The following is a 72,089-nucleotide window of genomic DNA, read 5'->3' as shown; positions in this document are numbered from 1 at the left end:
TCATTGCACTCAACACACATCTGGCATAAAATACTTAGTACTTCATTTTTAATTCTTTATTCTATTTTGGTTGGCGCCTTAATGAGTCAGAATATTATAATCCTTCGCTCTAAAAAGGAGCGTTCATGTCAGCCTCAGCCCTCAGCAAACGACCTCGTTTAGCAGACGCTTTCTCTTTTCAGACTATATCACTTGTACAGCTGGCTCTGTCGTGTGCATCAGGGCGTAATTTTGTTTGTGCATGCCATTACTCTGCTGCGTGTGTTCTGTATTGTGCGTTCCTTTGTGACAGTGACAAGTCATAAAAATGCTACACCGCAAGAAGGTCCAGTTGAAGTGGCCTTGCAAAGAACCAACATGTTTGATATCAATATGCCAGCGTGGATCTCTTTCAGACAGTGGAAATGTGTCCTTGTTCACGGCCCGGTCGACGCTCCGCGACTTGTAGATTGAATAAAGACATTGAGAGGGAGTACGGAAGACGCACATATGCCGAATAAGTCTCTAGCGTTTCCGTTAGAAGCGCCTGGGCTGACTTCCTGTCAGGCACGCATACACCTGAAGCCGCTGCAAAAACTTTCTGCTGGATGGATGGCTTCATGGATGGATGTCAGGGGCGTCCCCCTTGAAAAGGGTTAGTGGTTTTCGTGAACGTGCTCAACCATGCTTTTTATGTTTTTTTTTTTTTAACTTAGATAATCAGCTTAACGATTTTCCGTCTAGTGGCGGGTTACCTTAAAATACCCATGTTTAATTTCGATTTAGCTTCCATGCATCCACTCGCCGCTATTTATCCACCAATCTTCGAAACATTTCTTACTTACCTCTACCGCCCATTCATTCTAGCTTGCTTTTAAACCTCTAAACCCCAGGGTCATCCTAGAGTGACTATGTACGCATCGATATTTGGATGGATACGATCACATCCCAGTATAAGATGTTCAATTGTTTCCAGGCATTTACCGCACATAGCCCAAGTTTCATCGCCTAGATTAAACTTTGTTCTGTTTCTATGAGTTCTAAGACATCCTAATCTAGCTTGGTAAGGAGGCCAATGCCACTTCGGTTGTAATAGATTTTCTTCTTAATCCGAGTTTTCCACACTATCAGCAAGATCCTTTTGCGGCAACCGCTAATAGTGATTGCTTTCTGTGCCACCATGGCGCTGTCTGCCAGCACCCTAGGCGGCACATTCTAGACACTGCAGTATGGATCTGAATGCATCATGGTGTAATAGAGCCACTATGACGTCATTAGTGTTTCTTACTTTGCAGCTACTCATGACGTAGTTTTGCAACCGTCGCGAGTGCATGGCCACCGGTTTTTTTCTTTATGGGGAAAATATTTATCCCACATTAAAAATGAGCTTGCACAAGCATAATGTAAGACATGCTACAACGGAGAAGACCATGGTATCAATAGTGGGAAATAACAGCAAACAGCAACGTTTAAAGAATGCCAAAAAGTAACCATAAGTACAAATATGGGCGTTATGATAAAGGCAGTGCGCATGTGGTGTCCTTTTCTTTTTTTTGTTGTTTTCTTTAAGCCGTAGTGGGTTTCAAGCATTGAAAAAATTCTTCTGCAGTCAACACTGTTGCGCGTTTGCATATCTACAGCGTTTCGCTTGATATTCTCGTAATCTGGCTGTCGGCATGGTAAAGTGGTGCTTAATATCCGTTTCCTGCTGTCGACGGTCATAGGTGGTCTTTTCTGGAGTAACATCGTAGCGAGCATATAATAACTTTGCTCGACATGAATAACGCGTCGATTTCCTAGAGTTGTGTTTCGGTCCTTTAAGACCACTTTCGCTTAACTCCTTCACTGAATTTGTCTAGTAGGCCCTTATGTCCTTTAATTTTGACCTTCCGGACAACTTGTCATGCAAAGCTTTGCACGTGGCTCACACCGACAGGATGCACGATGGCTCATATAGCCAGAATGTAGGGTAAAAAATGAAAAAATAGGTTTGCATGTGCAGCTGGGTAAAGGTTATAGAACCTATAAAATCGGTACGGTGGGTGCAATTTAAAACTGCGTGAAGTACTCATACATATTACCACCTGGAGGTGACGAGGCCAATGAAAACAAATAGAGAGTCTGGGAGCGCAGTAATGAAACTCTTTATTTAGCTGACTTCCGCTCTCAAAAGAATTAGGCTATTCGGCGGTGACGATAACAGCAAACGTGCTCGTAGTTCGTCGAACTTAGATTGCCGGTTTCACTCATAAGCGCTCAATTTAAAGGCGGTGGAGAATCTTCTAGATAAAGCCGCAAAATGTGACTAGCATAACCTGGAACGTTGTAGAAACACAAGTAAAGGATGGAATCTTCGAGATACATCTGAGCACATCTTGCGTAACAAAGAAAATGATACGTCTGTGTCTTGTGACAATGAGCATGAACAAAAAAAAGGATAAAAAATCGGTTCGTATGCTGGAATCACAGTGATACGGCGCCATACTAGTCTGGTTTGGTTTTTGGAGTTTAACGTCCCAAAGCGACTCAGGATATGAGAGATGCCCGAAATACCGATTTCATTGGTTTGCGGCAATATTGCTCATATTATCAGGCGGTGCTGACATGGTCGTGATACCAGAAGAAAAGACACGTGTAATCGCACTGAAACAAACTCTTTATTGGGCTGACTTGCGCCCTAAAAATAACTGAACAAATTGGCGGCTGTCACAGCCACGAACGTGCGGTCTGCTCATCGAACTGAGAATGCCAGTCGCAATCGTCAACGCTCAATATTGTTACGGGGCGGAAACCGATGAAGGAAGGAAACAGGACATGACTGATGGCGATGGTAGATGATGTTTAATGAATGATGGCGGACCTAGCGCGAGCGCGCCTGCCCGCGCCAGTGCTCGCCTCTTCCACGCCCGTAACACTACTCCGGGCAACCGAGCGATCGGTTGGACGAAGAAGGTCAAAGTTGATCAGCTATAACACAGGAGACAGAAGAGAAAGAAGGTAACGGCTTGCTGTCATGATGACAGATGAATCCTGGCCCAGGAAGCTTACATTGCAGCGGTCGCCAGGATTTGACAGCTGGGTCCCAGGCACGCATCAAGCGACACAGTGGGGGCGATGTTTTCACGTGTAGTGTTGTATCGGGTCGGTGGGTTCATATGGTCGGCGTATCGGGTCGTTTAGATCCTTTGGTCATGTCTTTCATGCGCAGAATCTTGTGATGTGTCGTTGCTTGTTCGTGGCGTCTCGGATCGTTGAGGGTCGGAACGTAGGGCTATTTGTCTTTCTTCGTGTCTTGTGGTCAGGGCAGGGGACTGGGCGGATGGTGTAGAACGGCGATTTCGCGTCGGGTCCGGCTGGCTGGGGAACCGCCAGGCGTTGCGTCATCCCAGAAAACCGCTGCTGACGGCGCAAAAAGACAAAGGACGCCTAAACTCCACGCCAGGATTATGGCGTACCCCGCGCCTCCAACCAAATGTTAAGGGGCGGCAAGCCGGTGACGGAAGGAAACAGGACATGACGGATGGCGATGGTAGATAATGTTTAATGAATGATGGCGGACCTAGCGCGAGCGCGCCTGCCCGCGCCAGTGCTCGCTTCTTCCACGCCCGTAACAATATTAAGGCAGCGATAAAAACATATAGCTTGAACATCACAGTTTCTACTACCCGCGGCCCAAATAGGGTTTCGAACATCTACATGCAAAGAAGACTGGTTTGCTCTCTTGGCGGCGTCAGTATTATCATCCACTCGCCGCCACAACGACGTCCTCGCCATGGATGTCGAAAAGGCTTATGTTAATATCCGTCATGCAGCCATTCCAAATTCACTTGACTTGTTCTATTTAACATTTAGAGTTTGTAATTTTGTAAAATCTTTCTCTAAACGTAGACGATTTGCCATACGCCTCAGTAGCGATGCCATAAGATCATTCGTCGCTCTTCGTGGCGTGCCCCAGGAATCAGTGTTGTCACAAATATTATTTAATATTTCATTTACATCCCTTGCATGGAGGTTACATAAAATTCATAGGGATGAATTCTTAATATACGCTGATGGCATGACGGTGTGGAGCACACACAATGACCTACTGACTCAATCTTCTGCCCTGAAATCATCATCGTCATCAGCCTGATTATACCCACAGCAGGGCGAAGGCCTCTCCCATATTTCTCCAATTAACCCGGTTCTGTACTAGCTGCATCCACTTGACCCCTGCGCACTTCTTAACCTCATCCGCCCACCTAACATTCTGCCGCCCCCTGCTACGCTTTCCTTCCCTTGGAATCGAGTTTGTCACCCTAAGCGACCATCAGTTATCCTCTCTTCGCACTACATATCCTGCCCATGCCCAGTTTTTCTTGAAGTTCTACTAGAATGTCAGTAACATGAGTTATTTCTCTGACCACTCTGCACGCTTCCTATCTCTTAATGTTACCCCTACCATTTTTCGTTCCATAGCCCTCTGCGTTGTCCTCAGCTTAAGTAGAACCCAATATGCTTCTATTAAACTTGAACTTTCTGCCAGTAAAACTACGTCAGCCGTCCACCCCTGGTGGCGCCGCAAACTAGTTGCCACACCTATTTGTCTCCATCGATCCGGAACATATTGGGTTTAACAATTCATGATCCAGGCACTGGAATTGCATAGCTGCCGCGCGCTTAAAAACAGGCGTTACAAATTCAAGGTCTGACCAGACGCATTGCTCTAGAATCGGGCGGCGCCCACTCAGACGTTGTATGACAGTTGGTGTGGGCAGTTGTGAAACTGCACCTTTTTATCGAGCCCAATTTCTACATTTCATTAGGGCACAGTGGGATTCCGTTGCAGCTATAAATCGAGAGGCAAGGAATGTCATCACCTGCCTTCATATCACCATAGAAATCATGGCGCTCAAAGAAAACGCACAGCTGAACGCTACAGATGAATTAGTGTAGCAACGACATGATGGTAAATTTAATGGTTTCGTGGCATTATTTTAGGATGGCGTTTTATTCAAAAGTATTGGGACCCGGAAAGGCAACAGCAAACACAGCCCGTATACAGGAAAGTCAAACACGTGCAGCGAAAGCTGTGCCACTAACGGGAATGTTTCACGGGTATATATACCTACTTCTCTCTCTTCACAATATATTTAGAATTCTTTCCCCTACCAAGACTCTGTGGTTTGATATTTTTCTCTTTTTATTTTATTCACGAATGTGGAATGAATATCCCGCTGCTTTTGCCATTTACGTCAGACTCGATATATTATTCAACGAATTAATGCGAAAAAAACGACACGCCCCGCCGGGGTGGTGCAGTGGTAAGACGCCCGACTACTGTGCCGGAGTACCCGGGTTCGATCCCGACCTCGGCGGCTGCGTTTCGATGGAGGCGAAACGAAGAGGCGTCCGTGTGCTGTGCGATGTCAGCGCACGTTAAAGATCCCCAGGTGGTCCAAATTATTCCGTAGCCCTCCACTACGGCTCCTCTTTCTCTCTATCCACTTTCTCTCCCACCTTCCTTCCTTCCCTGGCGCGGTTCAGGTGTCCACAGCTGCAAGTGTGACAGATACTGCGCCTTTCCTTTCCTGTGAACCAATCAATCAAATCAAATTTTAAATGGCCAAACGTTTTTCGATTTCAATAATTTTCTCTTCCTCCGATGCTGTGAGTCTAGCTAAGATCCTCGACCACATATTCCAAGGCAGCGGGGTTTATCCCTGTCGCAGCGTTCGTTCAAGGCGAAACGCGAGAGGCCTGTGTTCTGTTCCATGTCAGTTCGCGTTAAACTGCACAATATAATCGAAACTATATAGAAGTGCTCCAGTATGTGTTATTCTTGGTCAATATGCTTTGTGACGTCATATGCTATTACTAGCCAGGGGTGGCGAAAGCAAGGCTCGGTAGCTTAATGAAGCTCATCGCGGATCTACATTAGCCTCAATATTAAGCAGCCTACTAAAATCTCACCTCTCCCCCCCCCCCCCCCCCCCCCTCCGAAACGAAATTTGAAGGTGGTAATTTCAAACATTGGGCTGCTCAATGCACAACCGCAAGTCAGAATTGTTTCATCGGTAAGTATTTATTCTGACCACCTTAAGTTAGTTGTGGTGGCAAATAGCCCACATTTCTACTGTGCCTTTTTTATTGGCCACGCTGAAGTCACCGCTTAAAGCAGATGTGTGGTGCTTTGCGACAGCGCGGATACCGAGCACATGCACGTTTAGCTAACGTGCGTGACATAACCATCACTTGAACTAGGTGATTCTGGGGTACGTCACTGCGTAGTGTCTGAACCCTTAAGAATCCCCGGCAGAGGCAACAGAGCACATCTGCGCCAGATTGCCGTGGACGACACCTCAAGCTAACCTGACCGACGGAGATAGGCAGACGCCTTTTTCTATCATTGTATCTGCTTTTCTCTTTTTACCCTTTTTCTCCTCAGGCGACTTTCTTCTCGTTGAAATTGTTCCCTCAGTCAACAAATAATAATTAACAGACTTCTCGACAAAATGTGTGGAAGCATACCATACTGAAGCACATAAAATAAATGACAGAAATATCCATGCTTAATTTCCACCAAGTACGTACTTACACTGTGCTAACCTCTAGATAATATAATAATGATTACAGAATACCGGCTAAAAAGAACGAATGTTAAGGGAAACAGAGAGATACCATATTCCAAGAGTGTACAAAAATTACTGGAAAATGATCAAAAATTACTTTACGCAGTATATTTTTGACAAGTTAGCAAAAGCATACATGGAGTACACCAGCATCAAGGAGATGAAAGGAATGTTAAAAAAGTGGTGCCTGTCCATTTCATAAAATATGAAAACTTGTCTACTTTTTCTGTATGCCTTGAATTGAAGAAATTAATCTTTTTATTCTGAATTTAGTTTCGCACCAATTATTGTATGTGTCGTGGTTCATGTAAGTGCAGTTTTTTTATATTCTTCTATGAAATCTTGTTTTATTCTGTTGTACTTGTTTTTGTCCGGTATGGATCTGATGATCTGTATACCATCCACAAGCGTGGCATGCTTAGGGGGCAGACATTGTACCAAGAGAAAGGCAATAAAGATTATTATTATCATTGTTGCGTACTCAGTACGTAACGGAGGTGTTAATAGGGAGTTTTAGAATAGGGGAACCCGAGGCTTGGGGCCCCCAAGAAAATAGCGTGCCGTGGCGCAACGTTCGAGCCGACCGGCGAGTTTTAGAATAGTGGTTTTCCCGACGCGGCGGAGCGGGGCTTTCGTTTGTCGATTGCAGCGCCCTGACGGTAAACCATGAAAGCATTTAAATATATAAAAGCCAAAAGAATCCTATTTTGTTAAACAGAAACTGCTGTCATTGTACAAAAATATCCTAAAAACATCAGTTATATAATCTGTTTTCTTCAGACAAGACGAAATCGATCAATCTTAACCAATCCAGGCTGAGCCGGAAAACCTCATTTGAACCTTCTGCATAGAGAAACATACTTACGTATGCCTTCTGCGCTTTCCGACGCCTGGTCCCCATGGCAATTACACGATGCGAACTCGCTCAGCCTAGCAGTTCGGTAAATCCGGAAGCAATCTGACAATATGGGGCGTTTTATCGCTTAAATTTGGTGGTGCGGGCATCATGAGACATAGCACAAGCTTCGTCGGCCTTTCGTTTGCCGTGAACGCGTGACACCATTGAGCGGTAACGACGAATGTGTGCCGAGGCGAGCGGCCATCGCTTGGCCGGACGCCGCCATGTTCCCCGGCCCTATCCGGTGATAGGGCGCACGCTATTTCGCCGAGATAGGGTGACCGTCGTCCGCTGACCCAAAAACCCAAGGCCGGCTTGGGTTCTGCGCATGCAACTCGCGCCCCGCTATTACCCTATCCACCTAACCGATAGGGTCCCCCTATTCTAAAGCTCCCTAATTTGTCGTCTAAAGCGCTGCGAGTCCCCCAAGGAACACCAGCACACACCACTGCGGCTTCTATTTCTTCTCCTTCTCTCCAGCCTTGCTTCCTTTGCTGACGCCCCGAAGCACGTGAGTCTTCCCCCCTCGCAGGCGAAATCCCAGGGCAAGTAGTTTAAGGAAGGTGCCAGGAATGGAACCTTTTTAGCCGAGCCACATGCGCCACCTGGGTCCGGCGTGAGCATCGGCCACCTTCGGCGCGGCGCTAAATTGCTAGTTCACGTCACTCAGACGCTCCAAAACGACAAAAGGGCCGCTATAGCGCCCCGCCGGGGTGGTGCAGTGGTAAGACGCCCGACTACTGTGCCGGAGTTCCCGGGATCGAATCCCGGCCTCGGCGGCTGCGTTTCGATGGAGGCGAAACGAAGTGGCGTCCGTGTGCTGTGCGATGTCAGCGCACGTTAAAGATCCCCAGGTGGTCGAAATTACTCCGTAGCCCTCCACTACGGCTCCCCTTTCTCTCTATCCACTTTCACTCCCACCTTCATCCCTTCCCTTACGGCGCGGTTCAGGTGTCCACAGAGCAAGTGTGACAGATACTGCGCCTTTCCCTTCCTATGAACCAACCAACCAACCAACCTATAGCGAAACAGCAGCTTCTGGGCTAAACCGCGCTTGCGCAGCAACAGCAGCACTAAATCACCGGGAACATAAGAAACATGTGGGCGTCGGTTGTTATAACGCTCCTTCCAACGTTCCTGTGAGTCCATGATGCGGAGGCGGGCAACGCGGCTTCTTGGGCTCGACATTAAGTGGTGGCGATAGAAGACTCGTTGCGGAAGGAGAAAGGAAGGATGGTATCAAGACAGCTGCGGGCAACCCGAGCATACAGGAGGTAAAACGGAATGTAGCCAGTCGTCTCATGCTGTGCAGTGTCATACACGTATGTAATGAAAGGGAGGATGTCATCCCAGTTCTTGTGATCAGAGTCCACGTACATCGCCAACATAGCGGTCAGACTGCGGTTGGTCCTTTCAACAAGTCCATTCGATCGCGGGTGATACGGCGTTGTATGACGATAATTGCAGGTGCATAGACGAAGGAGTTCAATAACTTAAATTGGTGTCCATGGTCACTGATCAGAACTCGAGAAGGGCCATAGCGCAGGACGAGAAATAGCAGACGAAATAGGAACACTTCGTAAGCATTGGCTGAGGGTATTGCAGCTGTTTCTGAATATATAGTGAGATGGTCAACCCATACCACTATCCACCGGTTATTGTTCGAAAATCGCGGAAAAGGACACAAGAGGTCGATGTCCACCTGCTCAAAAGGTGTGGTCGGAGGCGAAATAGGGTGCAGGTCCCGGTGGACGGGAAGTAGGGAGCTTGTACTGCTGGCACTTGACAGAACTGGCTGCATAGCGCTGAATGGCTTGACACATTTTCGGCCAGTTAAAGCGTTCCTATGTGCGATGAAGGGTCCGGGCGACAGCCAAGTGGCCCGACGTGGTATCGTAGTGCATCATTTCAATACAGGAATGCGGAGGTTTTCCGGCACGACGAGAAGAAATCGTGCACCTCCGGGGTTGAAATTCTTGTAAAGTTGGCCGGCACGAACGCAGAAACGTGCATCGCTTGAATCATGATCGCCAGAGAAGAGCGGTGCCAAAGTCTGACTATTGCGTTGTGTTGTGTCTGGAACAGTTGAGGGTCAGAAAACGTTGCCGAGATAGGCGCCAGGTAGTTATCAAAGTTGTCATCATCACTACCAGTTGACGAAAGCGGCAAGCGTGACAGTCAGCGCTAGCATGTTGATGGCCGCTGTTGTGTGTCACAGTGAAGTTAAACTCTTGCAAGCGCAATGCCCATCGTACGAGCCGGCCGCAAGGATCACGAAGATTTACTAGCCAACAGAGTGGAGATGGTCAGTGGCGATGGTAAAAACATTGCCATATAGGTAGGAACAAAATCGTTGCATCGCAAAAACCACTGCGAGGCACTCTTCTTCAGTAACGGTGCAGCTACGCTCCGCCTTGCTCAGCGAGCGACCAGCTTAAGCTATCACGTGCTGATTGGTGCCATGACGCTGAATGAGCACAGCGCCAACACCCACGCCATTAGCGTCGGTGTGAACTTCGATGGGGGCAGAAGGACTGAAGTGACGTGGGATAGGTCCTGATGTAAGAAGGAATTTGAGGTGGCGGAAGGCATAGTCGCAGTCAGTAGTCTAATTGAACGGTGCATCTTTGTGCAAAAGGCACATGAGCGAGTATGCGATGTCAGCGAATCTGGGCACTAAAAGACGAAAATTAGGAACACAGTCCTAAAAAGCTCTGAAGCTGCTTCACTGAAAGCTGGTTACAGCCGCAATCTTCTGAGAACCATCCTAATCTAACAAGTGACCATGAACAATTATTTGGCGTTCGCCAAAGTGGCACTTCTTAGAGTTGAGGACGAGGCCTGCTCTCTCAATGCAATCAAGAACGATGGCGAGGCGGCTTTTGTATTCCTGGAAGGTCTTGCCGAAGCACAAATAGCACAAATTTTCCACTAGAGGCAGTGCAGAAGGGTGTCAATGAATCGTTCAGGCGTGGAAGGTGCATTGCACAATCCAAAGGGCATTACGTTGAACTGATAGAGACCATCGAGTGTCACAAATACCGTCTTTTCTCTGCCGCTTGGGTCCATCGGTATCTGCCACTACCCCATCTCAAGTCTACCGAGAAGTGTGACGCCGAATGAAGACAGTCGATTGCGGCGTCAGTACGTGGAAGCGGATATACATCTTTTTTTGGGGACTGCGTTAAGGCGACGATAGTCCACACAGAAACGCCATGTGTTGTCTTTCTTTTTAACGAGAATAACTGGAGCAGCCCAAGGACTTGAAGGTTCCTGGATAACGCCACGTTGGAGCATGTCATGAACTCGTTCGTTAATAAGCTGACGTTCGGTCGGAGACACACGATAGGGCTTGTGTCTGATCGGGCAAGAGATTCCAGTATCAATCGAATAATGGATGCGAGAATTTGGAATCGGTGGCTGATGATATCTGTGGCGAAGTCAAAAACCGAAACATGCTTGGAAAGCAGGTCAGTGAAAATTCAGCGCTCCTGTGCTGCCAAATATGTGTTTATCAATGCTTGGATTCGAAACTCAGCAGAATGGGATGTTTTCTCTTTAGGAGCATGGTTACTTAGTGCCGCCACGCAATTCGACAGACCTTCCTTGTAATGAGCGAGCCTCATGCCACGAGACAATACGGCTGGCTCGTGTGAATATTTTACAGTCCACAGCAAGGTGTGGCCTCTGGAGACTGAGACTGTGCAACGAGGTACCAACACACTCTTTTTTGCACAGACCAGTGTTGTAGGTTCCACTACGGCGTCGAAATCCTCGCAAATTTCGTAGATGAAATAACTTGAATGAATTCTCCAGACATCGCAGGTACAACTGTATCTTGAGACACAAAAAACGCTCCTAAATCGAGAGACAAGGTTTCTACAAGAGCCGACATCAACGCAGCATTACGCGAGATCTGTCCACTACGGCAGTCTAACGTTGCACCACACTGTTGCAAAACGTCTATGCCTAAAATTACTTCATGCGTGGAACGAGGCAACACTGAATTTGGTTCGAAGCTCTTGGTCCCCAATCACAACTTTAGCATAGCACATACCCAGAGGCACGAATGTTTCACCGCCAGCCAGCACCACGGAATACCACAGCTTAATTCACGCAAAACATCCCTTTATGTCCTAATCGATTCTTGAATGCTAAACTCATAACAGACTGTTGCTCCAGTGTCAATTAGTGCCATAGTGTGGATGCCGTCAATGGATACTGCAGTTTGTTCTTTAACATAAACACAGGCAGAGGTTTTTGGAACGTTGATTTTCCGGACACCTCTACCCCATCGGCCGCGCCTTCTAGTTTCCAGAAGGGGAAGAACCGCGCCGAGGAGACGCTGAACGTCGCTGTCTTTGGGTTGGCGGCGACAAGCTGAGGTCCGAAGCAGGCGATCCGCTTCGCATCTGTGCCGGGCAGTATGTATCCAGATTCGGTGGGTAGGGTACAATTTAGTGTCGAAATGATCAGAAACGTTGGGCAGCGGGCGATGATTATGTGGTAGCAGGCCCCGCCGAAGGCAATACCGGGAGATGTGTCCAGTCATGCCACAGCTATAACTCACAGGATGCTGGCGCCACCGGTCTGAGTAAATGCGGGTGGAAACTCGTTCTGGTTGGTGGTGGTAATCGGAACGGCGTTGCTGATGAACCACCTGGCGTGTGTAGGTGGTTCCTCGGCCCATTCGTGGCTGAGAAGTGCTTAAATCGTCATGCTGTGTGCTCTCGCCAAAGCGTGGCGCATTTAAAGCCAGAGTCCAGGAAGTGTATTGGGTCGCGGGTTCTGCTTGCAGTGCGCAACCGTCATACTGATGTTCGTCCCGGCACTCAGAATCTTTGTCACACAGCAATTCTTCCCGCTCGATTCGGCGTATCAGATCAGTCATGGACTCTGGGGCACTGACATCAACGCTCGCAACAGTTGTGTGTTAGTTTCGGTCCGTGTTTGTTCGTGGCGCCACCCTGTGCCGGCGCGAAAGAACTTGCGAGGCAGCAAGGCAATAAAAAGGACACAGCTCGGGCAGTCGTAGTTCGTTGCGCAGTGGAGCGCGGGGCATCATTGTCCGCTTCTTGGAGCCTAGCCGTTGACAGCGACCGCCGAGCCGTTCCGCCTCTCGGCATTGCTCGGTCTACCAACTCGTAACAGTGTGACGTTGGCCAGTCGCCCAAATTTAGGAGTGATGCGGCGCAACTTCAAGGTTTCGAAAGAGCGGCAGTGCCTGATGAAGTCAGCTGTAGAGTTCAAATTGTCTTTGCTGACAAGAAAATTATAGATGTCTACAGCGTTACCTTTGAGCAAGTGCCCCACTTTATCTCCCTCAGACCTTCAAGGGTTTACAATCTCGCACAATTTCACAATATCCTCGATATATGCGGTGCAAGTCTCACCAGTTACCTGGACCCACTGCATCAACGTTTGCTCTGCGCGGTTCTTCTTCGCGAACCCGTCGCCAAAGCACTCCTCTATTTCTTCTGTAAAACAATCTCAGCTGGTAAGTGAATCTTCATGATTATCAAACCAAACTAGGGCAGTGCCTTTGAAGAAGAACACTACGTTCGCTAGTTTCATGGTCGCATCCCAATGATTGTACCAGCTCACCCGTTCGTAGTTCGTCAGCCACTCGTCGACGTCCTCGTCAGATTTTCCACCAAATGAGTGCGGCTCGCGGTAGTGCTGCCAGTTGCTCACCGCAGGTGTTGTTCAGTCAACGCCGTTCTGAGCCATGTTAAATGGTAGTGGCGGCAAACCAGCGAATTGACGGCTTTGTCGAAGACAGCGGGAATCCGTGTTGATCTACACCGCAAACTCCGCCACAACTGTTACGTACTGAGTACGTAACGAGGGTGTTTATTTGTCCTCTAAAGCTCTGCGAGTCCTCCAAGGAACACCAGCACACATCACTGTGGCTTCTGTTTCTTCTTCTTCTCTCCAGCCTCTTCTTCCTTTCCCGGCGCCCCGAAGCACGTAACAATTTATTTATTTATTTATTTATTCAAATACCCTAAAGGCCCGGGCGGGCATTACATAGGGGGGGGGGGGCGGAAAGTGGGACAACAGTACAAACAATGCATCCAAAATTGCGATAAGTATACAGTGGTTAACAATATAGCCAGGCGCAAAATGTTGAAAAGCTAATGCTTCAAACACTCAAATAAAGATGCAGATGGCACCTAACATTCACGTTTTTCGAAGAGCAGCGCTTTAATACGAACATAAAAAAGAAATGCAAAGATGAAGGTTACAGCTCGAAGTGATTTTTTAGTCCGGTTACAAACGTTTCATAATCACTGGAAGATGCAATGGTGGCAGGCAGCAGATTCCATTGACGGATGGCGAGGAGGAGAGGCGAGTGAAAGAACAGATTGGTTCGAGCAAAGATGGGTTGCACTTTCAGTTGGTGATCAATGCGTGGGAATACATGATGAGCCGGCGTGATATGATACAACGCAAAGGAAGAATTTATATAATATAATTTGAAAAAAAAGGACAGTAAGGAAAACATTCTCCGTCTTTCAAGAAGAGGTAAGTTGAGGGCTGTTTTTATTTCAGTTATACTTGCTGATCGCGAATAGTTTTTAGATATGAAACGGGCGGTTTTATTTTGTAGAGACTCCAATTTTGTTACTAGGTATGCTTGATGAGGGTTCCAAATTAAAGAGGCGTACTCCAACTTAGAGCGCACTAATGTGGTGTATGCTAATAGCTTTGTGTCTGGATTAGCTAATCGCAGGTTGCGTCTGAGGAAGCCGAGTGTTTTGGAAGCCTTATTGATGACCGCATCTAAGTGACAGTTCCATGAAAGGTCTGATGCTAAATGTACACCTAAATACTTTATGATGGGTACCGATTCAATACGCACGTTGTTCAAAGTGTAATGGAATGGTTCGGTGTTAGATGTTGTGGTAAATCTGACAAGTTCTGTTTTTGAGGTGTTAATTTCCATTTGCCATTGTGTGCACCAATTGTTGATCTTATCAATGTCTGATTGTAAATGAGTACAGTCTGAAAGATCAGTTATCTGTCTGTATACCACACAATCATCAGCAAATAATCTGAACGTGGAATTTAAGTTATTACTGATATCATTTATATAAACTAAGAACAAGATAGGTCCGAGTACAGACCCTTGCGGCACTCCAGATTTAACGGGGGAGTGGGAGGAAGAATGGCTGTTAACAAAGACTGATTGATAGCGATTAGCCAAAAAACTCCTTATCCAACAAATAACCTTATAATTTATGTTTAAATTTTCAAGCTTCTTTATTAGACGTATGTGTGGGACTTTGTCGAATGCTTTGGCAAAATCTATAAATACGGCGTCTATTTTAGAGTGCACATGAACAGCATGATGAAGGTCAGTAACCAATTCAAACAGTTGTGTTTCGCAAGACCTACCATGTAGGAAGCCGTGCTGATTGGGAAAAAAGAAGTTATGCTTCACCAGATGACCCATTATGGCGGAGGAGATTGTGTTCTAGCAATTTGCAGCTTATATTGGTTAAAGAAATTGGTCTGTAATTTGATGGCAGAGAAGCATCACCAGATTTGAAAATGGGTATGACACGCGCAATTTTCCAGTCGTATGGTACACAACCCGTATCAATGGATTGCTGAAAAATAGCAGCTAAGATGGAGCATATTTCAGGTTTCGCTATTTTTAGTAATTTAGGACATATGTTATCGAGGCCGGGTGCAGAGTTAGCAGGGAGGCGATCTATGGCAGAGGATACACCTTCTGCTGTGACAGTTATGTCGGGCATGCTTTCGTGTAGCTCTGGAAATTGCAGGTCAGTAGGTAAAGGGCTCTCATCAGTGAAAACTGAGCAGAAAAATTGGTTGAATTCCTCTGCTACTTCAGGGGAGGTAAGGAGCTTTCCTTCTTTAGTTATTGACACTGAGGTTTTTGTACCATAGTTTGGACTAACAACGCGCCAAAATTTTTGAGGATTGTTCTTTAACAGACGTGAAATGTCACTGTTATAGAACTTGTTCTTTGCGATTTCGATTTCAGTTTTGCACTGTTGGGCATGTGTACGATACTGATTCCAATCGTGCTCAGATGCTGACTTTTTAGCTTTCGCGTACGACCTTTTCTTTTTGTTTATACACCTTTTGACGCTCCTTGTGAACCATGTGCTCTCTGTAGATGTTGTGATGGGGACCTTAGGTACGTACTTATCTTTTAGCAAAGTTAGTTTATCCCGAATAAGAGACCAGTTTTCATTCGCGTCCCGCGAACTGAAGGAGCGAAAAATATCTGCAGAGAACAATGATAGCTCATTAAGTATCATATCAGTATCTGCTCTGGTATAATCAAATATAATTTTATTTGCTTTTTCTGGTTTGTTTCTGGCTACTGTGAAACCGCACTGCAAAACTTTGTGGTCACTGAGACCATCCAGCAAGTTTACAGACGTTTGGTCAGGCTGCGTTGCCAGCACTAGATCTAAGATTGAATCGCCACGCGTAGGTGTGGAAACCATTTGATGTAGGTTGAAAAGTGCTAGCACATCCATAAAATTCTGACATTCACGCTTTCTTGCGCCGTGGAGGGGCCGGAATTCCCGCCACTCAATATTCAGATAATTGAAGTCACCTGCCAGGAATATTGGTGAACGTGGAAATTTGTTCTGCAGGTAAGTTAGGGATTCATTCAGTTTTTCAGCGAATTCCTCGTGTGAATCAGGTGGGCGATAGCAGACCCCAACGGCGCAAGTTACCGATGATGATAGACGTAATGCAACCCACAAAATTTCCAGGCACGATCCTGTATCAACAACATGTGCTTGCAGGCTTTTCCTTACGGCAATTAGTACCCCACCACCGCGCGAAGTAACGCGGTCTTTTCTAAATAATGAAAACTGGCTGGACAAGGATAATTCAGTATCAGCAATATCGGGCGATAACCAGGTTTCTGTACCCAACACAAGGTCGGCTGAGCATGCGTCGACATATGCACACAAATTATCTTGCTTTGGAAACAGGCTACGAAAGTTTGACGCTAAAATTGACAATACGAAGCTTATGGGTTTATTTTGTAGTCAGTGTTCCTGAGCGGCCTCAGAATCAGAAAGGGCAGACATTTCATTTGTTCCGCTATTGTCACAAACATCCACTTCTTTGGAATCGCGCTTTGGGAGAGCAATCACTTTTCTAGTGGCACTGTTAAATGAGTACAGAGTATTGTTAAGAAGAAGCTTATCAAATAATAGCTTATACTTTTCACCAGGATTTCGTATACTTCGAGCGAAGTCTCTAAGCTGTTTCCTAATAAACTGCATCCTAGGTGAAAAGTCCTCCTCTATCCAGACGGAAGCAGAGTCAAGATCTTTAAGTTTGGAAGCATTTTTGAGAATGTTGGTCTTGTCTTTGAAATTTAAGAACTTCACAATTATTGGGCGGATGCTGCCCTGCTTTCGCTGTCCTATTCTGTGTGCACGTTCGATTTCGCCAACTGAGATTCTCAAGTTCCTGGTCACAAACTTAGACACAACTTCCTCGGTATCTTTCCATGTTTCTGTTGCTTCCTCTGTAATGCCTTTGAAGATCAAGTTATTTCTACGCATTCTGTTGTTAAGGTCGTCAACAACTATGCTCGACTGACGCATTTGTGCTGTTTCTATGCCTTAGAGCTTGTCCTGGGATTCCTTCAGCATCGAGCCCAAGTTGCTGACTTCCTTAGACACGTCACCAACAACATCCGAGTTTTCCTCTAATTTTGATAGGCGCCGTATGATTTCTGTCACGCTGAGCTGGACGTCTTTAATTTTTCCAAGGATTTGTTTTTGAAACTTTTCATTGGACAATGCCATATCTTTGATAGCAGCGAGAACTTGATCAGATTTGTCAGGGCCAGGATTTGTTTCAATGTCACCAGCACAAATCAACAGGAGCCATATACACGACACGGCTAAGGTCAGCCGACCGCGTACGCAGAAGTTAGCAGTAGCTGACCCCGGGCGAAACAATACTGGCGCAAATGACAAAAGTTTCTTACCGAATGGTACAAAACAACCTATTCGAACACGGTATGTGCTAAGGTCAACACCCATCACCGCAAGATTGACAGCTCAAAAACACACAAAATATACAGGTGGGATTTGCAGCCAAAGTGTTCGTAGTACTCTACAGAGCCTATGTATTTGTAACACACTCACCTACAGGTGAAGAACAGCAGTGATTAGGTGCAAGAATTCGGCCGCAAATCCCACGCGGCGGCTGGTCGTCTCTCTTTTTATAACAAATCCGGGTGGCGCGCTGTCACGGGCAGTGATGGCGCTTGCGCTGTAAACTGTCGGTGAAGCGATGCCCTTGCGGCGATCCTAGTGAACGCGTGGCAGCTGGCAGCTGCCGCCAACGGTCAGTAGTCAGCAGATCCGTGTCGATTATGCGTCCGCAGCAGTAATTCCGTCCACTACAGGTGAAGAACAGCAGTGATTAGGTGCAAGAATTCGGCCGCAAATCCCAATTATTATTATTATTATTATTATTATTAGTAGTAGTAATATTATTATTAGTATAACTTATTAGTATAGTTAGTATTATTAGTATAACTTATTATTAGTATTATTATTACTATAACAATATTATTATTAGTAGTAATAATATTGTTAAGGTTTATTTACAAAGTGGTTCTGCCCCTTAGCCTGATGTGCTAACCAAGATATAGTGAGCTTCCTCTTCTCTCACTTCTATTCCGGAGAGCCTCTTTTTGCACTTCCTTGGACTCTTCTGTTCGCATGCCTGACATTTCCCACTTCGCAGACGAAGCCTCTGGGCTGTCAGTCAGATTCCCGAGCGAGAGCGGCAGCGCTTCATTCTTGCGACATGAACTACCTGTGTTTTCCGAGAGGGGCGACCTTGGGAACATTGGTGATACACGACGTAGTTCAACTCATTTATGCGTTTGAGCACAATAAATGGGCCTGTGTAGTGTGACAACAGCTTCTGGGACAAACCACGCTTACGGAGAGGTGTCCAGAGCCACACTAAGTCGCCGGGAAGGTAGGATATCACTTCTTGCGAAGCGAAGGGGTGCTATGTTTGGACAATATGCTTTAGGGTGGTACGGGCAAGGATATTGTTGTGTACGCGAACCGACGCACTGCCACACCGCCTCCAAGCAAACGGACGCACGGCCGCTCCATTCCAATGCCTCCTTGCACCTGCGAGCAGGCCGCTTCGGAAATACCAGCAGGGGTACCCTGCCTGCTCCGACGACGACGTGCGGACGTAACCCGAGCCGTGCGTTGCCTCGGAACTGGGCCGTCCTGGGAACATGTGCGCGACCAGGGCACGAGAAGCAATGCCTTCTTTATAATGCATGATATTTCGAGTGTTTCTTAAGCTTTCGAGTTCATTCTTGCTCTGCGTATAGATTAGCCGAGCCCTCAGTCATCGCATCGCTTCCCGAAATGTTTAGATACAAATAAGATTTAGTTACCAGTAAAATAGTGTTGGCGCTGCTGCGCTTGCCGGTATTGAAGCTTGGTCGCACTTTTTTTCCTTAAAGGTTCGTGCTACAGCTCCGTTTTCAGCGAAAATTACGCCCAAGGCAGCAACCACCGAAGAGCCAGCGCTGATAAATTTGCCAGCGATGCCAAACTCGACATGGTAAAATGACTCTAGTGGACGAAATAGTGCGCATAGGTATCCAGAACATTAGATGCAAGTTCTAATGGTCAAGAAGTTGTAATTGTTAGAGCAGCCGCAATGGCCTGTACACTTCGAAACATGCCTCGAAACATGAAGTCCCAATCTTATGAATGCAGTCCAGACATAAGAAGCAAATACGTTACCACCATTACTAGTTCCCCGAGTGGCCGAGTCGTTAGCGCAGAAAACTACGGAAGAGGTACCTAGTTCGAATCGCGCCAGAGGTGCAGTTTTTTTTCGCTAAATTTTAATTTTTTTTTATTTTTTAGCTTTTTTTAATGTAGTTGAGGTGCTTCGCTACGTTTTAGCTTTTACTTTTTATCCAAAAGTGAAAGCCATCAGGCGCTCATTCGTCAACACTCATGAAGAACACACAAGAAATGCACACATTAGGTACCAACCAGAAACACGGTGGCCAACTTTCTTGTGAAACTCATCAAAAATGCATCAAGAAAATGTATAGAAATGTTAATGTGCATGATAAAAAATGTAATTAACATTTAATCAGAAACTCATTAAGCTTTTTTGTAAGGGGCATGTAACACATAAAACACTGAACACACTTATGCTCCCCTGGATGGGCGCATCCCACACCATTTGCCGCCTCTGTTACGCAAATTTCTCGTTATAGTTTCATTAATGGACCTCCATGTCCCGCCGGATTTCTTCTCTTTTGTATTAAATTGTGACGCAAGCGTTCTTCGTACAGCGTTGCGGGATATTTCATACCATTTCGCTGCCTATTTAGAGCTAATATGCTTCATTAAGGCGAAAGCCTTTAGGTTCATGCTGTCGTGGACAAAATGTGTCTCGCTTTTGCGGTGGCGCTGATTGGCCGAGGCGGGATGACGTCATAGAGGTGTCGACCAATCACAGAGCACCCCACAGTATGCGCGAATGCATGCCTTATATGGCCATGTGCCAATCAATGATCAGTTAGTAATTACTTCATGAATAACTAAAGGCGAATTATTTAATGTAAATTAATTAGTTAATAATTTACCTACCTAATGGCACACTAGTCAATTAGGTAAATATTGACTAATGAAATAAATGGTTAATTTAATTAGTGCCAGTTGCGTAGTTGAATGCGGCACTCAGGCTTTCGCTTTTCACTACTTTAGTTGATAAAGTCCCTCGTAATTGTTTTGTCTAGTTGGCGATAGTGATTTAAATCGACATGTGCCTGCAGTTGCATGTCTCAATCATCTCACATCACATAACGTAGCACAGCGGGCGTTGTTACAAGGTGAGGAGTGGACTGAGTGCTGCCAGATGAGCGGAAAGAAGACAGAAGGCATGAAACTGCTTGTCGCATTAAGGTGAGCAGCACAAGAGGAATTGTGGGAGTCGGATAGCGCTACGCGGTAGAGGTGACAAAAAGTTAAAGCGCAACACCAAACACTCAAGAAGGGTAGATGCGGCCCTAATCAGCTGCAACCTGGATCAGCAAGCCGAGATCATCCAGCTAATTCGCAAGTCAGCTGCCTCCAGCGAAGCACTAACTAGGAGCAGCGACCGTCTAGATCCTGCTAATTATTATCTTTAATAAAAGTTTCCGCTTTCTCTCTCCTTCATATATGTGGGCGGTCCTAAGTGTATCGAAATGTTTGTCATGTACAGAGCGGCACTTTCTGTTAAATCTGTCTAGAAAAGACCCACTTATCTCTTTTCGTAATACCGGCTGGAGATGGAGTAACGTAACTTAAACTAATGAAAAATATAGAGGGTTACATTGCGATTTTCAGGATCTTTAGTTTTGAGAAAAATATTGACACATGAGAGCTTCTACCTTTATCATGCACCGAATTTTCGCTATCCAGGTACGCACCAAGCCCATCCCGTCATGAGAGAAGAAGGCACGGTTTTCACAAAAACACAGTGACAGGTGCATCTGGCACTTCATATATTGGATGCTCACGGATACCGTTGCCCATACTTGCCCTCTAGACCCCGCCGGGGTGGCGCAGTGGTTACGGCGCTAGACTACTGTACCCTAGGACGCGGGATCGAATCCCGGCCTGGGCGGCAGCTATGGAGGCGAAAAGCAAGGCGCCCGTGTGCTGTACGATGTCGGTGCACGTTAGAGAACCCTAGTTGAAATTTCCGGAGTCCTCCACTACGGCGTCTCTCATAGCCTAAGTTGCTTTGGGACGTTAATCCCCACAAACCAACCAACTTGCCCTCTGGTGCCCACAGCTACAACCATTCGACATGAGGGCTTAACATACTGCGAGCAATTACTACCTGAAATGTGCATGAGAGGCACAAGCCTGAGAAGCCTCGGGGCCAACATCACGGCAATGGTCGTGTGAATGCCTCTCTTTAAGTTGTGGTAGTATAAGAAAAGCATTTTAGACAATTGCAAGAGAGTTGATAAAATCGAAGCGTTTTGTTCAGGCCATAAAATAATGAATCCCGACAAAGCTTCTTGCAGAATTTATTAGAGGAAAGGAAACGGTATTGTAGAGCTATGCATAGCTCGGTTCAAGGTGTCCCGGAAGCTGCCGTAAAGCAATCCCGTCAACTGCGCCTGGACGTTGAACCGGATTGCCTCGTGGTATTTTTTCTTGCGGTTTTTGTTGAGTCCGAGGTTGGAGCTCTCGTTTATCTTGATGCCTAGCGACTGCAGGCTGACGCTTTTCACGATGGGTCGGTGTGCTGGAATTTAGGTAAGCGTATGTTAAGCTTTAGAAAACTGATGATTATAAGCAACGCTCACAGGTGACAGCTCCTCATTATTAATTTTTCTGCATACAATTAGCTGACATATAGAGGAGCTGTTAACAATCCTCAGGTATACACAGATACCAGCGTTTGTACTCTTTGGTTTAACGAATTACGTTTAACTCCTTTAAGCACTACAACACAAAAATCCGGCACACAATTTTCATCGCAAGGCGTGAGGCGGTGCGCAAAAACATTATTGGTCACCGTTATAGTATTGAGCTCGATAGAATTTCTGAAAATAGAACTAAACCTCTCTAGAATTAACTTTCAAGCGGGGTTCTAAAAAAGAAAAACTAAATGACGCTTCTGTGTAGTAGGCATTTTAATGGCTGTAAAAGCTGCAACTAAGGCTACTAAACCGACTATGTGCATACCGTCGTCAGCACTCTTAATATGAATTTTCGTGTGTGTGGCCTCAAGCAATGTTTGCAACGCTGTGTGCTGGCCGATGTGTCAGATCTCATATTAAGGTGGCTACAGAACACTCGATACCCCACCGGTCCCACACACATCGTCCAGCGTTGTAATGGTACCAGTGACAAGTGCTGAAAGGCGATAATGTTCGTCCAGCCCAAGCGCTCAAGCGTTCGTTTCAAGAGTCCTGGCAGCCATAGCGGCTGTACATTTCCTGTGATACGCAACCCGTTTTCAGCGGGCTGCCTCTTGGAAGGTTTAATTAGCCGCAAAATTCAGCTTTCGTGGTATTCGATGGACGTGTTATGCAGACTTGGTTTTAAGCATTTACATCACGACGCGGGAATTTCACTCCAGGATTTGCAGCCAACAGAGTAATACGCAGCAAAATCATGAAAATTCAGTTGGTTTGTATGTGGCGCTCCATATTTGCCTTATATTTTGCGCCAGATTAACCGCAAGAATTCTTGTTTCAAGCATGCAGGCCAGCCCATGTGTTAATATATATCGTTTAAGGAAGAATATGATACAGCGCCGACGCTAACGACGATGAAGACGCCGATCAGCTAGCGCGCGCACTGAGAGGTCGGACCGTCTTGTTCGGACGATATTGTGCCTCGCTCTACGATCGCCTTGTGTCACCGGTCGCCGTCTCCAGTCCTCCGAATAAGCCCAAATAAACCCCTCTTCAATCGTTCTACTTTCTAAATGCGTGTCGGGGCTCACATCTTCTACAGCAAAATAGAAGAGACAACGCTGCCATAGTGCCCAGCTTCATAATGGAATCTCTACGTGACTTTCTGCGCTTCACCAGAGAGAAAGTATGTAACCTTTTAGACCATTTTTTTAGTTTGTAATTTTTGTTTGTAATACGGTACTACTGGCAGTAGAACTCAAATAACTTGCACTGTCCAAATTATATTGTTAAGGGAAACCAGCAAGATGTAATTGAGTCACTAGTGAGCATTTCCAATCCGCCTGAACACCTTGCCTTCGTCCTTTGGCTATACGATGTTTACTCACGCCTCAGTTGGAGACGGAAAAGCAAGTGAAACTTCCCGTATTTTTAGAGGGAGATACACACGTAAAACAAAGTGCTCAGACCATTCACCGAAAACGAAGGCACCATGACATATCAAGAGACTGTATGTCATGGCCGAAATGGCAAGTGCTGCTGGCGTAGCCAGCTTTTGTAAGACAGGTATAGAGAGAGGCCCTTGGAGCCCGATTCTTTATCTGTCCACTGCCATACAAACGCGTTTTGTTTAAACCAGGGCATTCAATCTGTGGACTTTCTTGTAATGTTGCCGTCTTCATCGGCGTCAATTCATGTGCAGTGGATCCCTAACACACATCTGCAGCAATGCCCTTTTGAGGTGCGCTAAGCTGTCTCGAAATGTTATAGCTTGCTGCGAATAATGCCACCAATCACGCTCAATTCAAAGCAGTCAAAGTCACCTAAAGTCAAAGTAAACTGTGAAAATCTACGTCTCATGCTAGCGCATGATAATTCTTTACTACCGAAAGCTAGAGCACACGAGAATTTTTTCTGCTTGGTCTGTTCCTTCGTAATTACAGTTCTAAGTGGCGTATGAAACAGCGGAGCTTGCTTAGTCATCTCTCCTACATCCACGTTTCGCGTACAGAGGTCGAGGTGAACTAATGTTAACAATAGAGCGGTATAAAGGTAATTAAGAAATTGTTTTCTCCTGCAGCGCTGATGAAATCAACGGCAAGTTCCTGAAGAACATCATCTCTCCTACATCCACGTTTCGCGTACAGAGGTCGAGGTGAACTAATGTTAACAATCATCATCATCATGATCATCAGCCTGGCCATACCCACTGCAGGGCGAAGGCCTCTCCCATATTTCTCCATTTGACCCTGTTCTATGCTAGCGGCATCCACTTGACCCCTGCGAACTTCTTAACCTAATCCGCCCACTTAACTTTCTGCCACCCCCTGCTACGCTTTCCTTCCCTTGGAATCCAGTTTGTTACCCTAAGCGACAATCGGTTATCCTCTCTTCGCACTACATGTCCTGCCCATGCCCATTTCTTCTTCTTAATTTCCACTAGAATGTCGGTAACTTGAGTTATTTCTCTGACCCACTCTGCACGCTTCCTATCTTGTAATGTTACCCCTACCATTTTTCGTTCCATAGCCCTCTGGGTTGTCCTCAACTTAAGTAGAACTCTCTTGGTTAGCCCCCACGTTTCAGCCCCATAGGTGAGTACAGGGAAGATGCAACTGTTGTATATGTTCCCCTTGAGCGATACCGGTAAGGATACCTGGAGCGTTAAAGGTAATTAAGAAATTGTTTTCTCCTGCCGCGTTGATGAAATCAACAGCAAGTTCCTGAAGAACATAAAAGTTTATTCATCTGTCATTCTGTCGCAGTTTTTCACCCAATCTAGTTTGGCTTCCTCATTGTCATTAGAAAGGAAAGTGGGCAAGGTGGTTCCGATTTTCAAATCTGATAACCGCCAATCTCTTCTTAACTATAGGCCAATATCTTTAACATCCATACATTTGGAAACTCCTTGAACATGTAATTTACTGAAGCCCCATGTCATATCTCGAAAGCAATTTATTTTTTATTCGGTTCCAGCATGCATGGTTTCCCAAAATACTCATCCCGCGAAACGCAATTTCTGCCTTTCACCCACACCATTGCATTTGCAGTAGCCAGCGGCTCCTTTACTGAATGCATATTTTAGGACTTTGCCAAGGCATTTGAAAAAGTTCCACATCAACTACTTCTACTCAAAATGAGCACAATAAATATAGATCCCCTACCTCTTAGATGGATTGAATAATTTCCGACTAATCGCTCTCAGTTTGTCCTAGCCAACGATTGCATTTCACGTCTTCGTACCATAACATCTGGCGTCCTCCAATGCTCTGTTGTAGGTCCTTTATTATTTCTTTTCTATATGAACTACTTTCCTAACGGCAAAAATTCCTTGATTAAATACATTTCAGACCGTTGTGTTCTCTATAGCGACATAACTAGTCCACACGATTGTCATAACGTTCTCTCTGACCTCAACAGTATCTCCAACTGGTGTGATAAATGGTTAATAGCTTTAAATACTAAGAAATCTAACAGCATGAGAACCACGTGACATTATAATACCCCTCATTGTTCCGGCTACTATGATAACAGCGATAAATCGGGTCAAGTATATTCTTATAAGCACCTCGGAGCTCACATAACCAATAACTTTTCTTGGAGGATATAAGCATATTTATTTCATTATTGTCAGTGCTATCGTACTCTCGACTATTTGCGCCTTAACTTCGCTGAAGGACCTTTGCATCTCAAACTGATTATGTATTAAGCTCTAATAAGGCCTGCAATACGCATCGGCAATATGGGATCCTCAACATACGTTCGTTGACCTCATTAAATTTGTACAGAACCGTTCCGCTCGTTTCATCACCTTCAGCTATCATTGTACAGCTATACCTCCTTAATAAAGTGAAATCTTTTACTTCCTGGTTTACTTTCCCGCAGAAACATTTCTCGCCTATCTTTGTTTCATAAAATTTTCTTTACTTGTCCATCACTAAAACGCGAACTTCTTTTTCAACTTTCAAATGTATCATCTCGCATTGGTACTCTGGCCCATCCCCCATATCGTGGCTATGTGCTATTTCGACTGAGGAAATCATCATCATCCTCACCGCCAGCACTGCCACCGACTTAAGGGCGCCATACCCAGCTGCCGCAGTAACGTTCTTTTGAACTCATTTTACCAGAAAAACTGGAAATAATGGAACCGCCTTCTCGACTCTATTACCTCAATTGTGGACGCACCATCCTTCAAAGCTGCACTAATGGACTACATTTTGTAATGGCACCACTTTTATTGTTAACTGCTCTGCATTTTGTACGTTTGTATATGTTTCATATTTTTAAGGTTGCACCCACCTCCTCTTTAACGCCTTTGGATTCTGAAGGTAATGGAATAAATAAATATATAAATAAATGACAATCCGAAAGTGGTGGACACCCGAAAAGCTAGTAAAATATCCTTCAATAACAATGTATTACAAATGTTTAAGATGTGGAAGCGACCCCTTGTGGAGCTATGGGAAACAGGAAGCAAGTGCACATTTCCTGGGCGCGGTACAGCAAGTATAGAAACTTGTAGGTATTGCTCATTTAGTAAAAGCCACTATGATTTTCATGAATATTTAGATCTTATGCTTCACGATAATGTTTGACAAAAGTATTCTTTTTATGAAGAATATGTCATATCTTTAAGGCTGTCATCAACTCACTAGGGTAGAAATCGAATTCTGGTAGTTAGCTTGGCGTAGTTAGGCGGTTGAGTGGGCGAAGTATGCATAATGCGGCCTCAGTATTTCTCTGAGAAGTGCAGTGGCGCATGCTTCTTTAGTCTATCTCGCAATAATTTGGTATCGGGAACTGAACATTATTCACAGTAAAAAACATCTGGTGACATCAGTAAAACGCCCATTTCAGTCAGTGGATGCGATAGATCCTACCTAGGAACCTTCGAAAATTTGCCCGCTTCACCAAGCACCCCCTTTGCGGGGAAACATGGAACATTGTTACGAGCTATTGCTCCCTAAGTGCGGAATAACGGCCGACAGGCGCCGGCCAGGGTGTACATACTCCGCGCACTTGTGATCTCGACGACGATGTTGGTGTTCTCGACGAACATGTCGACGCTGTAGCTGGTTGACCCGAGTGCCTTGTGTCCCTTGGCACGAACCTGGTACGCCACTCGAAGGCCGTCCAAGGATAGATAGCACCTGAGTGTGCTGTTTGTGCCCTCCCAAAAGGGGGCGCCGCAATCACCACGTCGCCTAACTTGCGAAAGTCCGTAGACCTTGCCCGACGTGAAGTCTGCCTTCAGCTCGCGGTTGGTCAAGAACGTCTTCTTCACCTTCACGTTGAAGTCGGGTATCTGCGCGGGGTCCAGGTTCCAGCTTCGGACCTCGGCAGGGAAGCGGTCTCTCAGCACAGCGTCCAGAAAGTTGTTTGCGTCGTGCGGAAGAGCAGAGAAGGCGCCTGGAAGGAAATGTATTTGTAAAGCGACAACCGATCCCAACGTTCGCAGCAACGCATAAGTAACAGAGAACGGCGTCCATGGTTGTGTCATCCCCAACTGTACATATTGACGGACGCCATGCTCTGCTTTAGCACTCTAAAACAAAACTTCAGCATTTTTTGCAACGTGTGAGTGGCATTCCTTAATTTTACATGAAACACCTACTGAAAAGACATGCATATACTATTGCTATTACAAATAGATATTAGATACAATAGAAAGAATAGAAATTTAATGGCAGCAATAATTTCTAACACTTTAAAATGTCTTCTAAATATAAATTAATTTGCACCGCTACGTACCCCTATAAAAATCCCTCTCACTTTTTCTTGTCCATTGTATCTTTCTCTACTTGCTGTTATTGGTGGCTGTTAAGCCAAGGTATTTTCTTAATAGTTGTCCGCCAGTATTGCAGTTAAATTCTGTACATGCAGAGCTGGACAACTATACTACGGTGTTTTGTCGATTCCAAATTCATTTTCCTAGATTTTTTTAGGCTTATAAATGTGACGCTGCGCATGTTCAGTTGCATGCATCTCTGTTTGCCTTGTAACGGCTTTATGACTGGCAGCGTCAATAAATAAATAGATAATAAACAAACGATAACCACCAAACAACAGATCTCACCCAAGGAGCTTTGTTCACAAGAAATAGTTTTAAAACGAAAACTGCGAGACAGTGCACGAATATAAAGATGCAAATATAATTTTCTTTGTTCGCACGCGCGTTCTGTTGTGAGCAGTTTCTTAAAGTTTTTTCGAAGAAAGGCGGCTCAAAAACGCAATAAATACTCATACCTGCTACGCAGAGCAGGAGGACTGCAGGAAAAAGTAGAGACATTTTTCTTGAAGGCTCCTTGCCAAGAAACCTACGCGTTCATAGATACACAACATAAAAATACATAAGTAAATGGGCCTTAGTTTGTCTAAATTCGTCTAGTTTGCACAAAAGCATTTTCAAGCATTACCAAAGTGTCATGTAGAATAGCTCAGCTAGTTTGAAACTGAATTGTTGCCATGGTAGAAAAGCTGTTTTATCACAAGAAAAAGGTTTGCGAAGTTTTTCGCCCAGGTAACTTTTTACCCAGGCACTTCTAGTGAAGTATACTTCCATGCTGCAATCATTTTAAAGGCGTATGTATGATTCACAAAAACATTGTTTAAAGAATACGACATAACCGACAAATGCGGGACCATAGCGTAGATGCGCTTTCTTTCAGGCCCTCAAGATAAAAGCGTAATCTCTTTCTCGCTCTAAAACGCACTCAGCACATTTTGTCCTGCGATATGGCAATGCCTACAACAGATACAAGGCGATAAATGCATCCTCGGGAAGGCGTTAAGCAGCTAGTAACAGGCTCTTAGGTATCTGTCGAGTTTCTCACTGAGATAACGTAACTAAAATGAAGCTGGCCACTCGGTTTCATTACAAGAGCACCATTCAGAAATGCACGTCAAGCATTTCTGAGTTGGCTGTCGCTATTCGAATGAGGCTAATACTCCGCAGGGTGGAACTAGAACTCTTCCTTGCGCAATCTGGAAAATACCACATGCTAGGCGACTGTGGTGGAAGTAGGAAGCGAGATCAGCCACTGTGAGCAGGTTTAAACCTATCCAATAATTTCGTGTTCTTTGCATAAGTACTTATACTTTCAAATAAGTGATTAAAGTATGTAGCACATCGTTGTGTATCGAAATATGAAAGATATTTAGGGATAATTAGAAATGGACGCATAACCCTCTCTCGGTCTCATCGTTTTTAAGCAGTAAAAAGCAAACGTGATTTCTTTTTTTATTTGTGTTAGCACGGTGGTCAAAAATGGTGTCGAGAAACATATCTCTTCTTAACGTAAATGTGTTTATCCCTCAACTTCTAGGGAAACGCTTTTTTTTAAAAACGACTACAATGACTGTCCACTAATGCTGTTCAAGCAAGGTGCAGTAAGGGCGGCGCCAAGTAAAAAACTGGTGCATAGAGTCCCTCATTGCAAACGGGAAATGGTGTGCAGAGGCCGTAAGTGAACGTTGGGTTAAGCACACTTATGAAGCCTAATTTAAAAATGGTACAGTACCGATTGGTTACTCGAATAATCACCTAGCCCCCAAGAATACTCTATTTACCCTCATGCCAGCTCATTAAGAAATCATGGTGCATAGAAAAAAAATTTAATGGACGCTTAAGATCTACCGTTAAGGGTATGAGGCAAATGTAAGTGCTCACGGATGGTGCTTTCTCACTTCAGCGATTTTTTTAAATGTTCAATTTTTCATTTTTTTATTCTTAGTCGGCTGGCAATGACGTCACCGGTAAACTCTGATGCCGATTCTTGAAACCAGATGCGTCCCAGTGCGTGTTCTGCGGGACGCGCGGTTTGCGTCCAATGTAACGCCGGGCAACTTCCCTGCTAAGGGTATAATGAATGGGGTTAATGAATTCACTTTGTCACTTTGCACTTTTCTATGCTTAAATTTTGTTACACAGCAATGCATAGCTTCAGGAAACATTGCCTTTCCCTTCTGGGTGTATTGTCACCTTTGTGCCCTACTTTTCGTAACGTCTCATATTTTGAATTCTTTCTGATAATTTATCAATTACACAATTTTATATTTCGTAACCAGCATTATCAAGTTTCTGGCTTTCAATTTTCCCGCTTTTTTCATTTTTTCATTATTCTAATTCAATAATTGGCCAATTACATACATATTGTCTTAATTAACATCAGCAAGCAGTGGCTTTTTATTATGAACAATTTCCCACCTTTGAAGCTCCTATTTGTAATTTTTCATTTTGTTGAATTATTTCAAATAGTTCATTCATCCGGTACACAATTTAAATTTCCCGAGAGCATTGTGGAATCACCACTGCTTGAATGTGAAAACCTAAGCGTTGCTGGAGCACACAGTGCATCAAGTTTGCTCTGAATATTAATAAATAAATGCAGAGTCATTATCACCGATACTGTCATCATTGTCATGATCGCTAATTGCAGCGTCATTGTCCTCGTTACTATCGTAGACAAAAAGAGTTGTCTACCTCGTGGTAGAGAGAGAGTTATGATGTGTGCTTCACAATCTGTTCTTTCTGCAAAAGACTACTTCTGTAGGATTATTGTTCTTTTAAGGGCATTGTATGCACAGGCTGACTTTGACCCAGAGTGGCACTCACTCTTAGGGAAGGGCTCTACATTGTTTCTTGTTTAAAGTTTGTTGGCTTGGTGTATCTTATTGCGCATTGTGTTGATTTGATTACCTTTGGTTTACCATTTGTACATAGCCCATGTACACAGGTCATTCTTTCAGTGTAATAAATGCCATGCTGAAAAAAAAAATCCCGGGTGCAGGATTTGGTACGGGAACGACTAAAGGCCTACACTGAACGCCAGCCTATTTCTGTAACTAAATTCTCCAATACTCTTCCTAACATAAACAATATTTTGCGGAAATGCCACTCCGTGCTAAGGTGAAGAAAATATTACTGGAGGCACAAGGGGCAACATAGAAATGTAATATAAACCTCAGATATATTATAGTACATTCTAAAGTCGAAAGCAAACATCCAACTCAACCACATCCTTGCTCTTTATCTAGATGTAAGACGTGGAATCATATACAAAAACACACTACGGTTAAAAGTACTGCAAGCGATTTTACTTTTCACATAAAATTTGTATTTACTTGCACATCTTCAAACGTTGTCTACCTTCTAAAATGCTCCTTCTGTCATAAATAGTACACTGGAGAGACAGGGCAATAAATGAACATAAGGCTCAATGATCATCGCGCAGAGACAGGCAAAAACCTCCCGAATGCAGTTTCTCAGCCTTTCAATCAAAAAGACCATATGTTTGAAGAAATGAGATTATATATTCTATAGCCAGGCTTTAAATCTGCCAGGAACCGAAAATATAGAGCAGCATATCTAATCCGTATATTTAGAACATCAGAAGCAGGAGGAATAAATATCTTTGAAGAAACGCTAGAATACCTTAAATATATTCCATCTGCGCCATAACCAGTGGGGAAAACAATCTCATATAGGGCTATTTGTACAGTTTATTCACAGCAAGTGTACACTCTATTCCCTCTCCGTAACAGCATGAGCTGCGCGGGTTTCTCGAAACACGTTTCCTTCTTATCACTGACTACTTTAGTTGGCCTTGAACTTTGCCTGGCAGGTGTGGCTCACTGTCCTGTTATTGTTCTGTTTCTTTGTCCTTGTCCCCCCTTTGCGGAAAGCTTTTGAGACTTGTTCCCTTGGAGATATTTTCCTTCTCAGGACCCTTTGGAATGCCTGTTCCTTTTCAAGAGAGGTGTGTCTGCCCCACCTGCTTTAGGTGCTGACTAATCATCCACCCGTCATTTGTAGGTTTTACTGGTACTGCCACTTTTACTTCTTTTTTAGGCCACAGGATCACTCGCTCCAGGTTGAGAAACATATACTGAAGAAACATTTTTTTATTCACTCCTTCAACTACGTTCTCCTCACCCACCCTCTCCCTCCCCAGCTTTCCTTCTTCGGAAGCAAAAGCATTTTTAAACCTCAGCCAGTGATCTTGACGAATACAAGTTCAGTTGTCGAAACGTTGGCTCGACCTCCGAAATGAGGCTTCCCCTCTCTACCCTTGTTCAGTTCTCTTTCATACGGGTGTGGCGCAGTTGGTTAAAGCACTTGGCTGGGGACGCAAGGGACGGAGGTTAGATTCCCGGTCGAGACATGATTTACTGATTTATAGAGGTGGTTACGAGAGACAACGCCAACGGCGATGCCTCGAAACGCAGAAATGGGCGCCAAAGAGCTGCGCTCTGAAAGTCTGGCACTGGCTTAGACCTTTAACGTTGCCGGTTGTTCATCAGAAGGGTAGGAATTCGATTTCTGTTGGAGCACTATTTTTTCTTCTTAGAAGTTAAATGATGCGGCGTTTGGGGGCGGGAGGTAGGAAGCACCTAATTAAAGGCTCAGCATAGGCGTCTGGATCGAACGCCCGGCGAGGGTTGGATTCGTATATGCCCGAATCGCGTGGCGATACCATGGCTCATGACCGGATGTGACGGCCGACGACGTCACCAGGTGATGACGTTATAGTCTCGGCAAGAAGTGTGGCACTTTTTGCGAACGAAAGACGGCGAGTCACGACTTATAAAAGGCGTTCGCCCTAATAAACAAGTTATTCGGAAGGACGTTCGGGGAGCACCTTGTAAAAAATAAAAAGCTCTAAAACATATCTACCACTTTCTGCTAGCAATATAGTAATGCATTTGATAAAATAAAAAAAAGCATGAAGAATGCTCCAAAGGTGTGATCCCGTGAGTCGTACTTCGTCGCATGCCCAAGAAGCCCTTTCAACGGCCATTAAGTGGCGGCAAGTCCAAAGAGTCTACATAAACCAAATAAACTAGAAGCGTCTTGTTGGTTTAATACCGTCTTTTTATATCATTAGTTCTTTCATCAGAAAGTGTTGCCAGAGTTATGGAAGACCACGTGTTTCCCACTCTGTAGGCGTCCTGCACAGCGTCGCAGCGCTTAAGTTATCTTTATTTACAAGATTAAGTACATATTAACACAGGTCAGATGCCAGTAAGAGTAAGTAAATAAAGGGATAACGTCAGCAGCGCACGGAATGAATGCCTGAACTAGCCATGTACGATCAGAATATTGAGTAACTTTCTATATATAGTAATAACAGCTCGCTGGAGCACTCATTTCCCGTTCTATTATAGCCACACGTGCAGAAAGTAGCGCAAAACGCCTTCTCCGGTGTAACACAGCACATACATCGCAATGATTCATTTTGGGCCTGCCAAGCACTCACAGATATCCAACCCTATACGACTAGCAACTAATCGTGTCCATTTCATGCTGCACAATCAAGTTGCACGTATTATTAAGGAGCTATGAGATGGTGGACCTATACCTAAGCGAAACAGCTCGCATAAGAACACTAATTGAAAGGCTGGTCGTCATCGTCCTTCGGGTCATCGTCCCTTCTCCTTCCCTGCGAGCCTAATTACGTGTGACAGTTCCGGTTTGCTTTTGGCGACAGTTCTTTTAGGAAAACCGCATGTAAGTGTGAACGAGGGATACCGTTGTCCACAGACAAGATGGTTCTACACTGCATGGCGTTGAAGCGTTTACGCCAATAGCCATTCGAAATCACATCTGTGGAGAAGTTTTGTTATAGGTTCCCTCGATACGTCAATTGATCCAACTTCTATTAAAATGAGCTGCGATATATATTCTATTAGCAGCAAAAAACGTTACAGGACTTTCACATGATTATTCAAATAATTTATATTAGTTACTAATGGAGAAGCCCATATAAAGCGCTATCTACAGTAGAAAACACAATTGCAGAAAACCAGAACAGCGACAAGCAAGAAGGCCTCAAAATATGCAAATAATAATTTCGTCGCGAGTGGTGGATCAATTGAGGTAAAAATTCTATTCACTGCAGATGCTTCAAATTGCTACTTAGTTACCAGTTTTAATTGCCTTCGAATGCAATAAGTGCTCGTCGAATAGAACATGTATTGAGCGCAAGTCTGACCCCGAGCGAGGCACGTTTTGACGTCACCTTGTCGGTTAAATAATGTGGTACCCGTAGAGCAGGCCTTACCGATTGATGTCTTCAGTGAAAAGTGCGATGTTTTGCAGCAAGCGTCGGAAATAAATAGGCTGCAATTTCGCCTGTACTTGTGTACCTAGGACAGCTGCCTGTTGACGCTGGGGCCCTATCACTAAGATAAGAATACTGCTAATCCATTGTGTCCTTAGCAGGAACTATTTGCTCAGCTTCTGCGATGCGTTATCACCTTGTATTTTCCCGCACATTGCTCGTTCAGTTGGGATTTCCATTTGCACGAATCTAGAACTTCACCTTTGCTCTTACATATGTTTGGTAATTGGCTTCCGTCCGACTGCAAGGCGCGTGTAACAAGTGAGCGAAGGTGCTGTCTGTATTAATGGTGATTCTACCATATTAAGAGAAGAAATGGAAGAAATGGGTATACGGAAGTTACTTTATTATATGAGTGTCTTTTTAGACTGTGCCAGATATATTTGTTCACGTTACCTGTGTCCAATATTGCAAGAAGGAAAAAGAACAGGACTTGACAAAATGGGATCACGAGTTTCAAATCGAGCCTTACTCCTTGCACTGCCTTCTCGCGTACTTGGTAATAAAATGATTGAAAAAATATCCGTGATTGCACTGCCGATTCACTAGCTTACAGGCACACTGTCAAATTAGTCAAAAGCTTACTCTCTACTTCATATAGGAGAATCAAAAGCAGGCTTCAATGTAAAGCTTAAGGAATATTTTCGGTAAGATTTCAAACCAAACCGAGTTCTTAGCTTTAGCGTGGTCGAATATGAAAGCGAGATTTAATAGCTTACATAAACAACCATCGCGAGTGAATTTAAGGCCCTGTACACCACTGGTTTTAGTGATTTTACAGCGCGAATTAATTTTTAGGCCCTATACACTACTGTTCTTTATCCCTTCAAGAAGCATTAAAACTTAGCACATTACATCAACTTGAGTAGACTGTTCACCTTGTGTTTGGCGCTCTTTGACCCGAGACGCCCTTGCGCCATTAAAATCCATCGTCATTATCATCGTCATCATTTTACATAAGCAACCGTACATAGGGGGTAGAAGATCGGAGTCGATTACACTATGCCGCGCAAACCGCTTAGAAAGGATAACAGCGAAACGTTGTCAAAGAAGAAAGGCTTGGCGCAACGCGCTTGTTCAGCAAGAGCTGAATTCGCTCTGTTGCTACGTCAATAGAGGTTTCCACTACTTGGGCTGGTACGTAGGCTTACATCAATAACTTCCAGTGATGTCGGCAGTAGCGGGGCAGTTTTTCACTTTTCACCGTGAATAGCCTGTCTTGGGTTAGAGCTAAATATTACACGCGTGCCGACACTGATGTCACAGCTTTCTGTTCCTTATAGTGTGCTGACATTATGGATACCTTTGCTTCTCGACGCTGTCACAACCAGTAGTGGGCGACCGATGACTGGAAGCTCACGCATGACAATTGTGTTCAGGTGTAAGCAGCGGCTTATGACAGGCTGCTGAGACAAAGCATCGAAGCGGTAAAAAGACTTAGCTGATCGTGCTAGGGAGTACGGTCTTCGCTGCAGAGATGGCGCCAAACAATGCTCCAAAGTTGGACAAGCAATATGGCTGAATATAATATATGAGGAAATCGATGATTGCACAGGAAGACTGAACATGCAAACGAGCGTACACACGTTAAGAGACACACCTGGGATGTCGCCAGAAAATTGCCAAAACATGGTTGCCATTCTAGAGCGTTCGACCACTAGTGCTACCCGTTAATGGAAACTAACTTTTGTTGAATAATGCGATATCCGGAGAAGCTTAGCTGTAGAACGTGTTCCGTTTTGCGCTGCGGTCGAAGTATTTATGAACAATACATATTGCATTGCCCCGCCGGGGTGGTGCAGTGCTAAGACGTCTGACTACTGTGCCGTAGTTTCCGGGTTCGAACCCGACTGCGGCGGCTGCGTTTTGATGGAGGCGAAACGAAGTGGCGTCCGTGTGCTGTGCGATGTCAGCGCACATTAAATATCCCCAGGTGGTCGAAATTACTCCGTGGCCCTCTACTACGGATCTCCTTTCTCTCTATCCACTTTCACTCCCACCTTCCTCCATCCCTTTTAGAGATCCCCAGGTGGTCGAAATTACTCCGCAGCCCTCCACTACGGCTCCTCTTTCTCTCTTTCTACTTTCACTCCCACTTTCCTCCCTTCCCTTACGGCGCGGTTGAGGTGTCCACATAGAACAAGCGAGACAGTTACCGCGCCTTTTCCGTCCAGTGAACCAATTATTATTATTATATTGTATTGTTCATAAATGTTTGTCCGATAATTTAGAACTAGGACGTTTTGTTGACACGCTAGTTTCGGCTTATACTTTCGCATGCCGGAATGAAGGTGACACAGATTTTTTTTCTAGAAGCACACAACAATGAGATTGATAGCTTGAACACTGCGTGTCCGGATCGATCCCCTACTCCTGCACCATGTTTGGTATCAGGTGCGTTCATTTTTATTCTAGGGCTTCACTGCTTTCCTACGTTTCCACTTGGCACCGGAGAGATGTATACAACTAGTGTGATAATCTCATTTCGAAATATTGTTTTCCAAACCTTCCTTTATTTTTGTGCACTTCCTTCAGCACGTGCCGCAGTAAAGGTAGGGCTCTATCAGCGGTAGTACGTTTTACCACCAAGAACGTCACATACAATCTCAGGCAGGGAAAGGTCTGGCAAACATGAAATACGTTTTGCTGTTGTTCTTTGTGATCACCGTCTTACACTAGCTCGAACCCAAAGGCAAAGCCGCGGCACAAGCTGGAGCCAACGTTCAAAATAACGCAGTACAACACGCATTTCGGTACGAGATCTTTATTCTGCATGCAAAACACACCGCTTTATGCTGTATTCCAATCAAAACAGGCTCTATTCTACTAGACCAGTCGACTGCCACTGCCTCAGCTGCCACAGGTGTATTTCTTCTCGTGCTGTACTAATTAAACGCCGTTTTGTACACGAAGGGAATATGTATAATGCGATTATATATAAAGCAGCCAGATTACCTGGATAGGGGAAATATACACAAACAGAAGAACAGAAATGTTGTAAAAGCGAGACAGAACCTCTGAAATGGAAATGGAGCTAACGAAAAGTCAGTTACCTCATCACTTATTTCGCCAACACTCTCATTTATCCTGTATTGCAAGCCTAAAGACTACGTGACTGCATGACTTCCTTTAAGTTAAACGGCATCCTCATTCTATGCCGCACGGCAAGCCTACGAATAAAATAAAGAAGAAAATGATATTATAAGCGCTCCGCTAAAAAACGTTCAAATACAGCTGGCTGCGGGGCACGGTTAAAAGCCGGAATCAGGTTTCGTAATTTAGTCGAGTAACGGATTATTGTTATACTTAGCAAGAATTTAAAACCAATTTGGTAGATTGAACTGCATTTAGCGTCTGTTGTTTGCGTGCCGCAGTGGCCTATGGCGCCACAGCGAGGAACTAAAGAACAGTACGAAAGCGATCCTAAACGCAGAGTGCCTACAGACTGCGTTGCCACTGGAGCAGTAACTTGTGTGTCTTCGTTCTTCGCCGTGTGTCTTGCTGTTTTGCGCTGGTATACATACATAGGCTGGAGCAGTGCATGCCTGTCTTACTGGTGTGAATTAAATAGCAGCGCAAAAAATGATAGGGTCTCTTAGATGTCTCTTAAAAGGAGAACGGAGAAAGCCTCCTCGAAAGCCTAGTTTGTATTTATGATACGTCATGCCTAGTCATTGCTGTCATTACCACTCATAGCTAAGCATTTTTGCTGAATTTCAATCAGTTGCGGTCATTTCAAGTCGTCGTTTGACATACTGGTCGTTTCGTAGTCATGATGAGCCATACCTAGACATTGTGGACATCACTACTATTAGTTAAGCGTTTCTACTCATTTGCAAATCAGTTGTGGTCATTAAAAGTACTCGTTTGAAACATTGGTTATTTCGCAGTCGCGATGAGTCACGCTTAGTCATTGTAGTCATTGCCATTTATTGCTAAATATTTTACTCACTTCCAATCAACTACGGTCATTACAAGCCATAGTTTGACATATTGGTCACTACAAGTCATTCTAGTCATTATTAATCTTCCTTATTAGTCATTAGCATCAGTCAACAACTCTAGCGATATCTAATTATAACTTTAATTCATTACCAATCCCCATCCGTCGTTTTCGTTTTTAATGAAACGTCCGCTGTTTGCGAGTGACACTTAAGCGCACAAATGCGACGCACAGCTCTCGTGCACACATTTTCGCGGCATGAGCATAGAAAATCTTTCGTCCTAAAAGCAGTAAACTGAGGTTGCCTACTCAATTTCTTTTTTCTCAAGGCGGCTCGCCTTGCACGTGTCTGTACTTGCTGGACGCCTGCGTCTCATTACGGTCACATGTTGCTTTCGTGAGGAGGATGCACGAGCGTCATGCACAGACAGCTTCCTCCCGACGGTGGTTGCGAAGAGCATCATTTCGAGTTGTTCTAGCCCTAACACCGCAGCGTACTTCGTCTTCCTCACCCGCGACGAGGACCCGTTGCGTCGTCACCCGAAGCTCTGAGCCATGCACACGGCGACGTATGGAATAGCTCTTCAGACTCGGAGCTAACATGAAGGCGACCATCAACATAGTTTTCTGAAAGTGAGAAGGCACATGTAGATTTCAGGCTTTCTCGCAAAAAATTTATAGCCATTGCAAAACGTTTTGGGCTGTTGCGAAGCGGCAGCCTAGCTCAAAAGCAGGTGGCGTTATTGAAGTAAAGGTGATCGGATTTGCATCCAGTTGGCAGAAATCACTTCTACATGAAGTTGTCGCCCCCCCCCCCCCCCCAAGAGATGGTAAATAAATAACACCTCATGCATTGAGCACAATTCCGATTGAAGTGATGTTTCGAGCATGGTTAATATAATATTAAAACGCGTCATACCGGAGGCTGCAGCTTCGATCAGACATTTGCCACAAAATAAAAAAGTACTACTCCACGAAAAATAAAAAGTGCAGTGACAGAAATTGATTAACAGTTCCTGGTCGACAGAATAAACCGCGTCATTTGTCCAGAAGTTACCTATTGATTGTGCTAAATAGGCAATTTCTCGCCATCGTTCACATGGAAAGATTTAAACGCCGTTAAAAGCAAAGAGTTCATATTGTCATCTCTTAGGTATATTGTCATCTGATAATGTTGCTCGTGAGAGAAAGTTCTAGCCGAGAGAGATCTGAGACAACAATCTCTCCTTGGAGGGCTGTGAAAACAAAATCAAAAGCTGAAAAACGTACACGGAACTCAAGTATGTTTACGTGCAGAAATGCAGAATCATTCAGAGTTCCCTCATGCCACCTGGTAGATTTGCCGTGCACTATGCTCGCAGATCTGGACTGCACTCATCAAGATTAAGATTTTTTACGTGTACGGCACATAAGCGGCGCAAATGGAACTTCTTGAAGGTGACGATGGTCACTGCAGAGCGCGAGAGTATCATCATCATCATCAGCCTGACTGTACCCACTGCAGGGTGATGGCCTCTCCCATATTTCTCCACTTAACCCGGTTCTGTGCTAGTGCATCCACTTGACCCCTGCGAACTTCTTAACCTCATCCGCCCACCTAACTTTCTGCCGCCCCCTGCTACGCTCTCCTTCCCTTGGAATCCAGCTTGTTACCCTAAGCGAAAATTTGTTATCCTCTCTTCGTACTACATGTCCTGCCCATGCCCATTTCTTCTTCTTAATTTCCACTAGAATGTCGGTAACTTGAGTTATTTCTCTGACCCATTCTGCACGCTTTCTATCTCTTAATGTTACCCCTACCATTTTCCGTTCCATAGCCTTCTGGGTCCTCAACTTAAGTAGAACTCTTTTGGTTAGCCTCCACGTTTCAGCCCCATAGGTGAGTACAGGCAAGATGCAACTGTTGTATACTTTCCTTTTGAGCTATACCGGTAAGCTGCTAGTCATAATCTGCGAGTTCTTGCCAAATGCGCTCCATCCCAATCTTATTCTTGTTATTTCCTTTTCATAGTCCGGATCTGCGGATACTACCTGTCCTAAGTAGACATATTCGCCTACTACTTCCAGTACTTCGCTACCTCACGTAAACTGCTGGCACCAGAGTATATCGCAGTTTTAACGTGATGAAGGCGGTGTTGTTTACAATAGTGCGCCAGTGTTTGGGCCAGGGAAGCTGATCTGTTCTTTCTGGCGCTGCTATAAAATCAAATCGCAGTAATATTTTATTATCTATTGACAGTTCGTGCGAACACACTTTGCCGACACGCTCTGACCACATTTGCTGTCCGCGCCACTTGTGACACAAAAAGGCACTCGCATTAAAAGCCAGCGTTCCCAGATAGCGCAGCAGGCACCGTACATGGGGCCTCCTCGTACATGGAGGATGGGCGGCGAGGGACTGTCAGCCGCAAGAGCGGCGCCGATGACAGCGCCTACAGGGCGAAACTTCAGCTTTCGGAACTGCCGTTTCGAACGTATTCCGAACTCTTTGTGCTGCGCTTGAGAGAAAGCGTACTCTAATAACCACACTCTTTTCCGCATTTATAAATCACACCAACCAGAAAAGCTGCATTGAGGTAGCGATGCACCGTCTAAATGGGTGCACCAGCACGTCAATTCGCCATCCATAGAGAATGCGATATCTAGACCCGTAAACGCCTTAATAATGATGCGATTTTTATTGTGAAAGCATTACTACGCCAGGTCTAACCGCTCGTCGTAATGCGCCGTGATCGCCTGGCAGGAGCTGCCAACTTGAGTCTCTCGTTTCACATGGGAGCGTTATGTCAGAATCAGCCTGCCAGGACCCTGGCATTCACGTTGCCGCTATAGGCCACTAAGGCATGTTCACACGGCTTGGTTAAGGCGGGGCTTTATGTGTGGGCTGAGGACGAAGAAGAAGAAGAAAGAGGTGAAGAAGAAAGAGGAGGAGGAGAAGGGTGAGAAGAAGAAGCAGAAGGAGGAAAAGAAAAACGCTTGGTCACCCGCAGTTAATTATTTCGCCTCATATTCGGTTCAGCAGCATTGAGCACTTCTAATTTCTTTAGTGTAGCAAGAGGCATAGTAAGCAATCGCTTCCGGCTAACACCAATTATATTATTAGTCTGCGCTCTAACCTAGTCTATAAAAACTATTTAACGCGACCACTGTATCTAAATAGTAGGAAGCTGTTTACCATTGCAATCAAGGCAATTCATGACAATGTATACGAATTAAGCGGCTGCCGTCCAAATTGCTTATTAAAGTATCTATAATATTAGCGGAAACTTTATCTCAGGCTGCTCTACAGCATGCGTTCATTCCTACAATGAGAGACGAAACTGCCTCCCTCTGGGATGCAGCTACACATGAAGGAGAAAAAATCAGAAAAGGAATAGATGACAATGTACTTCTTGACGCGCCTCCCTGTGAAGTGGAATTAAAATGTGAAAATAACTCTTTCGAAAAGAAATAAACCCCAGGGAGCATATTTATTTTTAAGGGCACCACTGACAGTTGGTTGTAGGTCATAGGTGACACCTGCATCTGGTACCGTCCGTGACGTGACCACGGGTTACATACAGCAGGGCGACGAAGCGAAGTGTCGCAGTTGGTATCGAGGAAGAGCTGGGCCTATCTCCTTCAACTTTCCTTTCTTCCTATGATACAACAAAACTGCTTTCCAACAGCTACAGTAAGCACAAAAACCTGGGTTACACAAAACATAGCCCTTCATTCAAGATTTCACAACAGAAACTAGACAAACGCACTCTAGCGACAGCTTGTATGTACACATAAGAATCGTTTAATTGTTTGTGGACTCCACGGTCGCGTGCAGCCTAGCACAGTAACACAAACGCGCTGTCGAAAATCATATTTTGACATTTTTGCAACTAAAAGTTAATAAAATAACATAGCGAAAAAAGACAACAGTGAAACATTAAGGGGGAAAACAAAAACAAACCCCTGTGGTCTACATTGTGCAATAGACATCTGTTTAAAATATCAGTAAGCACAAAATAACTTGAGCGATATTCACCTGAGAGCTAATCGTGAATTGGTCACCTTAAAGCGCGATGTTTACTCACATTTTCCTAATGACTTCTATGCACCTTTTCAAAATAGTAGCCTACGATAACGGGCTTTAATACTAGATCAGTCATCCCAGCACCATACTGGGCCATCCTTCCGAGCAGACGAACCCTCGAAGACTATCCTCAGGATGATTGTGCAGGAGTAGGTGATATGCAACCACAGTCTTAGTCAGCTGGAAAAAGAAAGTAAAAGAGATAAACGAGCATCAGCCAGGTGAAATATCGCGGAAGCCTGGGCCATATATTCAGGCAGTCACAGCCTGTTTTCAAGACCTATTATGAGGGTTGCACTAGGATGAGCGTGAATATACTTCAGTATTCCTCAATTCCCTAACGAACTAGGTCTGCTGTGGTGTTGATGTTTATTGTTCCATGACACTTCGACTACTCGGGTGACCATGGGTTAAGTCGGGTGATGGATTGGATATGAAAATTTCAGCCTCTTCTTAAATGCTGTCGTTGTCAATGCGTTGCGAGTAGCGTAAACATTTTGACCAGTCCAAAATCATGAAAAGATGGTAGTTTTGACAAACATCTGTACTAAGTAAAGGATATATTGTTTGGTCCGGTACGCACGTCACTATTATGAATTACACTTATAATTGAGGACCTACGCACTTAGTTCACAAATGTCAGACGCCAAATAGAAAAAAAATATGGGGCACAATTACACTCCGCCTTTAAGGGTATGATATGCGGTTAGGCAGGCAACCACCCAACGTATAAAGCCGTACTTTAACCAAGCCGTAAGAATGCGATTGCCTAACGTAGGTGTAGCGCGCCCGGCTGGGCATTCGAGAACAGTGGAAGGTTGATTCTCATTAAGGCGAGAACCTTTATAGGCTCATGCTCTCATGGACAAAATGTGTCCCGCTTTTGCGGCGGCTCTGATTGGCCGAGGCGGGGTGACGTCATAGAGGTATCGACAAATCGCAGAGCACCGCCACAGTATGCGCGATGCTTACCTTATGTGGCCATATGCCAACCAATGATCAATTACGAAATAAACACTAATTGAATAATTAATTACGGAGTGATTATTATTTAAGCAATTCATAAGTTAAATAATTATTGATTGACCAATAAGTAATTATTTAATTAGTTACTTAATGACTAACTATTCAAATAAAGAATTATTGACTAATTAAATTATGTACCAATCAGTGCCAGTTGCGTAGCAGAATGCGGACCTCAGGCTTTCGCGTTTCACTACTTTAGTCGCTAAAGTTCCTAATAATTTTTCCATCTTAAACCTCGAATGAGTGACCCAAGTTTGCAGAGTCTCTCAGCTTTCTGATTTTATGTGGGCTGACTAGCCCACTCAGTCCACCGATGAATCAATTAGCGGTTATATCAGCTGCCAGCTGTCACCTGCCAGTACTATGCAGGTGATGTTTCGCTCACAATGCCGTCGCTAACAAAGAATTTTCTGAGAATAACGAGGCATTTAACTATGCCGCATTATTACAGTGTTCCATGGCTTCGAAAGGTGTATAATCACTTGGAACACATAGCGCATCAAATATGGTACAAAGCAAGCGAAAATCGAAACGGCAGCAGCAACTGCGGTGTCGCCCGATGGCGAATATTCGTAAAACTTGGTTTAATGTGTGAGGATTCAGCATTCCTCTCTCTGCAACGACGTTTCAAACACCCCCTCTCTCACAGGGGGCTCTCATCCTTCCCATCTTCACCTCTTTCTCCGGAGGGCTGCCGCGGAGGTGCGAGGAACTAGCCTTGCGCGCCGGTTTTGCTCCTCCTTCGCTTCCCCTCTTATCTCGTATAGGGCCGCATCTTAAGAGACGACGCACAAATCTCGGAGTGCACGGATTGTGCTACGAGTTAGGAAGAACATTGGGAGCTTCAATAAATAGCTTGGCCCGGTGGCGATGACCCCGTGTTTCGTTCTTCCCTGCCACAGATATGGCCTGAGCTAGCTGCTTGGCTTTAGCTCTGAGAGAGTAGTCCAAGTCCCGGGAAAACCACCGTAGTTGAACCTGTAATTCTTTTTTGCTTTTCTGTACCTCACTTTTTCTGGACGCTTAATTGACAGGACGCGGTCGGACCTCGAATCTTTCCTTCACTGGACCCGAAAATATTTTCCTTTAGAGACTATTGTGATATCGGGTTCAACAACGCACTACATATGTTACACCCCCGCCCCCTCCCCTACTCTAGTGAGGTACTAGATTTCTGTACGGTATCTTATCACGCCACCTTTACTGCTGTTTATTATTTCATTTTGTGTCAACTTCACCAAGTTTGACACTCTCGTGGCCTCCCATTCCTGTGCAAATTTAAGTCGATGTTTCTGGCTGTCACGCTCGAAGCTCAGGCAATTTCTACGAATAAAACTTCCTTTTTTTTTTGGCGTCAAACGTAATGTCCAAGTTTTGTTTTAAATTTCTCGCTAGCTTAAGTGAATGTTTAGGCTCAGGCTAGACTTTGCGATCATCGTACGAGTATCATTTCGCTTCTATATTTGGGCCATTTCAGCAATGCGTGGAATTCTTTTTATTTAAACATTGCTTTTAACGTCACTGCTACGCCTTTGTAGCATTCTCCTCTACCAAGGTAATAAGGTTGATATTAATAAATTTTTAGTTTTAAATTAATTTTATTGCTCAATTTGAGGAGCATTTGTAGTGCCAACCTCAAAACATCGCAAGGATCATGTCTCAATTATGTTCCCAACAGGGCGAAAAGAAAATCCCAGCAGTTTCACTGCACTATATAGAACAGCCGACTCTATGCTGTATCACAAGCTGAGAGACGTATGAGCCCAGTCACCTCGTAACTACTGGAGTACGAAAGGAATCGAAACCAGAGACACTAAAGATGCGTGAAATGTTTCGGTTTTCCGTGCTTGCGTGGCACAATTTGTAAAGTGATTTAAAAACAACTGTCAGAAAGACGTAAAACTAAGAAAAGCAGAAAGATACAATAAACCAAGAGTTTTCACAAACTATGATAAAGAGACAAAGAAGTAATATGTCCCCTCATATTTAACGAACTTAACGACAACCTTTTGAATATTGAAAAATGAAGAAGAATGATAAAACGCATTAGAAAATGGCGCTTAGCAAATATTCAAAAATTAAACTGTCTACGACTTTGAATGATGACCTATAGTTAATGTATATGTTTGGGTATGTTAAGTAACTTTTCAAGCCCGCTTTGTAGGAGGTAAGATGGGATACTGCTATCTGATGTTTTCGTGTTTTTTTATATTTATGCAGGAATGAGCGAACCATCGTTATTGTACATATTTCCATTTATTAAATGATTAATATTGCTGATCTTTCCACACCCCTCTCTTTAGCCATGTAGGATGGGATATTTCTATCTGATGTTTGTTTTGTAACTTTCAGTGTTTAAAAAAAAGTATTTACTGCCTCCCAGGTCAGCCAAAAAGCGCTATGTCCTTAGGCTGACCTGCGCATCTTGTATAAAGAGAAACTGACGTGCAAATTGTACTGTATTGTACTACCAGGACAGTCCTTTTCCTTCGTAATTGTCTTCCGGTCGGTTTCGCAGAGGGCGTTGCCGACCGCATCGAGGTCAGGGGCTCTATGTAGACAGGATGCTGGCAGGTAGGCAGGAAAAAATCCTGGAAGGCATGCGTGAAATTAGGCAGCTGTTGAGTGTGGGCCCTGTTTGTGCATGTAATAGATGTTTTAGCAGGTATACATTTGGAACAACATTTGAACAATAAAAAAGGACCGGAATGTACGAATATATTGAAGTATAGAAAAAACAAAAAACTTTGGAACACGCAATTAACTTCCTCTTACAGCGAAAGGACCGACTGAGTTTTTCTTCTCATTCTTATATGCTATTTCTTATATGCGTCTTGGAGCAATTGGAGAAACTCAACTGCACAGTTTATTCAAAAATAAGGCAAATTGTTTAAAATATCAACTATCGAGTTTAAAATTCAAACTTTTTCGAGCTCGAACATGTAGATTTGCGGCCATGTTGTTCAAAAAATTATTTCGGCATTTATTATAAGCTCTAATAATGAAAATAATGCCTATAAGTTAAGGCACTGGGAATATAGTATGAGAACAAAGAGAACATTTGTTGTGTGCAATGTGGAGCTCTGCTGTAACGCGAGCAAGTAATGACTAATAGCAAGCCACTGCTTCAAGGGCTAACGCGACAGTCTTTTCTATGCAGAATTCGGCAGTGAAAAAATAAAATACCTACAGTGTATGGAATCAAGAATGAATTTACTTCCACGAGTATTCGCAATATGGTAGACGCCTACAGGGCGCAACACATCAAAGCAGCGGCTAGTAATGTTTCCTGCAAACTTGACTTGTTCGTTTAAATTGAGAGAGTCACTGCCAACTTGCAGAACTAAAAGGTCCAATTTTCTCAGTGCGGCTAATGGGCATTTATGTACTTTTTCCTGGGTTCGGATGTCAGAGCGACCTCTTCGGATCCTTGGAAGTCGATAACGTAGCACTGGGCATTAAATAGGGAACATAAAGTTCGAAACACTATCCGAGATGAGGCTGAAGATTAGAAGAAAAGTTCTTGCGAGTGCAATTGCCGAATTTTGATACAGGCTTCAGAGGATCTATCTAGCTTGTACTTCCGAACGCAGGACTTGCGCTGATTGTTTCTAAAGTTCACTGGACGCCTTCAGTTCTCACAGCATCTGAGAAAGTAGGATCTGTAGATGGCCCATTAGAAAGTTTTGGGTTAGTTTTCAGTTCTGGATGTAGTTAATTTCAAAAATGTTTTATAAGTCGGCGGTTTGAGTCGTAAGGTAGGATCCCTTTATACTAAAATATGTATACTATAAGGAATAAGCATCGACCAAAACTTCCTTCTTAAATCTGTACAACGAACGATTGCATTAAATTTTAGCACGATATGAGGAAAACTGCCGTTTTATGCATACCTGCCATTGTACTGAAATATATACACGAAATATATAGGAACATCTGAAGAGACGATGCCGTCTCGCGCGGAAGGGTGTCTGTCAGATGAATACCACATCGTGCGTTTCACGTGATATGGCTGCTTGATGGCGTTTACTTAGTAATAACTCTCACTCAGAGCCATCAATGCTGACAGCTTTTCCCTCAAGGAGACAAGGAAGAATTTCGCATTAAGAATGGTAGACCTAAGATGACCTGCTTTTGGCATCGATTACTGGATGCTGATTATCATTGGCTACTTGACTAGCCACATTATAAGGCAGCAAACTCCTTGTTCTTACCATGTCTTCCATCTTAAGGCCCCTCCCTTACAAGTGGAGATGATTTTATTTCTCATTCTCTCACCTAGAAACCATGGCAGGCAGTTAACTCTAACTGATTCAATTATAGTTCCATTTCAATTCAATTGATTCACTTGGTTTACAGTAATCAATTGACTTTTAACAGAATAAGGCTCTCCGCCTCACGCTGTAGATATCATTGTACATTGCAGCGCTACGCGGGCGAACCAGTTCTATATGCACCAGTCGTATATACTTCACAGCAATACGGATCTGCTAGGCAGGGCAGCCCAGAGGTGCTTAGCAAGAAGAGCAAGGAGTAAATTATAGAAGATAAAAAAATCCTACCTTTGGTCATGAAATCATGATGCGTGATGTCCTTTATGCTTGGTCGTTTTGTGGGCTCCGGATGGAGCATCCACTGGATAAGGGCGCTTGCATCTGGGGACACCGTCGAGGGAACACTGTATTCGTTGCTCTTGATTAGAGCGAACGTCTTCTCCAGCCACTTCGACTTGAACGGAGGATATCCCACCAACATTTCGTAACTGCGAAAAACAGTTGCACGCAAATTAATGCTACCCGTATGCACCAACTCTGACGGCTATCATACAAATGCGTTAAAGCTTCGTGTAGTGAGGGCATCGCAGGTCCAGATGATTGACAGGTCCAGATAAATGCCGGTCCAGATAAGTGACATTTGAAGTGCAGGCTACGACCGGACTTTGTCCATGGAGTACGGTGTTGATTACATTGACTCAAAATGTGACTTCCAGCCGAAATTTATCAAAAATATTTTCCTCGTGCAATCGAAAGCTAATGGCAGAAAAGCGAAAATCCAGCCGCATTGCTAAGACATAGGGCAGACATTTTTGGAACGGGTTTTTTAAGGAAGTACGTTGCTTCTTGTCTTGGTCGGCATTAGCAACTCAGTATACCACGTGTGCAAGAAGATAAAGCTTCACGTGCAATGCTTACCAGTACCCAAGAACACAATGACAGCTCTATTCACTGTACATATGCTCTCTACTAACTGAGAAATTGGGCACTAAGTTAGTTTAAAAACAGTCCCACAAATCAAGTCTGCAGTTATGTTTCATACAGATAAAACGAGTTTTGTTTCCCCATAACGCTCACAATGGTAGGAACACTGCTTGGATAGTTTGCAGTCGGCTTTTTTAGGCTTTTCCAGAGATGTTAAATACCAAAAATAAGCCGTGCAGGAAACTGCGAAATATTCTGACAGTAAAAATTGACGACCTTTCGCTTACATTAAACTGCATTTAGAATAACTGATAAAACGTATACATACTGGTGACCTAGCAAGACTGCCACCAGTTCGGCAAACTACAGATACACGACGGCGATGCCTCTGTCGAGGTAGCGTCATTCGTCGTCGTCCGGTTTCTCCTACTTCTTTTCCCCAAGGGTCGTGAAAACCATAGACATGCCGACATTTGTTCTTATTGTTCTACGGTTACACTGTCCCTTACTGATAGTTGCAGACTTAGCACCACCTAAAGCATGCACCGAATACTAATTGCGCGTATAAATGCGGCCGCTTATGGCGAATATATCGGCTCATCCCGTTTTGTACTCACACAACGCAGCCGAGAGACCACACGTCCACTTCGTAACTGTGTCCCGTATTGGCCAGGACTTCGGGGGCGATGTAATTAGGGGTGCCGGAGGTACCCATCTTCAGTTCCCCCTCGTAGTCGATGCGATCGGCGAAACCGAAGCCGGCCACTTTCAGTTGCATGTCCTCGCTGATCAGCAGGTTGCTAGGCTTCAGGTCCCGGTGGATAACACGATGCTGAACGAGGTGCTCGCAGGCAAAGAGAAGGTGGCGCAGAAAGTAGCGCGTCTCGGAATCGAGCAAAACCTTGCGGTGGCGGAGCATCTCAAATAGAGACTGCAAAATAAATACAGAAATGAAGCTTGTTTAAGAGGGCTGAATTTGAAGCATCCTAAACGAACCAGAAGTCGAAGGGCTGGCTTCAGATATTTCATTGAGACGTGGGCAACTGTACCCAAGATTTGACAATGCGCTAGTCTTCAGTAGGAGTGACCTACACATTACCCTCAAGAAGCCATAATCACTAGAGCGGATTCACTTTACATTACTTCATGGGTCATAGACGTTTCATGAACGGAAAAAAAGGCTATTGACAGTAAATAACAACATCAAGACATGAATGATTACTTCCTACTAAGGAAAACCGACACAAGTCGAAAGTAAGCAAGAACACGCTCTACATTCTTGCGCTTCTGGTCTTAGATTGAAATGTGATTCTTCCTTTCCACAAGTCAATTTGTACTTCAATATGATCTTGATGAGGTGTAAACCCGGTCGAGCGCCTCGCAGTGCATTTAAGCATACGCGACTAATGCCAAGGTACAATGAAACACAAAACACATTTTCTTCTTCTCAGAAGCTACTCTTCCCTTCTCTCCCCAAAAGGGTTTAGTACGCTCTTTCTCCCTCATATTCATCTCCACGCAGATATATTTTGCTTTCTCCGGCACCGGACAACATTCTTGCGAGGCAAAATGAGGCATCCAGCATCGCCTAGAAAGCTCTCCCCTCCTGTACCACGTGAGCAGCGCTGGAGCGCCTCCCAGTGTCGGAGTAAAGGATTGGGCTGGTTCATTGATCGTGCTCGAAAAAGGCGCAACAAAGCAAAAGAAAAATATGAGAGGTCAGTGGAACTTTTTTTCTTCCTCTCCACTGTTAAAAAAAAAACATTCAAGAGCTCGACGACCCGGTGTGTTCACTCCATAAGACTAAGCCATTTGCTTAAAGAAAGAGCAGTGCTGGGAAATCTTTTCGACTAATTGTATGAAGGGGCGCACTATTGGTGCACAAGAAGACATATTACAGCGATGCATAACTGGAACGGCAACCGGAACACAGAACACGCAGTCAATTTATAAATTTCTGTCATGTTTATAGACAAGTTACAATTTTATTATTTCGGTGGGATTCCCATTGAGACGTGAGCGTCAATATAAGTGAAGCAGGTTATCTTGAACTGCTTTGCACCAAGGCGTCGCTTTAGTCAGCATGAAATTTACTTATGGAGAACGCGCGTTGTACCAGACAAAGATAAGTAGAAGATAATGCAAAAGAGGCAGAAGAAAGGTTGGGAGGGTAACGAAAACCATTCAGCGGGAAAGTTAACTCACCTTTCTTGGGCAATATGATGAACTCCAATATGATGTAGACGTTGTGCTCATCTTCAAAGTGGCTCTTGAAACCAACGATGTGCATGTGGTCCAGGCTACTGTGGATATGGATTTCCCCTTCCATCTGTAGAGAACAAATTAATTACAAATTTTTCAAACATATTATTATGCGGGAATAGTGTAAATATAGGTGCACGAAAAGGTTTACCCCAAGTGTGGTTACTTCAGCTGCGCACTGATATGGCAAGGGCCACCATGATGGCAAGAAATTAAGCTGTCTAGTTCGGACAAAAATAAAATATCAGCAGTCTGTAAAAATAGGTCACTGTCCGCGGTGTCTTGCATTACTCCACTTACTAGTCGTGAGCAAAGCCAAATTAGGTATTTCGTTTTTGATTACATCGAAAAAAATCAAGTCCCTATCAAGTCCTGGAGCATCAAGGGACAAGAAGTAGAAGCTGTGACAGATTTTCTCTTCTTGGGCTCCAAGATTACCTCGGAAGGAGACTGCAGCCATGAAATTAGGAGACGCCTGCTTCTGGGAAAGAGAGAAATGGTTGGTCTTGACCGCCTAGTAAAGAGCAGAGACATTAGTCTGCCAACCAAGATCCGTATAACTCGTGCAATGGTCTTTCCAGTTGTGATGTATGGATGCGAGAGTTGGACTGTGAAAAAGGCTGACCGCCGAAGAATTGACGCGTTTGAATTGTGGTGCTGGCGAAGACTCTTAAAAGTTCCTTGGACTGCTAGAAGATCAAATCAGTCGATATTGTCGACCATAAACCCTGACTGCTCATGGGAGGGCCAATTCTAAAGTTAAAGCTCAGCTACTTTGGTCATCTGATGAGAAGAGAGGAGTCGCTGGAGAAAGATTTGATGTTGGCAAAAGGTTGAGGGTCGCCGGAGAAGGGGTAGACAGCGAACGCGATGGTTAGATGACATCCTCGAGGCACTGCAGATGGAGTTATGTGATGTTAGGAAGATAGTGAGAGACCGGAAAGCGTGGCGTGACATGGTCCATAGGGTCACGAAGAGTCGAACACGACTGAACGACTGAACTGAACTGAAAAAAATGCCGGCGCAAAAATTCAACTGCTGATATTGTTGTCTCGGTAAAAAGAATATATTTAAAAAGTGGATACTTTTCTCCATGAAAGTACTCTGCGTGCAACACTCTTCAGAATATAATTGTATTGACTGAGTAGTGTTGTCTTTGAAACTACCAAAGCACTTCTGCTTGTTCGGAAAGGAGTGAATATAAATTTTGCCTCATGGTTGCCACCCCCGTCATCAGATAAAGCGGTACATTGGGATCACTGAACGCAGTAAAAGCACTCTGAGCAAATGGCACTGATGTGTACAATTGAGCTATGGTGTTGAGAGAAGTCATTAACACTTGAGAGAAACTACTTTTACTGTAAAGAAACGCTTTCTAGGAAAGAAAAGACAAATAAAAGAACACACAGGCGTCGCCGCCCAGGCTGCAATCTAGGGCAATCTCACTCTTTCCAAGACAGTACTTTTCTACCCTGATTCCTTGAGGTGGGATGACAATGCCAATCACTTTAAACTGATTATCACGCTGTTTTTTCGTTTCGGCATTGACTTCACAAGTTTCAATTCTGTAGCAAAGAAATTCCCCACACAAATTTGCTCATCAAAATGTAATATGCTCCCTGACAGACGATAGCGTTAACTAAAAACAGGCATTTGTTCCTGCGAACAAATATTTTGTGAACTCAGGTAAATGTGTACCGGTCGAAATGTTACAAAAAAACGGGAGTCGAGTAATAAGAACATTCGTGTTCCTTGAGACCCGGCTCATCGAGACGATTCTTCGGGATGACCTTGCCGGCGTAGACAACGTTCGGCTGAAAGTCCACGAACTCGTGGCACAGCGAAAATATGCCCTAAAATAAAAGAAATGACAAATTTCTTGCACCGGTATGCAAACTATGCAAAAACTTTACACATATATCACAGTCATTTCAATTGCCGACAGAAATGAAAAAAATAATCTGAACAACTAAATAAGGCGCAGCGTAAGCCTCTCAATGCAGGATGTCCAACCCTAGCCTTTGACCGATGCTCATCGCATGTCAAACCTCGATGTCAAACCTCTGGTTTGACATTGCGGGAAACTAACATGTGCCTCCGAGAAAAAAAAAGGCTAACCGAGACTTGGTGATGCGCTATCGGCATTGTCTGGAGAGCCCCGTTTGAGGGATCTTTCCCGTTACGTTCTTCACTTGCATTCTGCTGTAGAGGTACTGTAGATCTCTGTCTGCTTTAGCCCAGTTCCAGTTACGCTCATCAGCCTCGCATCCATACATACAAAACATTATCAAAACTCCATTTCCTGAATAAGAGCAAGACAGTGGAGAGGAGCAGAAAAAAAGTCGCCGAGGGAGGAGGAGAGACGCGCACACTTGTTCCTGCCAATCGTCAGACACATCCGGAGCGTCTAGCTTGGTTTGGTTGCTGCGGGTTTTCTTAACAGCCGTTCACGTGTACCCTGTGCCTTTCGAATCCGCGCACTCTGAACAGGAATTTTGACTACAGATGAGTATTCATTGACACTGTGTTGTGGGCCCATTCGAGTTTCTAGCTATATTGTCACTACGAAACCTATGCAATGTAAGTTACCTAACAAGAGCATGCAAATAAGATATATTAAATGGAGAGATTGGTGTGGTCTGCGTCCACTGTGACTGCAGAAAATATAAGCTGGCTCTCCATAATGCTCATATCGGGGTTGCTAAATTGGGATGCAAATTTTTGAGCGTGCATCGGGGCATGGAGAACTTCTGAGCATTAAGAGCATGCTTCTCTGCGTTGAGAAATACGGAGTAGAGTCGCTGCTGAAAAATTTCGCCACAGTGGCCACTTTAGGGGCAAAGTGTCTGGAAGATTTTTGCCCGGTCATCATTAGAAGTCTGTGTTCAAGCCAATAAGCCGATTTAGTCATGCGAAGCGAAGAGATGCAGAAAATGACAGCTATCAAAAGAGTGCCTTTGCGAAGAACCTTAGCATGAAAGCATAACTGCAATTCACCCTTCGCGGTGGTTCAAGCAAAAACGAAGAAGCAATCTTCAGAATGCGAAGGTAACTGATATAAAGCTATCACTAAGGTACAGATGTCACGACAGTCGTGGTATTGTGTATAACATGGTTATGCATATTATTACGGACGAGGAAGAAGAAGCGGGCAGTGGCCTTGGCAGGAGTGCTAACGCTAGGCTCTCCGACATTCATAAAACGCATCGCATCGCCATCCGTTATGGTCTCTTCTTACTGGCTTTACAACATTTTAGAGGGAGCTTGCGGAGTCAGTGCATCGTTTCCTCATCTGGGTCTAGGGCTTCGGCGCCCTGTGTCTGCTTTAGTTGCCGGCGGCGGATTCCTGGGACGCATCGCCCGCTTATGGCCCGTCCTGCCAGACCAGATCCGACCGCGCCGTACTCATCTGCTCAGTTGTCATGATCTCATCGGCGAGCCTATAATTCGTTCTCTGCTGTCTTCTCTCTTCAACACACGGCCATCGTCACTCTATGCATGCGTTAATTTTCGCCCTTCATCCTTGTCCATTCGCCTTCCTCTTTCTTTACTGCCTTGCCGACCCGTTACAATTGTTAATATATCGCATACATTTTGTTTGTGTGTGCCCTGGGCCTATGGTGTCAGAGTAGGTTGCCTAAACTGCGTCAGAATTTATACAGGTAAACTAAGTTGAATAATGGTACATAACAGTCTTGTCATTTTTATCGTTACCATGTCCCTGACCACCGAAAATTTCTGTATTTCGAATAACGTACAAATTATTTCCCGTTTCCTGGCATATTTTGAAAAAAAAAAGTCCATGATTACGTTACTTCCTAATGCGAAATTCGAGCGCAGCTTATCACCTGTTTCAGCTTTTCGACAGATTGAGGCAAATATTTTGAACAAGACACGCATGTACAATAACAGACAACTTGTTTTTAATTTTTCACACGAATTCCTTCATGAAACACTCCAATAACAGTTCTTGGCTGTCGTGAAAGAAGCTTTTTGGTCGGAGAAATGAAGAGAGGAATTGGGTTTTTGGGGAGGGGAGGGTTTGTGGGAAGCAGCGCGTGAGCCCATAGGAACGTTGCGCGACGAACAGATAGCAGCGACTGACCGATGCCGCTGACGCCGCTAGGGAGTGAAGCGAGTGAGAACGGGATGCACGCACCATGATCCGCTGATAGCGAGCCGGCGTTTTGGAAACCGGAGAGCACCCTCACCGCCACGCAGAAAGACAGGGGGCCCCCTCCTCTTTCTGCATGGCGGCGATGGTGTTATGCGCAGTCACGCTGTCTTGATCCGCTAGCGGTGGCAGCGGAATCAGTCCCTGCTACCGCTGCCTCCGACGACCCCCCCCCCCTCTCATTTCCTCGTGTTCTCCGGTTACTGCGTGCGCTCGTGCCCCCATCGTTATCGTATGCCCCCCCCTCCCCCCCACACACACATACACTTTTCCTGCGAGGCTCCAGTTGCCGAAGCGCCGGCTCGAACGGAAGGGATGAAAGGGGGGCAAAGCTGGTTACGAGGCCGACGCGGCCGACGACGACACGAAACCCAGGAACGGAAGCCAAAGAGCTGCCCTCTAAAAATAATACACATTCTTTATTGGCGCATTAAAGGGCGCCTCTCCCCATGGTTTCGAAATGTGCCCGCTTCGGGTACTCTTTCATCGACTGATGTGGTCCGCAGCATTCTGTGAGCAAATCAGAATGTACGTTTTATCTAAATATAATAGGGTACATACATATAAAATTCTAGGTCGAAATAATTGGTGAACACTCTACCACGCAGCTAAAGCAGCTGTGGGTAATGCAAAATAAATGGCATGTCTCTAACACTTAGGTAAAATTTCTTGACAACAGAAGTGTTCAGTTCAGTCGTTCAGTCATGTCCGACTCATCGTGACCCTATGGACCATTTCACGCCACGCTTTCCGGTCTCTCACTATCTTCCTAACATCACATAACTTCATCTGCAGTGCCTCGAGGATGCCATCTAACCATCGCGTTCGCTGCCTACCCCTTCTCCGGTGACCGTCAACCTTTCCCAACATCAAATCTTTCTCCAGCGACTCCTCTCTTCTCATCAGATGACCAAAGTAGCTGAGCTTTAACTTTAGAATTTGACCCTCCAATGAGCAGTCAGGGTTTAAGGTCGACAATATCGACCGATTTGATCTTCTGGCAGTCCAAGGAACTCTCAAGAGTCTTCTCCAGCACCACAATTCAAACGCGTCAATTCTTCGGCGGTCAGCCTTTTTCACAGTCCAACTCTCGCATCCATACATCACAACTGGAAAGACCATAGCACGAGTTATACGGATCTTCGTTGGCAGACTAATGTCTCTGCTGTTTACTAGGCGGTCAAGGCTAACCATTGCTCTCTTTCCCAGAAGCAGGCGTCTCCTAATTTCATTGCTGCAGTCTCCTTCCGAGGTAACCTTGGAGCCCAAGAAGAGAAAATCTGTCACAGCTTCCACTTCTTGTCCATTGATGCTCCAGGACTTGATAGGGCAAGACGCCATGATCTTTGTCTTTTTAATGTTCTTTTTAAGCCCAAACTTCTCACTCTCTTCTTGTACGCGCATCAGAAGTCTCTTGAGTTCCACTTCACTTTCTGCCATTAAAGTTGTATCATCCGCATATCTAAGGTTGTTGATACGTTTTCCAGCAATCTTCACTCCAGCTGAAGACTCGTCCAGACCGGCCTTCCTTATGATGCACTCTGCATATAGGTTAAATAGGCAGGGCGACAGTATGCAGCCTTGCCTCACTCCTTTCTCAATCGGAAACCAATCAGTAAGACCATGCCCAGTTCTGACTGTGGCCTCTTGTCCTTCATACAGGTTCCTGAGGAGACAGATGAGGTGAATTGGAACTCCCTGCTCTTGGAGAGCTTGCCACAATCTGCTGTGATCTACGCAGTCAAACGCTTTCGCATAATCAATAAAGCAGACGTAGATGGGTTTCTGGAACTCTCTTGCTTTTTCCTTGATCCAGCGGAGGTTGGCAATTCGGTCTCTAGTTCCTCTGCCCTTGCGAAACCCAGCTTGCACGTCCGGAAGCTCCCGATCCACATACTGCTGCAGCCTACCTTGGAGGATTTTCAACATCACCTTGCTAGCATGCGAAATAAGCGCGATCGTGCGGTAGTTGGAACAATCTTTGGCACTGCCTTTCTTTGGAATGGGGATGTAAACTGACCTCCTCCAATCCTGTGGCCACTGCAGGGTTGTCCAAATCTTCTGACATAATGTATGCAGAATGTTAACAGCGTCATGGTTGAGGTTCTGAAGCAACTCAGCTGGAATACCATTACTTCCGCTGGCTTTCTTCTTAGCAAGGCTGTTATTGTATTGTACATACGTGTCTTGCTTAGCAACAGAAGTGTACAGACATGCAAATATTTAAACACCCTTGATGGTACCAGAAACGCAAACAAAATTACCAGAGTGTGCAGAACGAGGCAGGCTGGAATTGAATTTCAAATGATCGCAACAATACAGTTAACCAAACATGCCTAATCGGGCAGTTGAGACGATCAGGCAATGACACTTAGAACTTGATTTGGCTACTTCCCTGCCGTTTTTCTGATACAATCCGCACACAAGTAAAGCCGCGCTGGCATTTCATCTAATCTCTCCTTTAAGAGGGTTCACCAATGCCAACGTTCATAGAAAATTCACGGTAACGTTCAGAAGTTTCAGCGTGCGGAAATGCGGATCAATTTTCATGGGGTTTGTTGCCGCGTTTTCATCTTTAAAAAATAGAGAAAATTTTGTGGGCAGATTTCATTAATAAAGTTTTATTTTTTAATCAGAAATAAATATTTCCAAATAATACATCTGGGTATGTCGGTCTACCTGCACATGATTATCCTTTCGACATAGCTGACGAAGCTTTTCAGGAGCACTTCAGGCTTCCGAAGAGCTAAATGCGCCCCATGGCTGAACGAGAACAAGTGTACAGACAAGGCAGCGGAAACTGCACTGCACGCTGCGAAAAACGTTGCAATGTTTCTAAAATAAATTGGGTGTTTATTTTATAAGCTCTAATTAATAACTTTGCAGCACTGTAGCCAAATACATCATTTGTAGCTTAACAACTTGCTGAAGTTAGCTTACGGTCCCTTAACAATACAATAAACCGAGCTAGAACCAATCCTCAAAGCAGCGCTATACTGTGGCACAAGGATGAATTACAAAAAACACGACAAAGCTTGTAGTGCGCGTACTAGTTTTGTCTTGTTTTTTGTAACTCCTCTTTATGCCAAAGTATAGCGCGCCTACCTGCAGATGAAAAGTCAACTAGCTACCATTACAGCATTGCTTGCATCAAAGCCGGTTGTATGGTGTGTGCCCCTTGTCCTCCCCCAGTTTTCGTTCCCTCCTTCTCCCCCATGCGTACTTCAAAATTACGTCACGGCAAAGCGAATTATTTCGTGAATGCAGCCCCAATAATAACAAATCTGTTCCAATATACTTGATGGTGACAGCGTCCAAACGAAAGGCGAAAGGTGTGCTGTAGTCAGGAAGTTTCTTTCTTGCCATTTATCTCAGGGCTGATTACTAGGGTCCCCAACGCAATGAATTGTTTTCCAGTAACACAAGGCTAATATGGGGAGGGTTCGCTTCACGCGTTTTCAGCCCTGTAAAAACATGACTCGAACCTAAATCTCTCGCTAGTCAAAATCAGCCCTGTACTGCTTGCAAGGTAACCTCACCCTACCACTGTAAAGGAATTTTTCCAAAAAAAGATGGGAGTGAGCATAGGGGACCATAATTGGAAAACGGTACAGTGGTGCGCTACTGAAAAGAAAACGGCCCCCACTCCATGTCCCCAGGTTTGGCACCATATCCACTTGAAAGTTCTCGGCTGTACTTTTGTAGGCGTAAGAACTGATACTTTGTTGTCACGGTGCAATTTACTACCTTGACGGGGAACAGAACTTCCCTGCTTTTTATGGTGCTTAAGTGCTACCATCTATCAACAAAAACGTTCAAATCTGGATTGCCTTTTTTTCAGGTGAACCTTCTTAAGGCGTTCGTTCCTAAGCGAGCATTTTCTCTTTTATCGCCTGTATTTATCCCAGCTACAGTTTCCCGGCCTGCGTGCCCACGTAGATATCCTTGATATCTTTAATTTGAGAGGATTTAGCAATTTACCCCAGTAAAATTACTACGCGAGGTTTACGTAAACCCCTCGCTTACTGAAAACTATTCATGTAGCTCAAACCAACAGGCTGTCTTAATAATATATCGCTTGAACCATTAGATTAAATGCGGCACGCTTGTTAAGGACTCTGGGGCCAACCTATGAACAGCAGTAAGCCCAGGAGTAGAGACCGAGCAGCGTGTGATAGCGCAAAACGTGATTTTTTTTTAATTTCAATTTCCAAGCATAGTGCGCAACGCACGGCACTCAAAAATGTGACACCCGCTTGACTGAATCAGGAATTTCTCTTATTTACGTTCATGGCGCACGCTCACCCTCTCAATAAAAACAAAATTATCATTCATTCTCTGTATTACCAGTTAAAAGGGCTTCTGCTCAAACACGAAGAATTAACATAAGTGCCACTGTTTTGGATACATATACTGTCAGCAGCTAACGTTTGCGGGATCTCCAGCGTGTGGCGGAGGGACGGGAAACCTTTTTATATGGGGAAACTGCATTGCTGCGCCATCTGCCGCAATTGCGTGCAATGACGAGGCGAAAGGACGCCTGAAGCATTGTTGGCGCACACCGGACCGGTGTGCGCCAACAATGCTTCAGGCGTCCTTTCGCGTCCTTTCCTTTGCTATCAAGCAGGTCTCGGCGCTTGCTTTCCTGCTATCTGCCTTTGACGCTTGTTGCTGTCGCTGAATAGCTTTGCCACTACCGTTGCACAGGGGGCGCGAAAGGCGTCGCTGAACTGCTTCCGTCGCGCCTGCCAAAGTAGATAGGCGGCGAATGTCACACAGCCCCTCAACTGATTCCACGAATCTGATAAGTGCGTCACAGGGTAGCGAGCGACGAGGCATGATTGATAGCGAAGAAAGAACATGCGTGCACAAAGCCTGTTTCGGACGAAATTTTCTTTAGCCTCGTCACTGGGATCAATTGTGGCAGATGGTGCAGCAATGCACTTTTAAGTAGCTCTGCCACGTGCTGGAGATCCCGTCAAGCTTGTTATTTTAAGCTCTAGCAGCTTTTTGTTTTTCGCCAATAAATTCTATGCACACATTTGCTGAAAGCAACTCAGCCAGAACGGAGCGCATAGAAACCGTTCGGTGACCACTTAAAGACAAGCATCAGTGCCAAGCGAAGAGCCTGAGCTAGTGCAAATTCTTACCATCCACAGGTAGTGATATGCTGGGTTAATAAAAATGGACTATTAATTATAGGCTTTGAAGCAAGCGTCGCTGATTGAATGTGACATAGATCAAACTGCCGACGCTCGAATATTGAAGCAAGCATCGCAAGCAGGCGCAGTTTGACAGCCTTTTTTTCCCCGCATTGCTAAAATAAACGTAAAAATGATTAGCACACCGCATACCTCTCCAAGCAACTTTCCGCGGGTATATTTCTTCTGGGATTTCGCATCGATTATCACATCGGGAAATTTTCTGCTGTTCGCTGGAGCGGACGTGAAGGTAGCCACTACAGGAGACATCACGAGCTAGAAAAAACGAGATCGCGAATCCACTCGTCAGATACTGTAAACCTCAGCCCTGCAAAAGATTCGACGACTAAGCTTGACACGGCCTGGTGCCAAATGATGTGGGTGACAGTTTGAAAAGCCGTGTTCATGCTGCCGCGTCCAATCAAAGAAGGCCAGCATTTGGTTGGCCATACTACAACAGCAGATACAGAAAATTCACTGCATCAAACCGGGGGTGTGCTTCGATTAGTTACGAGTAGACCGCCCCCCCCCCCTCCCCCGGAATACCTAATTTGACTTTTGAAGACTCATTAGCGAGAAAAGAGTTCGGAGGTGACAATGCCGAACATATTAGCGCTGCAGGCCGCGAGAGTGGGACAGTCACAGGCGTCGTCAGCGGAGGGTAGGAAGTAGGTGAGGAAAGTTTCAATAGCAACAGTTATTGACAGCCCTTTCCCTTCTGATACTATGCCTATCTTATGAGCCCTGAAAATTACGGATATTCCCCAGAGTGCCAGAAGTTGGTAAGCGGTAAGGAAACAGTGTAATAACCGGAAAGGAGGTATTAGTGTGAATCAGCAGGAGTACAGAAGGAAAGGCCAGGAGTGATAACCATAGACTTAAAAAAGAATGAAGGATACACATAGATACTTATCACTGGTTAGGCTATATGATAAGCTGCGCAGGAACTCTAAAGGGGGCGGTTAATGGTAATTACGGGGGTGGAAGTGAGGATATTTTCCCGTGAGGTGAACAAAAACTTACCTTGGTTCAGCTTTGGGTGCTTTTCTTTAGACAAAATCAGGTTTGGCAGGAAGGTTGCTGGGCAAGTTGGCAGGTGCGGTTTACTCTTTTCTATTATTCTTTTTCTTTGTCATTCCCTCCTCCTTGCAGAAAAGTTTCTATAGCTATTCCTCTGCAGTGGCATTCCTAAACAGGAACACTTGGAATGCCTGTCTTTTTTCAAGGAAGTGTGTCTGCTTCCAACCTGTGCTAAGCGTCGACTCATCATCGCCTCAAAGTTGTTTTTCCCTGTTGCCGCTTTTTATTTTATTTTTCAGGTCATGGGGGGGGGGGGGGGGTATCACCGGTGCCGGACTCAGAAATTCACAGCACTGGGAGCAATCTTTCACTCGCTGCTCTGCTTCTTCTTCCCCCTCTCCCAATCTTCTCTCGCCCATCCTTTTCTTGCTCGGCCAAAAGCAACAGCGTATTTGGACCCATAACTACAGATGATCGCGCTGCTCTGACGAAGCCAGTTTCATTTGTCGAAACGTCGGCTCGATTTGCGAACTCAGGCGCCCCTCACCCCATGTTTAGGGCTCTTTGATAACAGACACACACACACACACAAACGAATTCTCTGATCACACAGTGACTGCGATGATTACACTTGAAACTTCTTCCACGCATACGCTTTCTCGCTTTCGGTTGTCAGGCTGTATTGCAAAATTTAGTTTATGCGTGCTCCAGTGGTTTGGAGAATTGGTATACTGTGCGCTTACCTGGTCTGACGTTTATTTTTGTCCTTATTAAATATAATCGTATCGTATACAAAGAGAAACACAAAAGGCCGTCCTAAACGAATTTTCGGCACGAATACGTTTCGCTTTTCGACTCTTTATTGTGTACTTGTTCTGTTCGCTGCGCGTGCTTCCGCCCTGTTCGTGTCTAGTTACTTATGTGGGTTACATAACCGTTTTTCGTTTCCGCGTTGCTTTGCTCACTTTGGCTTCAAGATGCGGAACCAAATGTCCCTGACTTACTCTAGGCCGCTGTTAGATGTGGATGAAATACGAAAACGGATCTTATGATGTAACTGCTCGTGAATAAACACAGGAGGTAGAAATTACGGAGTGACGCCCTATTGAAAAACCCGCATGAGAAATGTGTGATAGCTGATTGGCGTATATGATCTGAACGATATGTGTACGATATAGATGATATTTTTGTACGATCTCATTCAAAAGGCGAAATATTTCTGTTTGAGATCATATAGCTTGTCAGATATCGTCAGTCATACAACATCGTATGTCACCCGGCTCATTCAACTCTCATACAACTGGCGGTGATATCATATACCCTGTATGATACTGTACGTCCATCTCATTCGGTATCATTCAGTTGTTGTATGAGGAGAAAAAAATTGCGTGAAATACCATCATTCAAAATCATTCGCCATGACATTCGTATTACATTATACAAAATCTTTTTTGTAGACAACATGAGAAAGGTGTCACAGTGCTTTAAACTACATACTTCACACTAATTTACACTTTACACTACACTACATCATTAACAGTGAAAGGTGTCACAGTGAAACGTGACGAAGTGAAAGGTGTCACAGCTTGCATGCATATGTGATTATAGTTTACACTACATCATTAATTCATATATTGCTCGGTTGCATAGGTAAAGTATACTTGCGCTAAACTAACTACAGGACTTATTTAATTGTCGTTAATTAGTTTTCTGCGATTAACAATTCTATTTGATGCTACAGCATGAAATTCTATGTTGTTGGATAGCTTATGAGAAATACAACTGCCCCTCTCTATTATTTGTCGTAATTAGTTAACTTCGATTAAATGCGAACGTTATGCTACAACGTCAAGTCAAATATATGTTTGAACAACTTGTAGCGAGTACTATTGCACTGCGATAATTTTCACTACACTAATTACACTACACATGCAGCCAGGTAAGTTGATGTTGCATTGCGCTGAAAACAGAAAGCGCGGTCAAATGTGGATGTGCGCGCTGTGTATGTCTTCTCTTTTCCCTTCACGTTGACACCGCGCGCTGCCTTTTTTTTCTGGATTTTCAGTAAGTAACGGGCCCGGTGCTCGTGTAGAGGTTCTCTGACGGACACCCGCATGCTTTCAAAATAACTCGTGGGCAGGGTTATTAAAGTGGTTTGTTTTCCATATCCTTTCCGCCACCATTATCATGTGCAGTGGAAACTTTTCGCACCAGGCGGCCCATATGAATGAGATCTGTTAACACAGCGGACAATGAAAAAAACAATTAGTTGTCCTTAAACTCTGTTTAAGGCTAGTTGAATTGCGATAGCAACAGCTGAAGCTCCTTTTTTCCTGCTACATAATTCCCTATAAGGTGCTACACTATTGGAGACACTTAAGCTCATCTTTTAAGAGTATGACGCGAGAGCGTAAGTTACCAGTCTTGTTTTCTCATTCTTCTTCTTCTCCTTCTTCTTCTTCTCCTCCTCCTCCTCCTCGGCTGTTCAAGGTCAAGCGTGGCCTCCGCCGGGACCTGGCGCAGTATTGCTATCGCAATAAAAAACAAGGAAATAGGAATACTAAATTCATTATGGCTTGGCAGCAGCGCATCGGAAACGATGTTCAGGAGCCATTTTTGCTTCGTTCTTCAGGTGCTGGTGGCACTGATGCAAGTACAGCCACCCGTCTTCTGCCTGCCTGGAATGCCTACCGTCATCGAGGATACCAACAACGAACTATCGACACGTGCTGATGTGACTAGAGTCAGTGGAATCATCGAAACGGCAGTCAGGATTTCTGCGCATGCCCCGACGTCTGGGACGGCAGAGCACGTGGTCCACCTGGCCTTTGAAAGGAGCCCTGCATCTGCGTTCATCTTCAGTGGCCTTGGCAGCAGCGCATCGGAAACGATGTTCAGGAGCCATTTTTGCTTCGTTCTTCAGGTTTGTTCTTATATACCTACTAAATGCTTCTGCAGCGATAACCGCTGCTTATTGCTGCTGCCTTGCCTACTATGCATTGCGTATTTTTTATCGGATGTCTGTTCATTCTCAAAGGATCTATTATTATGCGGTGATATTGAATCTAACCCCGGTTCAACTCAAGAAGAAATATTGCTTCAGCTTGCTGCAGGCCAAACCAATATGGCTGTCTCTATTAACATGTTACTGGAAAAACAGAATACGCTCGAGAATAAAATCGGCGGTGTAACTGTTCGGATTACCAACCTGGAAGACAAACTATCCTGCCTGGCAATAATAAACAAAGTGGTCAATGATCTAAAAGCAACGGTAGCTCAGCTTGAAAACGATAATTCATACATGCTAAAAAAATTGATGGTTTAGAAAACAGAAGTAGGAGAAACAACTTGATTGTTTATGGTTTGGAGGAAGACGACGAAGAAAATCCTACCAGTCTTCAGAACTCGATCAGGAAAGAACTGTTTGAAGAAAAATTAGAAATTGAAATCAATAGCGTAGAGAGGTGTCACAGGCTGGGAAAAAAGAAGAAAGATCAAAGCCGTCCCATAATTATGAAGTTTCAGGACTACAGAGAAAAACTTGCGGTGTTACAGGCATGTTCGAAGCTGAAAGGAACCAAATTCTCTGTGGCTGAAGACTTCTCCAGCCGAGTTCGTGAAATTAGAAAAAAGCTGTGGCAAAGCTGCTCACTGGAGAAGGGTAACGGCGCTAAAGCCAAACTGATATTTGATGAGCTAGTTGTTGACGGTTCTATGTTCGGATGGGACGAAGTGAAGAATGAGCGCTATCGTATATCAAAAAAGAGCGAATGACGGAGACATATTACGAACAAAAAGTTCACACTGATAAACGTCAACTGTCGAAGTATTGTCAGCAAAGCTACGCAACTTGAGGGCTGCTTTTCGCACATGATGTAGAAATCGCTGTACTCACTGAAACATGGTTGGGAAAACATATTTTTGACAGCGAATTCGTGCCACAAAACTACGAAGTTTTTCGAAAAGACCGAGATGGAAGGGGCGGTGGAGTGGCCATACTGTTCAAATCTTCATTGCAAATCTTTAGAATGCAAGATATTGACGATGTAGAAGGCATCTTTTGTAAATTTTACAAGAATAATGTTCGTTACTATTTAGGAGCCGTGTACAGGCCACCTAATTCCTCTGTGGAACTCCTACTGAATCTAAAAATATATTTTGAGCGCCATCTAAAACAGAATGATAGGCTAATCTTGACTGGCGATTTTAATTTACCAAACATAGACTGGACTGCCTTTTCGTATTCTAATAACATCATTGAGCAAACTATGCTTGATATTTCCATTGACTTTGACCTGCTTCAGGTAGTTAAAGATTGTACTAGAGTTCACAATGGTTCACATTAAATTCTTTATCTATTTTTTGTAAATGGTATTATCAAAGGAAACGTCGAATGCTATGTAACGACCGGTATTTCTGATCACAAAGCTGTTGTACTACCATCGATGAATTCAAACTTTGATCGCCGAAATACTGTCAGTTTCATTCCTAATTTTTCTCGTGCACAGGATGAATCTATTCTTGATATGCTTGACTTTCATTATGACCGCTTTATAAATTTTAATGGAAATGTGAATGACGTGTGGCCATTTTCAAAAGTGTCGTCTTTCAGTACATTGAACGCTTCGTTCCAAAAATTGCCAAAAAGTCTCCAAAATGTAACCCGTGGATTACACGAGAGACATTACGCTCACAACGAAAACTAAAAAGAATGAAAAAAAAAGATTGAGAGTAGGAAACTGTTCCCAAACGATCATTGGTGAACAAACAAAAACTAAAACAGCTGATTGCCCATGATAAGGAAAGGTACTTTTCTACTCAGCTACCTACCTTCATTAAACCATCCCCTGAGAAATTCTGGAGGCAGATAACTCCAGCTTCACGATCTCATGATACTTTTAAAATAAATGGTATGTGTGAGCGTGATGATGCTTTGGTGTCCACGGCTTTCAATGATTACTTCAAATCGGTGTTTACGCAGGATGACGGCTCTCTTTCTTGATATTCCGTGAATTTGCCTTCAATTCCTGATGTTGTGATTTCCGAGGAAGGTGTTCTCAATTCATTATTGAAGCTTGATTTGAAAAAAATCTCCCGGACCAGATGACATTCCCAACGCATTCCTGAAGCGTTATGCAGAATAGTGTGCCAAGTATTTATGCATCTTATTTAACAAATCATTAAATGAAGGCTCAATACCGGATGACTGGAGAACGGCAAGAATTAAACGAATCCATAAAACTGGAGACAAAACATCTATTCACAATTACCGTCCGATATCATTAACATCTACAGCATGCAAGGTTTTAGAACACATCATTCATAAACATATAGCAGATGTTCTTGAACAAAACGAGTTTCTAACTAATGCACAGCATGGCTTCAGACGAGGATTTTCCCCTACCACTCAGCTAGTACAAACTATACATGATTTTGCGCAGGCAAATGAAGGAAAGCAGACTGACGCTATATTTATGGACATTAAAAAAGCATTTGATAAAGTTTCGCATAACAAGCTTCTTCACAAATTAGGCAGTGTACTAAAAAATGACAAATTACTCGCTTGGATTGCAGCCTACTTAAGAAACCGTCGTCAGTTTGTAATAGTAAGCAATTCCTCTTCCTCTTCAGTTCCTGTAGATTCCGGCGTTCCCCAAGGATCTGTTCTTGGGCCACTCCTCTTCTTGATTTTTATTAATGATATTGTCGATAACATCTCAGTTTCTGTTAGATTGTATGCTGATGATTGTGTGTTATATGAAAAGATTGCTACTGCTGAGGACCAAATCCGGTTAAATAACGATTTCACTAAGGTAATAGCGTGGTGTAACCAGTTGCAAATGTACGTTAATTATGATAAAACAGTGTTCATGCGTATAACTCGGAAAAGAAGCCTCTCTTGTTTAACTACACTGCTAAAAACAATGTTCTCTCTCAAGTGTATACATACAAGTACCTTGGCCTGCGGATCTGCCATAACCTCCCCTGGACAGAGCATGTTGACAACGTTGCAGCAAATGCCCTACGCAAACTATTTTTCCTCCGACGTGTTCTGAATCTCAGCCCCCCCCAGTGTACGTTCACTTTCATATAACACTATTATTCGCCCTATGCTAGAATATACCGTCATAATATGGGATCCTTTCACTAAATTTAGCATTGCTAAATTAGACAGTGTCCGAAAGAAAGCAGTACGGTTTATTTACAATTCATATAACCGCCCATCTATCACTGCTCTTCTTAATCAAAGTGGTTTGCTTCCAGTCTATCACAGAAACCGCATCTGTCGCCTAAGTTCTTTTTTCAGTTAATCAAAGGCCAGTACAATATTGACACATCCAACATTATATCGTTCTCCTCGGGATACAACACTAGACAACGGCATGATTTTACAGTAACACCATTACACGCACGAGTGAACACCTTTAAGTACTCCTTTTTCCCCAGAACCATTACAGACTGGAATAATCTAACTAATGATGCAGTAACGCAAACTTCACCTAAAAAGGTTTGAAAGCCACCTTTAAATTGTTGTACCGCTACATTCCTGTGTTTCGTTTGTACTTTTGCAATTGTGTTGCTCATATTTAGGATCGTTGTGTTGTTTCCAGCACTGATGTACTTCCATATTGCCGCAATGCTGGCGCCGCCATGTGGCTCTCGGTGCTCGCCCGCCAGTCGGTTCCGTGCCTGATCTTGCCGGTGCTTTTACTTAGTCCTAGTAAACCTGCTGAACCAGTTTCACTGCCTTCTGTGACATTTTTGGTGGAGGTGCTGGGTAGATCCCATGTACGAAGAGCCTCTGGCTGCTCCCTACGCCCATCTACACACCGTGTACACGACACCTGTGCACAAGGCGAGCCGTCGCTTGAGAGGCTTAGCACCCGAGTGTGGTCCTCTTGTTTCCCCACCGCAAACCACGATGACTACAGCGGCAATTCACACCACCACTCAGCTTCCCGTGAGTGCCCAGCAGCTCATTTGCCATACTCCACGTATGCCCACGCCGTTTCATGGCGACAAGTTCGAAGACGTTGAGGACTGGCTGACCAGCTACGACCGGGTCGCTGTGTTTAATGTGTGGAACGAGGAGCGAAAATTGCACAATGTTTATTTCGCACTAGAAGACGCAGCCAAGATGTGGTTCGAAAACCATGAGGCTACCATTTCCACCTGGCAGGATTTCCGGCGGCAGCTGCTCGCAACATTCGGCAACGATACAAGAAAAGAGATGGCCGAACTCGCTCTACAGTCCCGAGCACAGCGGCCTAATGAAAGCGTCGCCATGTTTGTGGAAGAAATGACTCGCCTTTTCAACCGGGCGGATCCGTCCATGTCGGAGGTAAAGAAGGTGCGCTACCTTATGCAAGGCGTCAAGGAGCAGCTCTTCGTTGGCCTTGTACGTGACCCTCCACGTACTGATGCTGATTTTACAAAAGAAGCAACAAGCATCGAGCGTGCCTTGAATCAGCGATTTGTACATTTTGATCGCTCTGCGAACATCGCTGCCGTAGACTTCCGCTTGCCAATGGTCGGAAACGACAGGGAAGCCCTTCGCGCACTTATCCGAAGCATCGTGCGCGAAGAGCTGCAAAAGCTGCCCTCTCTCGAACAACATCCACGTGTTTGGGGCATCTCGGATATTGTGCGCGAAGAGCTCCGCCAAGCAGTACCATCAGTAGCGTCGCCCCAGCCGCCTGCGCCACAGATCATGAAGTACAGCGACGTGTTGCGTACCCCTGCGCCTGAACCATTGGCACCCTGCAACCCTGCTCCTCCCGCTCGTCCTCCACCCCAATATCCAGTTTCGACTGGTGTGCCTGAAGCTCGACCACCCGTTCACAAAGCACACGCGTGGCGCACGCCGAACAATCTGCCTTTGTGCTTTCACTGCGGCGAAGCCGGTCACGTTCTGCGCCACTGCCCGTACCGTCGGATGGGCTTGCGCGGATGTTCCCCGGATGCCCCTCGGCCGGGCTATGGCGAACAACCTCGGGACATCGACCAATACCTCAGCGATCACGTCCCACCTGCGTCCCTCCAGCGACGCCAGTCCAGGTCACCACCGCAGAGAGTTTTCAACCAGCCGCCGTTCTTCCCTCAGGCAGTCACCAAGTCCGCACCGGGAAAGCTGAAGACGGCGACCCTCGGTGGTAGGGCCGCCGTCGATGGACAGTACGACCAACATCCTTCGCTAACCGATTCGATCACACAGACCGACCTCCGACCTTTCACTCCGACGAACAATCCGACCACTTTTCGACGATCGCCGAAGCTTTCCTCCGACGCCCCCAATCGACGCACCGCACGACCAACGAGTCCGACGACCCCCCGACGATCACAGAAGCTTACCTTCGACGCCGTAATTCGACGCAACGAACGACCCGTCAGCCCGACGATCCCTGACACGCCGCACTTTGTCGACGGTGAGCTGCATTCCGCCGAGATACCTATCGTCATTGATAACCACAACACGACTGCCCTTGTAGATACCGGCGCTGATTTTTGCGTTATGAGTCATGGCCTTGCTACCATTCTGCGAAAAGTCCTGACTCCTTGGCACGGAGCCCCGATAAGGACAGCCGGAGGGCACGTGGTAACGCCGCTCGGAGTGTGCACCGCTCGCGTCGAGATTCACCACGTAACTTTCTCGTGTTGCTTTGTTGTGCTAGCAGAGTGCTCCAAGGACCTGATTCTCGGCCTTGATTTTCTTAGAGAAAACGACGCAGTCATCGACCTCCGTGACTTCATGGTGACTTTCTCCACTCACCGCGCAATTTCCGACGAATACAGACAGCACAGCGACGACTACACAGACAGGCCAATTTTCCGAGTGTGCGACGACCATGTCACTCTACCTCCACGCACCAGCTTGTTTGTTACAGTGCAGTGCGACAACCCCCCCGCCTTGCAAGGCCTCGCGGAAACGAACGTGAATTTATTGTTGAGCCTACAAGTCTGCGTCGCTCGGGGGATCTTTGCCTTGAGAAATAAACGAACTGAACTACTTTTAACGAACTTTAGTGCCGAATACCGCCATTTACCACAAGGTACAGCTATCGCTTATTTTGACGAAGTCAGTGCGCCATCCGCCCATTGCGCCCTTTCGCTGGCCAACGAGAACCCTCCCGAGAACACTGGACATACTGTTCAAACTGACGTGAACCCAGCTTTGTCTCTTACCCAGAAACGCCGCCTTCAATCAATTCTGGACACTTACCGTGACTGCTTTGCCGTCACTTCCAAAGTAAACAGACGTCAGTAACCAAACATCGAATTATAGTTGATCCCACCGAGCGCCCTATCCGCCAACACCCCTACCGAGTATCGCCGAAAGAACGAGAAGCTATTCGGGCGCAAGTTGATGAAATGCTCCGCGATGAAGTGATCCAGCCGTCCACGAGTCCATGGGCCTCACCAGTTGTGCTGGTCGCTAAAAAGGACGGAGCACTCAGATTCTGCGTCGACTATAGGAGGCTTAACAAAATTGCGAAAAAGGACGTCTATCCATTGCCTCGAATCGATGACTCGTTCGACCGACTTCGCACACGCCCGATACTTTTCATCGCTCGATCTACGCAGTGGGTACTGGCAGATCGAAGTCGATGAACGTGATCGAGAGAAAACCGCATTCATTACTCCTGACGGACTGTACGAATTTAAGGTGCTTCCCTTCGGTTTGTGTTCCGCTCCCGCAACCTTTCAAAGAATGATGGACACTGTCCTAGCCGGCCTGAAATGGCAGACGTGCCTCGTCTACCTTGACGACGTTGTCATTTTCTCTGCGACCTACGAAGAGCACCTCAAACGATTGACGGCCGTGCTAAATGCCATCCGCGGGGCCGAACTCCCACTAAAACCAGAAAAATGCCACTTTGCGTTCCAAAAGCTCAGGTTCCTGGGTCACGTCGTGAGTGCTGAGGGAATTAGCCCTGATCCAGAGAAGACGGCTGCCGTAGCTGCTTTCCCGACCCCCACTGATAAAAGTTCCGAGCGTCGGTTTTTGGGCCTCTGTGCATATTACAGGAGATTTGTGCACGACTTCTCCCGAATAGCGGAACCATTGACTCGTCTAACAAAGGACGACCAGCCTTTCATCTGGGCCGACGAGCAGCAAAGGGCCTTCGAGGAGCTTCGCAAGCGCCTTCAAACAACGCCCGTACTTGGCCACTTCGACGAGGAGGCCGACACAGAATTGCATACCGACGCCAGTAACGTTGGCCTCGGTGCAGTCCTCGTTCAGTGGCAAGAAAGCGTTGAGCGGGTGATTGCTTACGCCAGCCGCACCCTGTCTCGTTCCGAAGCGAATTATTCTACGACTGAAAAGGAGTGCCTTGCAGTTGTGTGGGCGGTAACAAAATTTCGGCCGTATTTGTATGGTCGGCCGTTTAGAGTGGTCAGCGACAACCACTCACTCTGTTGGTTAGCGAGCCTTAAAGATCCTTCAGGCAGGTTAGCCCGCTGGAGTCTCCGCTTACAGGAGTTCGACGTCACTATTGTGTACAAGTCCGGCAAGAAACACAGTGACGCTGACTGCCTATCCCGAGACCCTATCCCGTGTTCTTCAAGTGAAACAGATGACTACGTCTTTCTCGGCGCTCTCTCGACGCCAGATCTCGCTCAACAGCAGCGAGACGACACCGAACTGCGGCCCCTCATCGATTACCTCGAAGGAACCGCCTCATCGCCGCCTCGCCTTTTCACGCGTGGCCTGTCGTCGTTCTGCTTGCGTGACGGTGTCCTCTACAAGAAAAACTACGCTTCCACAGACATTCAGTATCTCCTGGTTGTCCCAACGCCGCTCCGTAGCGACGTTTTGCAGGCATGCCACGACGAGCTTTCTGCCGGACATCTCGGTTTTTCGCGCACCTTGGCACGAGTACGACAAAAGTACTACTGGCCCAAGCTTGCCGCTATGGTTCAGCGCTATGTTAGGACGTGCCGTGATTGCCAACGTCGGAAGATACCACCTGTCAAGCCGGCCGGCCTGCTGCAGCCTATTGTTCCTCCGCGAGTACCTTTTCACCAAGTCGGTATGGACTTGCTCGGGCCATTTCCTACGTCATCATTGGGCAACAGATACATTATAGTTGCCACAGATTATCTGACCCGCTATTGTGAGACGAAAGCTCTTCCCAGCGGCACG

At 45.0% G+C, this 72,089-nt stretch overlaps 3 protein-coding genes across 3 annotated transcripts; all 3 read right to left on the bottom strand.

Moving 5' to 3' along the window:
• Positions 1-13,680: 13,680 nt before the first annotated feature.
• Positions 13,681-14,437, bottom strand: LOC146188701 (uncharacterized). Its single transcript, XM_084603173.1, has one exon. The coding sequence runs from the start codon at positions 14,435-14,437 to the stop codon at positions 13,733-13,735; it is 705 nt and encodes a 234-aa protein (XP_084459299.1). The 3' UTR covers positions 13,681-13,732.
• Positions 14,438-21,581: 7,144 nt separating this feature from the next.
• On the bottom strand, positions 21,582-28,246 carry LOC146188700 (salivary anticoagulant protein P23-like). The gene is made up of 3 exons (XM_084603172.1): positions 28,178-28,246; positions 26,942-27,340; positions 21,582-21,810 (listed from the first exon to the last, which is right to left on the bottom strand). Exons 1-3 carry the CDS (start codon positions 28,218-28,220, stop codon positions 21,593-21,595), a joined length of 660 nt encoding a protein of 219 aa, XP_084459298.1. The 5' UTR covers positions 28,221-28,246; the 3' UTR covers positions 21,582-21,592.
• Positions 28,247-41,459: 13,213 nt separating this feature from the next.
• On the bottom strand, positions 41,460-61,180 carry LOC146188699 (serine/threonine-protein kinase PLK1-like). Its single transcript, XM_084603171.1, has 6 exons — positions 60,947-61,180; positions 50,492-50,615; positions 48,904-49,217; positions 47,651-47,850; positions 45,560-45,679; positions 41,460-42,242 (listed from the first exon to the last, which is right to left on the bottom strand). The coding sequence occupies exons 2-6, from the start codon at positions 50,540-50,542 to the stop codon at positions 42,235-42,237; spliced, it is 693 nt and encodes a 230-aa protein (XP_084459297.1). The 5' UTR covers positions 50,543-50,615; positions 60,947-61,180; the 3' UTR covers positions 41,460-42,234.
• Between the last annotated feature and the right edge of the window lie 10,909 nt (positions 61,181-72,089).

Source organism: Amblyomma maculatum, chromosome 5 (assembly GCF_055883805.1).
Source record: "Amblyomma maculatum isolate TAMU_Amacu chromosome 5, ASM5588380v1, whole genome shotgun sequence".
Lineage (NCBI taxonomy): Eukaryota > Metazoa > Arthropoda > Arachnida > Ixodida > Ixodidae > Amblyomma > Amblyomma maculatum.
The sequence above is the reverse complement of the archived record's forward strand: the minus strand, read 5'-3'. Positions and strand labels throughout refer to the sequence as shown.

Bases quoted from the DNA above. Each gene is read 5' to 3' on its own strand.
- LOC146188700 (XM_084603172.1), bottom strand. From the start codon at position 28,220: ATGTCTCTACTTTTTCCTGCAGTCCTCCTGCTCTGCGTAGCAG. The intron at 27,341-28,177 runs GTATGAGTATTT...ATTTCCTTCCAG, and splicing joins CCTCCTGCTCTGCGTAGCAG to GCGCCTTCTCTGCTCTTCCG. The intron at 21,811-26,941 runs GTATGTACACCC...CCTAAATTCCAG, and splicing joins CGAGATCACAAGTGCGCGGA to CACACCGACCCATCGTGAAA.
- LOC146188699 (XM_084603171.1), bottom strand. From the start codon at position 50,542: ATGAGCACAACGTCTACATCATATTGGAGTTCATCATATTGCCCAAGA. The intron at 49,218-50,491 runs GTGAGTTAACTT...TTTATTTTGCAG, and splicing joins CATCATATTGCCCAAGAAAG to TCTCTATTTGAGATGCTCCG. The intron at 45,680-47,650 runs GTAGGATTTTTT...CATGCCTTCCAG, and splicing joins TCATGATTTCATGACCAAAG to GATTTTTTCCTGCCTACCTG.
- LOC146188701 (XM_084603173.1), bottom strand. From the start codon at position 14,437: ATGGAAATTAACACCTCAAAAACAGAACTTGTCAGATTTACCACAACA.